The 71,873-nt window shown below is 42.4% G+C and overlaps 2 protein-coding genes across 4 annotated transcripts; both read right to left on the bottom strand.

The window, feature by feature from the left end:
- Positions 1–25,483: 25,483 nt before the first annotated feature.
- LOC148047834 (early activation antigen CD69-like) lies at positions 25,484–50,351 on the bottom strand. 2 transcript variants are annotated; one of them, XM_087708521.1, is made up of 9 exons: positions 50,220–50,351; positions 43,471–43,880; positions 41,803–41,825; positions 38,434–38,522; positions 37,549–37,647; positions 34,848–34,952; positions 30,885–31,063; positions 29,316–29,419; positions 25,484–26,224 (listed from the first exon to the last, which is right to left on the bottom strand). In XM_087708521.1, the coding sequence occupies exons 2-9, from the start codon at positions 43,660–43,662 to the stop codon at positions 26,089–26,091; spliced, it is 927 nt and encodes a 308-aa protein (XP_087564647.1). In that variant the 5' UTR covers positions 43,663–43,880; positions 50,220–50,351; the 3' UTR covers positions 25,484–26,088. The 2 variants fall into 2 exon arrangements, with proteins under 2 accessions (XP_087564647.1, XP_087564648.1); XM_087708522.1 differs by lacking the exon at positions 50,220–50,351 and adding an exon at positions 45,977–46,073.
- Positions 50,352–56,175: 5,824 nt separating this feature from the next.
- On the bottom strand, positions 56,176–71,528 carry LOC148047833 (zinc finger protein RFP-like). Of its 2 annotated transcripts, none has more exons than XM_087708519.1 (7): positions 71,311–71,528; positions 66,505–66,591; positions 65,977–66,282; positions 64,869–64,891; positions 63,372–63,481; positions 59,617–59,676; positions 56,176–57,168 (listed from the first exon to the last, which is right to left on the bottom strand). In XM_087708519.1, exons 1-7 carry the CDS (start codon positions 71,497–71,499, stop codon positions 56,552–56,554), a joined length of 1,392 nt encoding a protein of 463 aa, XP_087564645.1. In that variant the 5' UTR covers positions 71,500–71,528; the 3' UTR covers positions 56,176–56,551. The 2 variants fall into 2 exon arrangements, with proteins under 2 accessions (XP_087564645.1, XP_087564646.1); XM_087708520.1 differs by having other exon boundaries at positions 66,028–66,282.
- Positions 71,529–71,873: the final 345 nt, after the last annotated feature.

The following is a 71,873-nucleotide window of genomic DNA, read 5'->3' as shown; positions in this document are numbered from 1 at the left end:
TAGAAATAAGGAGGAACTTTCTGACAGTGAGACCAATCAACCAAGGGAACAGCTTTGCCTTCGGAAGTTGTGGGAGCTTCATCACTGGAGGCTTTCAAGGAGAGACTGGACTGTCATTGGTCGGGAATTGTATAGGGTCTTTTGCTTAGGTGGGAAGGGGAGTTGGGCTAAATGACCTACAAGTTCCCTTCCACTCTGTTAATCTGTTAAATCCTAACTCAATGCAGTTTAAGGTCAGGTTCTGATGACGCAGCCTTTCCCTTCCTCCCGGCCTCTGCCCCAAACCTGCTTCATTCTGGATTTTTCTGATGCGGAGGGGAAGGGGCCCTTTTTAACCTCTGGTGACACAGCAGCCCTGACCAGATGCATTCTGGGCGTGTATGCATTTCAGTGGCAATTGTGCAGATTTTGCATCGGGCCTGATAATCAACCTCGTTCTTGTTTGCTGTTTTGGAGTCGGGGTTGCCTAGCAACTGCAAGGCTCAAAACAAGCAGGGACATTGTTCTACATGGGTCAACACATGTAGGAAAGAAAAACCTCTCTGTAGGAAAAGCCTAATGTGGTTTTCCTATCCATGTGATCAGTCCCCAGCGCAAATGCTCTGATGAGTGAGATGCCCATCAATTGCTTTCCACCCAATGGAACCCCTGCAGCAATCCCAATGTCCCGCCTTATAATGGTATGTGGGAAAGGCCTTGGGAGACAGGAGGGAAAGTCACAGAAGGGTGTGTAAAAGATGCCTTAAGTCCACAGAAGGGTGGAAGGATAATGCAGGGAGTGTTTCAGAAAGAACCCTCCCTAGTTTCCTGAGGAGTATAGAACTTATGACCAGTTGTTTAGCAAGTTAGTCATAATTTCAAAGTTACGGTGGATCCCCAAAAGGTAATGGGTTGTGGTGGCTCAGTAGTAAGAATGAAGTATTGCAGGCTAATTCTGCCTAATGCCAGCAGTTCGACTGGCTCAAGATTGACTCAGCCTTCCATCCTTCTGAGGTGGGTAAAATGAGGACCCAAATAATAGAGCCGAGGTGGCGCAGTGGTTAAATGCAGCACTGCAGGCTACTTCAGCTGACTGCAGTTCTGCAGTTCGGCTGTTCAAATCTCGCTGGCTAAGGGTTGACTCAGTCTTCCATCCTTCCGAGGTGGGTTAAATGAGGACCCGGATTGTTATTGGGGGCAATATGCTGACTCTGTAAACCGCTTAGAGAGGGCTGAAAGCCCTATGAAGCGGTATATAAGTCTAACTGCTATTGCTATTGCTATTGCTAAAATACTAAATAGAATTACAGCCCCAACTTTTTCTTTGCATTTTTAGTAAATACAAGCCACTTCTATAAAGACAAAATTAATCCAATCCTCAAAATGTAAAGCCAAAGTTTCTTTTTTCTCCCTTCTATTTCAAGCAGGAAGTCCAGAAACAATTTATCAATGGTAAAAAACCTGGATAAAGTCTTTGTTTAAGATGTCCACCAAGTCCAGTAGTTTTTCCATCCATTCTGCCATTGTGGGAAGTAAGATATTTCCATTCGTGCATATTACATTTTCAATACTGTCAACATATATAATGGTAGTTTGTATTCAAGCTCCTTGCTCAACAATCCTAAAGCCACCATGGCTCAGTGGTTAGAGTGCAATACTGCAGGTTACTTCTGCTGATTACCGACTGCCTGCAATTTGGCAAATCGAATCTCAGCAGGCTCAAGGTTGACTCAGCCTTCTGTCCTTCCAAGATTGGTAAAACGAGGACCCAGATTGTTGCGGACAATATGCTGACTCTGTAAACTGCTTAGAGAGGGCTGTAAAAGCACTGTGAAGCGGTATATAAGTCTTAGTGCTATTTCTACTGAAGTTCTGACAACTGCCCCTTGGTCACGTGACTGCATTTTAAGGCACTTGGCAACCGGCCCACATTTAGAACTATGTGTCTGTGATTTGCTACATTTTTGCCAAAAAACAACATTTTACTGTAAGGTTCCAGAGAGGGAGACTTCAGACGAGGCTTGCAAAAAGTATCAGCTTTTATTCATGGCCATAGCAAAAGCTGGGTGACAAAACGATATCCAAAACATACAAACAAATGCATGTAAGGAATAGCCACCCCCTGCAAGAGTGGCTCAGAGTATTATATACATTTTAGGCAGATAGAAACAAAGTTTATCCAATCAGAGACAAAGGTTCATTACCAATGTGATCTTTAAAGTGTTCTTTTGTTCAAGCTCCTGTCTCTGTCTCCCTTATCTATGGAGTATTCTTACAGCCTTGTGTAGGGGATGCCAGCTCCCCTTTGCCAAGTTGTTTTTTCAGCAGAATGCTTTAAGGATTTATGAGCCAGGAAAACTCCCTAGTTTGGTTCCTTTATCTATGCAGCCCGTGTAACAGTTTCTTCTATGTTTTCAAGAATGTCCCTAGCCTTGAAGCCAAGAATAGAAGCGAGACACAGCAGTGAGATAACATTTACAGTCCAGTATTAAGGTTCCAATTTGCTAGGCTAGAAAACAACTAATTTCTGATAGTATACAATTATATAAGCAGAAACCAATATTGATTCATATTGATTCATATACTCCTTCATTACTTGATAAAGACTCCCCATAGCTAACAACGTCTTTGCTTAACAGCTGCAGATTCACTTAATGACTATGGGGATTCACTTAATGACTGCTGTCAAAGTTGTAAAACCTTTATAGATGGGACTTTCCCCCAAAGAAGTTAGCAAAAATGTTTCCTGGGTTATCTCCACTGTGTTGAAAATGTGGAAGAAGGGATGGCACATTCTACCAAATTTGGTGGTCCTGTATTGAGGCCACGAAATACTGGAGAAGGATTCAAAACTGGCTAAAAGAGGTTACCGGGGCAAGCATAGAATGGAAACCCGAGACTTTTTTTACTAAGCATAAAACCAGAAAACATGAGTAAATCTATATGGCATTTGAGCCTACATATAATTGTAGCCGCAAGAATAACCTATGCACAATTTTGGAAATCTACTAGCATTTTTTTTTTTTTTAGCATTTTATTAAGCTTTATAGGCCGCCCTTTTCCCTGAGGGGACTCAGGGCGGCTTACAATCACAAGGGAGGGGGGTGCAGTATCAAAAGACAAAACAAAATGTGAACAAAGGAAAAATAATAAAACACAACTTTCGTTCAGCAATCAACACTCGGGCGGGTAAATTGGGAACCTATCCCCAGGCCTGCTGGGAGAGCCAGATCTTGAGGGCTGCGCGGAAGGTCTGGATGGTGGTGAGGGTACGGATCTCGACGGGGAGATCGTTCCACAGGGTCGGAGCTGCAACAGAAAAGGCCCTCCTCCGTGTAGTCGCCAGTCGACATTGACTGGCGGATGGGATTCGGAGGAGGCCCAGTCTGTGCGATCTAATTGGTCGAAGGGAGGTAATCGGCAGAAGGCGGTCTCTCAAGTACCCAGATCCACTACCATGGAGTGCTTTAAAGGTGGTCATCAGTACCCTGAAGCGCACCCGGAGACCGACAGGTAGCCAGTGCAGCTCGCGGAGGACGGGTGTAACGTGGGCGAACCGCGGTGCGCCCACTATCACTCGCACGGCTGCATTCTGGACTAACTGCAGTCGCCGGATGCACTTCAAGGGCAACCCCATGTAGAGCCCATTGCAGTATTCCAGCCTAGAGATCACAAGGGCTCGAGTGACTGTTGCGAGAGCCTCCCGGTTTAGGTAGGGCCGCAACTGGCGGACCAGGCGAACCTGGGCAAATGCCCCCCTGGTCACAGCTGACAACTGGTGGTCAAAAGTCAGCTGTGGGTCCAGGAGGACTCCTAAGTTGCGGACCCTATCTGAGGGGTATAGAATTTGACCCCCCAGCCTAAGTGTTGGTACATTAGCCAAATTGTTGGGAGGGAAACACAACAGCCACTCGGTCTTGTCCGGGTTGAGTACCAGTTTGTTAGCGCTCATCCAGTTCTTAACGGCCTCAAGACCCTGGTTCATCACGTCCACCGCTTCATTGAGTTGGCACGGGGCGGACAGATACAGTTGCGTATCGTCCGCATATTGGTGGTATTTTATCCCGTGCCTCCGAATGATCTCGCCCAGCGGTTTCATGTATATGTTAAATAGTAGGGGGGATAAGACCGAACCCTGCGGCACCCCACATGTTAGGGGCCTCAGGGACGATCTCTGCCCCCCGACCAACACCGACTGCGACCTGTCCGAGAGGTAGGAGGAGAACCACTGTAAAACAGTGCCTCCCACTCCCACCTCCCGCAGTCGTCGCAGAAGGATACCATGGTCGATGGTATCGAAAGCCGCTGAGAGGTCAAGGAGAACCAGGATGGACGCATAGCCTCCATCTCTGGCCCTCCAGAGATCATCGGTCAATGCGACCAAAGCGGTTTCTGTGCTGTAACCAGGTCTGAAGCCGGACTGGAAGGGGTCAAGATAACTAGCTTCCTCCAAGGCCCGTTGAAGCTGGAAGGCCACCACCTTCTCCACAACCTTCCCGATAAAGGGGAGGTTGGAGACAGGACGAAAGTTGTTTAAAATGGCTGGATCCAAAGATGGTTTCTTCAGGAGGGGTCTCACCACCGCCGTTTTGAGTACGGCGGGGAAGTGCCCCTCCCAAAGGGAGGCGGTCACGACCGCCTGGATCCAGCCATGTGTCACCTCCCTGCTGTTGGCAACCAGCCAGGAGGGACACGGGTCCAGAATGCAGGTGGAGGCACTTACAGCTCGAATGGCCTTGTCCACGTCCCCAGAGGCAACATCCTGGAACTCAACCCAGAGATGATTTGCCAAGTAGTCCTCCTGTGTCTCGGCTGGATCTACTGCGGTGGAGTCCAGCACCATACCATCGGAAGATGCCATAATTAAAAAGATTTATGAATGTGCAGAAATGGACAGAATGACGGGTTGGCTGAGGGACAAAGGAGAAACGGAACATTATCTTAGCTGGAATCTATGGTATATGTGGGCGACAAGGAGAACAGCAGGGTCTTAAAACTGGGAAAGTTAAATAGCAGTGTTAACAATGGGAACTAAAAGTGAACATGGGTATTGTAATAGATCCCTGAATTTTGTAACGAGAAGATGCTGGTTAGAGACTAAACAATGAGGAAGAAAAAAAAATGTTGGGCTGTGAACACTGTCACCGGGCGGGGGGGGGGAGGGTTTGTATGTTTAAAGTTGTATTTGTATGTCATATTAAAAAAAATGTATAACCAATAAAGATTATTTTTTAAAAAAGTTGTAAAACCGTGTTGATCACGTCATGACTTGTTTTACAAGCACCGCAACTTACAACTGCAGTAGCTAAATTCCCTTAAAGGAGCAAGTACAGGATTACGTGTCATAGTAAAGAATGGGAGAAGTGGTTTCAGCATTTGGTGCTGAAAAGGTTAGCCATCCCTGACATATGGTAATACGTGCCCGGTATCTGAGTACATTTCCCAACTCTTGCCGGATGTGTTTTTAAACATCTTTGCTAATCTTGCCGGTGGTAGAAACCTCTTCATTTTTGAATTGAACTGAATAAGCTTCTTGGATGAGAAGTGAAATGTTTTCAAGGTAAAAAAAAAAAACCAAGAAAGTCCGGTTGCCTTTTGGAAAAAGCCCCTTTGGGATGACTTCATAGGAAGGTAGTTCTTTCAGCTTCCTTGTTGAACAGATAAGCCTGGTTCAGCACCCCCCCTCTTCTGAGGGTATTTCCCTTCCTTCTTCCGCGTGGCTGAGTATAACCTGGATGGTCAAAAGATGGGTTATTCCATCAACTGACTCACCCTGTTAGGAATGCATTCAGGTATGCAAAGGTTCACTTCCCTCCCTAGTGGCTTATCTGTTGCTACATCAACAGCTGAAATTTGTCACCCTTGTTTGGCAGTAAAATTTATCCATAGTTTACTCTGTCACCAGACAGCTACCTTGATGTCCTATTGTTCAACAGATGCTTGCCTAACACCTGTGGTGTGTCTCAATTCCTTAATTACTGATTTTATGACTGTGAAATCTGGGGAAATTTATTTTGTTTCCTTTTGTTTCCTGAAGTATTTATAACCCACCACTGGGTTTCACGCCCAGCTAAGACTTAGCCAGATGCTGTCTTTTAGTGAAAGTACTGTCTAAAACAGGCAGTGGTGAGATTCAAATAATTTAACAACCGGTTCTCTGCCCTAATGACTGGCTGGGCTGGCATGGCCATGGTGGGCGTGGCCAAGTGGTGTGACAGGCAGCACTCAACCTCCTGCACTCCCTGGGAGCAAAAACGGGCCGCAGGGTGTGTGCTCCCCCCTCCCATTTTGGGCCTAGTAGTCCTCCCTGCTGGGAGCAAAAATGAGGTGCAGGGGGACTCCTGGAATGGGCGGGGCCAGCCAGCAATTTAACAATCAGTTCGACTGAACCAGCCCAAACCAGCTGAATCCCACCACTGAAAACAGATTGTCTTAACCTTGGCAACCTGAAGATGTGTGGGCTTCAACTCCCAGAATCCCCAGCTCTTCATTCTTCTGAAGCATAAGTGAATGGAATTTCTATCCCATGGAAGAATATGCCTAAAAACAGCCTTTCTTTCTTATTCTGCTCTTTGATGCAAGGTTTCTGGATAGTCACCCAATGATGGAAGGATGAATCATGGTTTATAGGGTGAAGAAGTATCCATATAGGGTGGGTATCACACGAATGCAAAAATGTGGACAGAGCCAGTTCCCTTCCATCTTTCTCTGACCGGTAGACTAACCACCTAAGATTGTGATGACTCAGGACAACCCACAAAGGTCTATGGAGGTGACTCAGGAGGACACATGGAGAGATCATCCTATCAAGGGGAAGGAAATGTTTTGCACCGTCACAAAAGTGATGCTGTAATAAAGCCTATGTGGCCCACAAGAAAGCTCGCTTTACTGTATCGCGTTTGGTGAATATGTAAAACAGTTAGAAAGTTCTGGATTCAAATACGTGTGAGAATGCAGAGGATTTTAAAGGTGAACATACAATTGAAATTGGAGGCTTTTCTGTGGGCACTACAGGGGTGGGTTCCTACCAGTTCGGAACTATTCGGTAGAACCGGTTCGTCAAATCTACCGAACCGGTTAGAAGAGGTTTCACCCGGAAAGCAGGCCACACCTACAGAAGAGGTTCCAAATTTTTTTGAAACCCACCACTGGTCCTTGGATATGATTATAATACACTATCATGCTCATATTTATAAAACTCAGTGCCTCTGTGAAAGGTAAGGGTGACTACTGTGTTTGTGGTGCAATCAGAACATTGCGTGTGTTGAAGTTGTTTTAACAAAATAGTCTAGCTTTCCCTTTTTAATGCTTTTGATGATCTCCCTTGGCTTTCCCAGGCAGCTTATCGCCTCCTCCTTTCTGATTCTGTCAACCCAATTTATACATATCAGCCACCTGTAAGCGGATAACTGCAGTGAGATAATTATTTGTGCAAAGATGGAAAGCCTCAGTATTAAGGAGCCAGGTTGGTCTAATGCAGTGATGGTGAACCTTTGTTGCCTCGGATGCCAAAAGCATGCCCACTTGCTTTTGAGCCGAGGTGGCGCAGTGGTTAGGGTGCAGTACTGCAGGCCACTTCAGCTGACTGTTATCTGCAGTTCAGAGGTTCTAATCTCACCGGCTCAAGGTTGACTCAGCCTTCCATCCTTCCGAGGTGGGTGAAATGAGGACCCGGACTGTGGGGGCGATATGCTGACTCTGTAAACCGCTTAGAGAAGGCTGAAAGCCCTATGAAGCGGTATATAAGTCTAACTGCTATTGCTATTGCTATTGCTCATGTTTACACACCAATAATTTAATCTCCTCCTGCGTCGTAACCCCTGCACAAGCACGTGTGACACCCCCCCCCCCACTGCCCCATGCATGCACACACGGTTTTTTTGGGAGCCAGGGGAGGGCAAAAACAGCCTCCCCTGCACCCCTGGAGGCCCTCCAGAGACTGGAAATGGCCCATTTCCCGACTTCCGGTGGGCCTGTTTTTCACCCTCCCCAGGCTCCAGAGGCTTTCCTGGAGCCTGGGGAGGGCAAAAATGGCCACCCCTGTCCTCCCGGAGGCCCTCTGGAGGCTGTAAATGCCCTCTTAGAGCCTCTGCGCGAGTCCTGTGCTTATCTGGCATCGCGTACAACTCCCGGGAAGAGAAGGGTAGGGTGGGCGGGCCAGCCAAAAATCAGCTCGCCAGCACACACATGCGTGCTAGCGCCAAGGTAGGCCACCGAGTTTGAGTCCCGCCTTAACCATGAAAGCCAAGCTGGGTGACTTTGGGCCAGTCACTCCCTCTTGGCCCAACTGACCTCCCAGGATTGTTTTGGAGAAAATTGGAGAAATGGATATGTCCACCGCCTTGAGTTTTTGTAAAATAATAGACGTGGGATACAAATAAACGAATAAAAATTAAAAAAAATTGCCCACAATAGAAGCTGCTGAAATGGCCAAATTGACATCCTTAATCAGAGAAAATGTCTAGGTTTATTGCTGACCGAAAACTTGTAGACTTTTTGTGGGAAACAGGAAAAAAAAAGGAACTTGTGATTTATGGTTTTGACAATAAGAAAGAATAAATTGTAGGGAAAAAAGCAAAGACATGTACTGTAACAAGAAATAAAGTTATAATAGCATTTATAACTGCTGTTGAGAAAAGTGGAAAGCTACTACTTCCTTCTATTTTTTCCCCCTTTGTTTTGTTCTTTCTTTGATCTTCCTCTTTTTTAAAACTTTACATGAGTTTCTATTAGTCTTCTGTTTTCTTTCCAATATTTTTATTTACAATAGAATTATATTTTTTTAAAAAGCACTGTTACAGTAAAAAGTTATTTTCATTATGCGTCAGCTCTTTTAATCTTCAAACTGGGCTCCCCCCACCAGTCCCTGCCAGCAAATAAAACCAGCCTCAGATTCCAGATGTTGGGAGTCTGCTGGGATGAGCCCATCCTCCCCCCTCCCCACTCAAGACAGGGCCCCTGGCGGGAAGAGGGTGGGTAGGTAGGCTTCAGTAATATGATTGGAAAGCCTGCAATTTCCTCATAGCCCGTAATGATCTCTGGCGCAGTCACCAGATCCAAATTCAGGCTGCATCGTTTAGTGGGTATGAATCATTTTGCAAAAATGCAAAGTTGCATAAGAAGTTATTTTTAACCTCAGATTAACCTACTTATCTTCAACATCCAACTTCCTCCTGTTTTCTCTTTTCTCGCCTCTCCTTCTTTCTTTCCCCACTTCTTGCTGCCCTTGAAAGGGACCTCTCCTCCCCCTCCCCTCTCTTCTCCCCTCCCTTCCCTTCCCCTCTCCCCTCCCCTCCTGTCTCCTTCCCTCTCTTCTCCCCTCTCTTCCCCCTTTCTTCTCCCCTCCCTTCTCCCCTCCTCCTCCCCTCCCTTCCCTTCATTTCTCCTCCCCTCCTCACATCCCCTCTCTTTTCCCCTTCCCCTCCCTTCCCCTCCCCTCCCCTCCCCTCTCCTCTCCTCTGCTCTCCACATTTCAATCTACACTTCAGATCAACATTTCAGTTTCTACACTACCCCTTTTTTCTAATTTATCGATTAGTCCCACCAAATTTCATGTTTGGTCATTCTGGGTTCTTACTGAAATGACAATCGATCAGTAGATAGACTCAAGATAAACTCCTCCAAACTTGATTGCAGAAAATATGGCTTCAGCAACAGAGTGGTCAACGCCTGGAATGCTCTACCTGACTCCGTTGTTACATCCCCAAACACCTGTAGATTTAACCTTAAATTGTCTACTGTTGACCTCACCCCATTCCTAAGAGGTCCGTAAAGGGGGTGTGCATAAGCACACCAACGTGCCTACCATCCCTCTCCTACTGTCCCCATTTATTCAGACCCATTTCTTGTGTTCATGTCCATGTTTATTCTTATACCTGTTGTCTCGTACACATTTGACAAACTGAATAAATAAAATATAATATAAAATGAATAAAATAATAAAATAAAAAATAAATAAAATGAATAAAATAATAAATAATAAATAATAAATAAAATGAATAAAATGAATAAAATGATAAATAATAAATAATAAATAACAAATAATAAATAATAAATAACAAATAACAAATAACAAATAACAAATAATAAATAATAAATAATAAATAATAAATAATAAATAATAAATAATAAATAACAAATAACAAATAACAAATAATAAAATAATAAATAAATAATAAACAATAAAACAAAATAATAAATAATAAAATAAAATAAAATAATAAATAATAAAATAACATAATAAATAATAAAATAAAATAAAATAATAAATAATAAAATAAAATAATAAATAATAAAATAAAAAATAATATAATAAAATAAAAAATAATAAAATAAAATAATAAATAATAAATAATAAAATAAAATAAAATAAAATAATAAAATAAAATAATAAATATGCTATGATACATTGCAGGCCTTTGAATAAGCCATGGTGGCCTAGTGTGTTGTTTTCCTTTGCTTCTCATTACTTCTATTTTTATTTTTTTACTTTTTTTGAGTGCTCTGTAGTAGAAAAGCAGATCATAAACAAATGGATAAATCCTTCACCGCTGTTTGTAGACAATGGCTGGCAATTTTGGGTAGGAAGAATATCACTTTGGCTTGCATAGAAAATCATGGCAAAAGAAACCTCGCTCCAAGCACAGTATGTCAATTTCTCTTGTTAATACCAGCATGGAAGTAAATAGATATTGACTCTGGATTTAGGATTTCCAGAGTTTTAAGCCTGTCACCATGAACAAGTCCATCTCTAGCATTCTGATTGTTAAAAATAACCAGGTTTCCTCAGTGTAAAAGCTTGGTCAGCTTATCTGTTTTTCATACCATATTTTGGATTATAAATCAAAGCCTTCCCTCCCTACTCCCACATACATTGGCTAGATTAACTGAACATAAAAGAATCGGCTGCTCTACCTTATTAAGTATTTTTTTCCTTTTTTCTTTTTTGCAATGACTGCATCTTCTATGACTTTAATTCTCAACACTTGGAATCTGTGTCCCTGTTTTTCAACCTTGGCACTTTTGTGATATGTGGACTTCAACTCCCAGAATTCCTCAGCCGGATGCCAAGGAATGGGATATATTGATCTGTGGGCCTTCTGTGACATCATAGCATCTCAGCCAATGGCTGAGAAGGTTTCATAGAAATCTTGCAGCCAGTTTTTAAGCCGTCATCTTCATAACATTTGTAGTTTATAATTGAATCCCAATATTAAGGGGCTACATAAGGCATTGCCCCATTACTCAACAATTCTTCCCTCTCAGCCATTTGTCTCTGTCATATCCCATTATGAGTCGGTCGCACCTCATTAATCCTCAAGGAAAGTTTTGAAATGAGCTACTTATTAACTATTTCTGGGCTCCAATATCCTTTTCCACCGGAAAAGTGGGAGAAATGCTGGAAACAAAACCCAAGAGGAAGCTTAGAATATCTTAGGCTTCATTTCATTCCGCCATTATAGCTAGAAACACGTCGTTTTTCTTGAATGAGGCTCTGGGGCAAATACTGTTATTGTTAATTTCCCTCGCTTTTTACGGAAAGAGCAACCCAGTCATAAATCTCAAATACAAAGAATAGTTTTCCATAGTACTTCTTTCCCCAACCAATTTTGTACAGGGGATCCTTGTTTGCCCAAAGTTACAACGGGGCTGAAAAAGAGTGATTTATGACCATTTTTTAACACATAAAGCTGTTGCATGATAAAAAAAAATTGGCATGCGTTTATGACAATTACACTTATGACTCTTTTAGCATCCCCATGGTCATGTGATAAAAATTCGGATGCTCGAAAACTGGTTCATATTTATGATGGTTGCAGTGTCCCGGGGTCATCTCCTTTTCTGAACTTCTGACAGGCTGTTCAATTTTGACAGATTTAATACAGTGAGGGAACCAAAACAGCCACTTCATAAATGTATGGCACAACATAAGAGAACAAACCCATCAGGACTAGAGATCCAGCAGTCCAGAGGTGGGTTCCTACCAGTTCGCACCTATTCGGTAGAACCGGTTCGTCAAATCTACCAAACCGGTTAGAAGAGGTTCCACCAGTGGACCCGGAAAGCAGGCCACACCTACAGAAGAGGTTCCAAATTTTTTTGAAACCCACCACTGACACACACACACACACACACACACACACACACACACACTCACACAGAGAGAGAAAGAGAAAGAGAAAGAAAGGAAGAAAGAAATAAAAAAAAGAAAAAAAAGAAAGAAAAAGAGAGAGAGATGAAAGAAAAAAAGGAAAAAGGGACAGAGAGACAAAAGGAAGGAAAGAGAGAGAGGGAGAAAGAAAGAAAGAAAGAAAGAAAGAAAGAAAGAAAGAAAGAAAGAAAGAAAGAAAGAAAGAAAGAAAGAAAACACATGGCCAGCAAGCCACTCCCACCAGGTCACATGCCCGGCAAGCCACTCCCACAAAGGAGGCCACACCCACAGAGTAGGTTCGAAATTTTTTTGAAACCCACCACTGCAGCAGTCCATCTGCATTTAAAAGATAAAGGCCACCCTTTTGAAGACAGCAAAGTCCACATTTTGGACAGAGAGGACTGCTGGTTTGAAAGAAGGGTCAAAGAGGCCATCTATGTCAAAACTGAACAGCCCTCTCTCGACGAGGGGGGGGGGATATGACATCATCTATCTCCAGTTTACAACACAGTCCTTTTAACAGTTTAAAGAAGGCTTCACACCCATTTGCACCACTCAGGTGACCCTGACGACACAGATAAACCTCTGGGTGACCTTAACAAGCAACTAGCTAAAAGAATGCAAATGACCAACTGTTTGCAAGAATCCTTCCATTCCCCACCATCCAGTTAGAGCTGAAGAAGCTTCTTGGATGAGAAGTGAAACATCTTCAAAGAAAAACCAGAAAGTCCAGTTGCCTCTTGAAAAAGCACCTTCGGTATAACACGGTTAGCCTTTTTTTTTTGGCTGAACGTGCTGTTGAACTGCACTTCACAATGGTTTGTGGCTTAGTCTATTGTGCAAAGCCATCTAATTGTTGCTTCTTCAGGCAAGCAGGTTTGGAAAAGTCATAGTTTAGAGGTTTCATAAGCTTACATGGATACAATGTAGGTTTGTGGGACAAACCAAAACGAAGACCTTTCATTGTCTTTCAATCGGGTGTAAAAGAGAAATGTGATTCCTTTGGTCAGCCTTCTCTAATTTGGAACCTCCAGAGCCATTGGGCTGCAAAGCCCATTATCCCCAGCTTTTCCTAGTCCTCTTGTAATTCATTTCTAAAGATGAATCACAATTTCACTTCATATTTGTACATCAGTGCCCCCTAGTGGAGTACAACTGCATGTGTCTCATTGATTTAGGACCACAATTGAACCCAAATATTCCATTGTTAAGCAAGACCAGTGGTAGTCAATCTGGTCCCTACCGCCCACTAGTGGGCGTTCCAGCTTTCATGGTGGGCGATAGGGGTTTTGTCTGATACTGAAGCATTTTCCTTTTTTTAAATTTAATTGACTTTTAAAAAAAAAATGTCATAGCATTATTTAAAAACATTTTCATTAGGTTTTTATAAAATCACCATTACTGTGGAACCGGTGGGCGGTTAGAAAATTTTACTACTAACAGATATACAAAAGTGGGCGGTAGGTATAAAAAGGTTGACTACCCCTGAGCAAGAGAGTTGTTAGCTTTGCCCCATTTTATGATCGTCCTAGCCACCCGTTGTTAAGTGCATCACCAATTGTTAAGCTAATAACACGTTTGTAAAGTGAATCTGGCTTCCTCATTGACTTTGCTTGTCAGGAGTTTGCAAAAGCTGATCACGTAACCCGGGGACATTGCAACCATCATAAATACGAGCCAGTTGCCAGGTGTCCACATTTATCTTCATCACGTGACCACGGGAAGGCTGCAGTGGTCGTAAGTATGAAAAACAGTCATAAGTCACTTTTTTCGGAACCAGTTTTAACTTTGAAGGCCACTAAACAAACGGTTGTAAATCAAGGACTACCTACATCTTGACCAGTGGTGAGATTCAGCCCGTTCACACCACTTTGGGAGAACCGGTTGTTAACTTTCTGAGCAGTTTGGTGAACTGGTTGTTGGAAGAAATCATTAGGGCAGAGAACCGGTTGTTGAATTAGTTCAATCCTACCACTGATCTTGCCTTAGTAGAATTTAACAATTTCGTTTTGAAATTAAGCTGATTGCGAATGTTGTCAGAATAAGAGTTGGGAGGGACCTTGGAGGTCTTCTAGTCCAACCCCCTGCTCAAGCAGGAGACCGTATACTTGTGAAGTCAAACCTATGGCACGCGTGCCACAGGTGGCACACAGAGCCATGTGTTAGGGCATGCAAGATGTTGCTCTGTCAGTTCCCTGGCCAGCTGATTTCGACCTTCATTTTCGGCCGTTTTTCGCCTTCCGGAGGCTTCCTGAAGCCTCCGGAGGGCGAAAAACAACCCAATGTGGGGAAGTTCGGGAAGTGCAACCCAAGATGTGCAACCCAATGTGCAACCAAATTTGGGAAGCCTCCGGACGGCCTCCTGTGGGGTGGGTGGGTGAGGCCATTTTTCCTCTGGAGCCTGGGGAGGGTGAAAAATGGGTCCATCGTGCACCAAAAGCGACGGGAGGGTGGGGCTCACACACACACAGACACACATGCACGGGTGTGTGTGTCTTGCACACATGCATGCAGGGGGTTGCACACATAGTATTATGGGTGTGGGCACGCCCGCACATGACCCCCCTGCACTCCCCCTGCTTTTGGCACGCAATAGGAAAAAGATTAGCCATCTCTGCCTTACTACCCAGACAAGTATTAGTCCAATCTCTGGACAGAAAGATCGAAAGGAGAATTTTCTCGTTCTTAAAGATTCAACAGGAAGGTCAATTTTAGGGCGTTGCTACCACCAATAAGGGGAAGGTGGATGTTTTTCCATCATGATGATGACTCTCTAGGAATAAGACTCTTATTTACCAACATCTGGAGGTGGGAGTGTGTGTGTGTGGGGGGAATTGTGTGTAATAAGTTCTCAGGAAGGCAGAAAGCAAAAGTCAATGGCCTGTGGATGACTAAGAGAAGTTTCCTCTTTTTTAAAAGACATGCCTGATTATTAGGACAGGAAAAAAGGAAAGGATATTTCAATCATTTTACCCCATTCTACTCCCATTTTCTTTCATCCCCCCCCCCCCCGCTACATTCACTATCTCTGTAGGGCCCTTGGTTGGTGCTCTTTGAATTTGGTTGTTTTCTTGCAGACCTTTCATTACCAAACAAAGTAACCTCATCAGTGGTAGTCTCTGCAATTGAGTCCTAACCCTTCGGATGTTAATATTTTATTGTTTTGAAGTCTTATATCATCTTGGGAGCCATCCAGAGTTGCTCGATAAGAGGTGAAAGGCTACTTTTAGCATTGGAACATTACATTACATATGATTTGAAACCTCATGGGAAGCGGTGGCTCAGTGGCTAAGACGCTGAGCTTGTCGATCAGAAAGGTCAGCAGTTTGGTAGTTCGAATCCCTAGCGCCGCGTAATGGAGCGAGCTCCTGTTACTTGTCCCTGCTTCTGCCAACCTAGCAGTTGGAAAGCATGTGAAAATGCAAGTAGAAAGATAGGAACCACCTTTGGTGGGAAGATAACATTGTTCCATGCGCTTCAGCATCTAGTCATGCTGGCCACATGACCACGGAAATGTCTTCGGACAGTGCTGGCTCTTTGGCTTTGAAACGGAGATGAGCACCGCCCCCTTGAGTCGGGAACGACAAGCACATATTTGCGAGGGGAACCTTTACCTTTATGTACGTCAGGTTTTTAAAAAAATGAATTCCAGCTGCTATCAGTTTAACTTTGCTAAGATTTTGTTTCTCTAATTTAGGATTCTGTCTGATTTCCTTTAAAAGGAATGGATACAATATAATGTAGTATATTATATTATACTGAATTATATAATCCTCTGGCCCTTTCACAACCAGCAATATCTCAACATTAGCACATGCTGCAACCTGGTGGCCAAATGTAGGTATGACAGCTCCACTCTGCTCTTTCGAACAGCAATAAATTCTCAGTTTGACAGATTTGATATTTCGGCTCCTGCAAACTCAGCTAGCTGACTTGCTGTGTTTCCTGGACCACAGATGAGTTTGGAGACCTTCATCTCACCCACCCATTTTTGGTCTTGGCAGAGGAGAAAGAGGACTTGCTTTAGGAACTGCCTCCTACCTAAAATGTCGGCATCCATCTAAATGTCAGGTTTCTCCGTTTCAATACACATTGTCCACAGGGTGCACCAATAGGTCCAAGAGAGACGCCCAAATGTGGCAAGTACGAATCATTCTCATGACCTTGGTTGAGGCATAACAAGTGGCTGTGATTTGGAAAGCCTCCACAAGAGATACAGAGCCGTCTCAAGGCTACACTATCCTCAAGCTTCACACCACATTCAGCCAAACATGCCTTGATATTCACCAGTGTCTTTCAAAATAGTGCTTCATTTCCCACAAATCCTTCACAGAGATACAGAGAAGACTTAAGGCATTGCTATCTTCATTACAATGATTGGTTTAGAGGCAGCCTTCAAATGCACGTGATAAACCATATTCAGCCAAAACGTGCCCTGATTATTCCACTATGGATTATTATTCCACCAAAGGCAACACACACACATACACCAAAAAAGGCAATGCAGTATTAGGTTGCATTAGGTAAAAGGTAAAGGTTCCCCTCGCACATATGTGCTAGTTGTTCCCAACTCTAGGGGGCGGTGCTCATCTCCGTTTCAAAGCCAAAGGGCCAGTTCTGTTTGAAGACGTTCTCCATGGTCATGTGGCTGGCATGACTAAACACCAGAGGTGCATGGAACGCTGTTACCTTCCCACCAAAGGTCGTTCCTATTTTTCTACTTGCATTTTTACATACTTTCGAACTGCTAGGTTGGCAGAAGCTGGGACAAGTAACGGGAGTTCACCGTTACGCGGTGCTAGGGATTCGAACTATCAAACTGCCAACCTTTCTGACTGACAACCTCAGCATCTTAGCCACCGAGCCACCGCGTCCCTTTTAGGTTGCATTAACAGAGGGATAAAATCAAGATCGTGAGAAGTAACAGTACTGCTTTATGAAGCTTTAGTAAGATCACATCTGGAATACTGCACCAAATTTTTGGTCGCATTATAAAAATGATATAGAAACTTTGGGAAAAAGTGCAGAGAAGAACAAAAAGATGATTAGGGAGGCTGGAGGCTAAAATAGACGAAGAACAGTTGCAGGAATTGGGTATGGCTAGTCTAGAGAAAAGAAGGACCAGGGGCGACATGATAACAGTGTTCCAGTATTTCTGGGGCTGCCACAAAGAAGAGGGAGGATCAACTGATTTTTCCAAAGCACCAGAAGGCAAGCCAAGAAACAATGGATGGAAACTAATCAAGGAGAGAAGCAATTTAGAATTAAGAAGAAATTTCCTAACAGTGAGAACAATAGTCCAGTGGAATGATTTCCCTTCAGAAGTTGTTGATACTCCATCACTGGAACCTTTTAAGAAAAAGATTGGAAAGTCACTTGTCTGAAATAGCATAAGGTCTCCTGTTTGAGCAGTGAGTTGGACTGGAAGACCTCCAATGTTCCTTCCAACTTTGTTATTCTCTTTTGTTCTGCTAATTAAAGTCTTTATTTGTTTGGTCTGTAGCTTAACAGGTATTACAAATTTAGCCCTTGTAAAGTATAAATCATGGTTTTTGTGTTAGTATACCATATTTTTCAGAGTATAAGATGCATTGGAGTATAAGATGCACCAAGGTTTTGAAGAGGCAAATTAAAACAAAGTAGGTAGGTAGATAGAGGGATAGAGAGGGAGAGAGAGAAATACAGTAGGAAGGTAGAGAGAGTGAGAGAGTAGGTAGGTAGGTAGGTAGATAGAGGGGGGAGAGAGAAATACAGTAGATAGGTAGGGAGAGAGAGTGAGTGTGTAGGTAAGTAGGTAGGTAGGATATAGAGAGAGAAATAGAGAGAGAGAGTGAGAGAAAAATACAGTAGATAGGTAGGGAGAGAGAGAGTAGGTAGGTAGATAGAGGGACAGAGAGAGAGAGAGAAATACAGTAGGTAGGTAGGTAGAGGGATAGAGAAATAGAAAGAGAGAAATACAATAGATATGTAGGGAGGGAGAGAATAGGTAGGTAGGTAGATAGAGGGATAGAGAGAGAGAGAGAGAAATACAGTAGGTAGGTAGAGAGAGAGAGAGTAGGTAGGTAGCACTGTTCCCTCTAAGGTGCGTGCCTGCGCGGCCGCGCACCTCGCAAGAAAAGCCCGCGCAGCAGATTCTATCTGCTGCGCAGAGTTTTCTGTAAAGCAAACGTGGGGAAGTTCTTTGCAGGCGCCTAGAACTGGCTGCCTGCAAAGGACCTCCCCAGACTTGTTTTGATGAGCCGCCAGTCCTCTTGCTTCTTCTCCTTCACCAGCAAAGCTCCCGCAGTGGTGCCTCTCCCTCCACGCGGAGCACCTGAGCTGGCCCCCGCGTTATCCCTCCCCCTTCCTCCTCTGCCGTGCTTTTGAGGCCGCGGGAGCTAGTAGGAAAGCGGCGGAGGTTGAGGCGGCGGCAGGGATAACCCAGAGCCCAGCTGACTCCGCTTGGAGCACCTCAGCTCAGCTGGGCTCTGGGTTATCCCTGCTGCTGCCTCCACCTCCGCTGCTTTCCTACTAGCTCCCGCGGCCTCAAAAGCACGGCAGAGGAGGAAGGGGGAGGGATAACGCGGGGGCCAGCTCAGGTGCTCCGCGTGGAGGGAGAGGCACCACTGCGGGAGCTTTGCTGGTGAAGGAGAAGAAGCAAGAGGACTGACGGCTTTGAAATGCAACCCCCTGGTCCCGCCGGTCGCGGATTTGATTCGGCGTAAGTGGGGGCCGAACACATGCTGAGTCGACTTTGCGCAGTGAGGCGGAGTAATTCAAACCCCCCCCAAAGAACGTGTGTGTGTGTGTGTGTGTGTGTGTGTGTGTGTGTGAGAGAGAGAGAGAGAGAGAGAGAGAGAGAGAGAGAGAGAGAGAGAGAGAGAGAGAGAGAGAGAGAGAGAGAGAGAGAGAGAGAGAGAGAGAGAGAGAATTGGATCAAAATTGGTGCCAAAGGAGTGGAGGGAGGGAGGGAAGGGAGGAAGGAAGCCCTGCCCCCTGTGAAAAAAACTGAAGATGGAGCAGTGAATGAATAAACCATAAAAGCAACAAACAGTTAATGCGTAAGTAAGCTGAGGAGCAAGTTCTCAACTAAGGAAGAAATATAAGAAAGAAATATAAAAAGCTCAATATGCCAAAACACTTATTTTAGTCTTCATTTAATTACTTGTATTGTAGTCTGATGTAACATCTTTTTAAAGTTAACGTTAGTTAGAAAAGATAGGGTACAAAACTTAAATAATAAAAAAATTGTACATTCATTTTGAAAAATAAATGCAAGACTTGATTAATTTCATATCTTTATTTAAAATAGTTTTGGCATGGCATATGATTTTATTGACTCAGTTGGAAATGATGTGGATGTTGTATCTGATTCTGAGGTATATATATTCTTAAGTAACATAACATATAGCATATTGTCCAAACTTGCTAGACTATTTAATTGATCTTACTACTTTAAAGGGGGAGAGTTTTTTATGTTGCATTTATATATTATATTTATTACATTTATATTCCACATTATATATTTGTATTGTTATTTTAGTGTATATTGTCAATTTCGATAGATATTATATTGATATATCAATACTGATTTTAATCATACTAAATAACAATTACTGCTATTATTTATCAGCATTACATATTTACAGTTTTTAATATTGAGTTAGTCATATTTTAGAATAATAGCGTTATTTTTTAATAGGATAATTGGCAAAATCTAATTCACATGTGATGGGTTGCATTCCAAAGGAATGTGAGAGGACAGGTTGCCTGCAAAATGCCAGGACCCAGGACCCTGTTGGTGCCATGTCTCTCTCTAGCCAGTCTAACAATCTAAAAGCTGAGCAGAGAGCCTTTTTTTTTCAGGGTGAGGGGAAAAGTATAGTGTTTGAGTGGCACTTTTCATGTCTGGCATTCATCGGGCTGAAACCTTGCTCGCAATTGGCGCTTGACGCTTGGAAGGTTGCGCAAATGTCCAGCAGACGCGACAGCAGTTCAAACTGTGGCTCTCTTAGGTGCTCAGGCATGAAACTGTGCAGCTCACACACTATACTTTTCCGCTCACACTGAAAAAAAATTAGAGGGAACATTGGTAGGTAGGTAGATGTTTCCAGGTCTATTTATCCATGTGCTGGAGAAGGAAATAGCTGACAATCTGCAGCACCTTAAGACTTTGTTTCTGCTGGCACAACACTTGATCAATGTAATTCTCATCAATCAGTTAAACAACTTTCCAAAAAGAAAAAAAAGTTTTTGCATTCTGCAAACCTCCCCAAAATGACTGGTTTTTCACAAAAATGAGCCCGTTTTTTAAAAAAAAGGCATGAATAGCCTTGGGGGGGGCTTGCAGAGCACTGTTCCCTCTAAGGTGCGCGCGTGCGCGGCCGCTCACGTTGCAAGAAAATCCCGCGCAGCAGTTTTTATCTGCCGCGCAGAGATTTCTTAAGGAAATGTGTGGAAGTCCTTTGCAGGCGGCTGCAACTGAATCCGGCAGTGCTGTTGCCTGTTGGAGGAGGAGGAGGCGAACCAGCCTGCCACCACCGCCCACCGCCAGCCCCGCTGCTCTTCCCGCCCGCTTCTCAGCCCCACAGTCCAGCGGTCGCAGCAGAAACTGCTCCGGGTTTCCGCTGCCGCTCCCCGCATTTTCTGGACATGGTCTCGCAGGAAGGAATCCCCTCTCCAAGGGATCCCCGTCCAGAAAATGCGGGGAGCGGCAGCGGAGACCCGGGGCTGCTTCTGCTGCGACCGCTGGACTGTGGGGCTGGGAAGGGGGCGGGAAGAGCGGCAGGGCTGGCGGTGGCCGGCGGTGGCCGGCTGGTTCGCCTCCTCCTCCTCCAACAGCACTGCCGGATTTCCGCCCAACGCTGCGGGGGCGCCAGCGGGAGCTTCGGCGGCTTCACCTCAGTCGCAGCGCTGGGCAGCAAATGTGTTGGTGCTGTTGGAGGAGGAGGAGGAGGAGGTGGCAGCAATAGCACCTGAGGACAGGACAAGAAGCAATGGAAACTTGTCAGGAGACTCAAGATGGAAATAAGGAGAAATCTGACAGTAAGAACAATTAAAATCAATGGAATCTTAATTCATTTGCTGCAGGTTTTCAAAAGACTGGACGGCCATTTGTCTCAGATGATATAAAGACTCCTGCCTTGGACAAGGGGCTGGACTAGAAGACCTCCAGTATCCCTTCTGATTCTATGATTTTAAAAATCACAAGCTTTTTACAGCTCGCTTGCAACTTTACCAAATTTAATTCAGCCATTTCCTTTTGTTATTAAATGGGTATTGCTAGTTCAATGCACATGCGCTCCACTTTTAAGATGCTGAAAAAATCCCCATGACCTGCAACAAAATTCATTCTTCCACTCTTATCTTGCCCTAACTTCTGATAGGTTCCTGAAATATAGATCTACAAAATTTAGTGAAAATATTTATATCTATTTTAATACAGACTCGTAAAACAGATTGGGACAAATGAAATTAGTGCTCTGGGATAATAGCAGGTTTACTCTATTTGGATTTTCAGATAAAAGGTATCTTTTGTGCTAAGTTCTAACAATGTAGTTCTCTAATGTAACTATGAAACAGTCCAAATATATAATTCCCCTCAGGGAGGAATTCTGGGAGTTGAAGTCCACAAGTCTTAAAGCTGTCACGTTTGAAAACCCCTGGGGTTTTTTTCCCTAAAGGGTTAGGGGTGCAAGGGTCTTGTAACAACAGCTTTAAGACTTGCGTGCTTCAAATGCCAGACTGTCTGAGCCAACATTTTGGTTGCTAAGCAGGAGCGTTGTTAAGTGATACTGATATTATATAACACTTTTAATTAAGCGGGTACCTTGAATAAACATAACTTTGAGTTTCAAATAATACTGATTTTGTTGTTGTCTTAGGTGACATATGTGAAAAAAATTCAGGTGCTCAGGCATGAAAATGTGCCGCTCAAACACTACTTTTCCGCTCACACTGAAAAAAAATTAGAGGGAACATTGTTGCAGAGTGCTCCTGGGGAGGGGGTTTCCAGAGGCAAAAATGCTGTATTCAATGTATAAGATGCACCCAGATTTTCACCCTCTTTTTTGAGGGAAAAAGGTGCACCTTATACTTCAAAAAATATAGTAGCATGGACAATGAGAATTAAAACAAGGTGTACCTTTAACAGTTTTTTTAAAAAAATCCCATACAATACATTCATTTATTCCTTCCTGAATAGAGGTAATCCTCAAATTACAACCACAATTAAGCTCAAAATTTCTGTTGCTAAATGAGACAATTGTTAAGTAAGTTTTGCCCCATTTTACGACCCTTCTTGCCACAGTTGTTAAATGAATCACTGCAGTTGTTAAGTTGGTAACACATTTGTAAAGTGAATCTGGTTTCCCCATTGACTTTGTTTGTCCGTCACAAAAGATGATCACATGACCCCGGGACACTGCAGCGGTCATAAATACATGCCAGTTGCCAAGCACCCAAATTTTGGCCACGTGACCATGTGGGGATACTGCAATGGCCATTATGTGCGAAAAATGGTCATAAGTCACTTGTTTCACTGCTGTTGTAACTTTGAATGATTCCTAAATGAATGGTTGTAAGATGAGGACTGCCTGTAAAGATTTGCTAATATGCCTTTTATGTTTTTAAAACCTAGAAAAAAAAAAGCAAAAAAAAACCCTTTGTGCTTTTAGCTAGCTTTTTTCCAAAGGTTTTTTTTAACAAGGTTGGCCCATGGTTTTTCTACCAAGTATCGTTTTTTTTCATCAGAGGCAATCTGGTATCTGTGTTTTTTGTCTGTGTATGGAGATTCTCGGTCATCCAGGTCATGGTTGTCCCAAAGGTGCTTTTTCAAGAGACAACTGGATGAACTTTCTGGGTTTTTTTTGAAGACGTTTCGCTTCTCATCCAAGAAGCAATCCAAGAAACATCCAGAGCTGAAGAAGCTTCTTGGATGAGAAGCAACATGTCTTCAAAGAAAAATAAGTAAAACCAGTTCAGAGGTGGTATTCAGCAGGTTCTGACCAGTTCTGGAGAACCAGTAGCAGAAATTTTGAGTAGTTCGGAGAACCAGCAGCAAATACCACCTCTGACTGGCCTGCCCCCATCTATTCTCTGCCTCCCAAGTCCCAGCTGATCGGGAGGAAATGGGGACTTCGCAGTAACCTTCCCCTGGATCGGGATGGGGATGGGGATTTTACAGTATCTTTCCCATGCCACACCCACCAAAGCCACGCCTACCAAGCCATGCCCACAGAACCGGATGTAAAAAAATTTGAATCCCACCACTGGTCCAGTTGCCTCTTGAAAAAAATAAAAACACCTTTGGGTGTATGTGTGTGCACGCATCAGTGTGTGGTCTGTGGGCTTGAAGCAAAGGGGAGAAAAAGGTCAGAGCCAAACATAAGTAGGATTCACTGGGGAATTCTGGAAGTTGAAGTCCATACATCTTCAAGTCGCCAAGGTTGAGTAATACCGTATTAGACCAACATATTCGAAGGTGGTCCATCTTCCCTTCTGCCTTGGTTTGACTCCATTTCTCTTTTGTGAGCTACAAAGATCAGGTATGCTCACCTGACATCCACATTCTCTCCATGCATGGCACGACAAAACCGCGGTCCACTAAAGCGTGCCCGATTAAAGCGCGTACCTGACGTCATCAGCAGCGTGACAAATACGACCACGGAGAAAAAAGGGCGCTTTAAAAAGCGCTTTTAAAGCAAGCCGATTCACATAAAGGTAAGGGTTAGGTTTAGGGTTAGGGTTAGGGTTAGGTTAAGGGTTAGGGTTAGGTTTAGGGTTAGGTTAATGGTTAGGTTTAGGGTTAGGTTTAGGGTTAGGTTAATGGTTAGGTTTAGGGTTAGGTTTGGGGGGGTTAGGGTAAGGTTTTCGCGTTAATTTTAACTTTACCGCTCACAGCGTGATGTTTTCGTCGCGCTGTGATGACGTCAGGTACGCGCTTTCGTCGAGCGCGCTTTAGTCTACCGCGGTTTTGTGGTGGAACCCTCTCCGTGCCACAGGCCATCCTAAAACTGGAGTTGCTCCTTCCTGCTTAATGGGCAACCAACCCATTCTGAAGAAAGATTGAGGCAGACTCTTGGCAGGGATGCCATTATCAGCTCTCTTCTCCTTGGCAACCTTTGCATGTTGAATCATCTTGGGGTACCCATATTTGCCAGAGTAACTGATACCCTTCCTATTGCAACTATGCGCTCAATGTCCGAATATGAGACAGGCACACCGTCTGCCAGACTGGCTTAAGCTTCTAGGAAATGTTCCCTCTGCTAAACTCAAAGGTTACAGAACGAGAAATCGGTCTGGTGCTCCACTTCTCCAGCATTGCGAAACTGTTGTTTGCTTCGGCTGCTGCATTCTTGCCATAGATCACATAGATTTCCCTCCCCAATATGGGATATCGGTGTCTAAAGTAATGGGTTGGCAGAAAAGATAAAGAGTTTCAGTTACTATGCTCTGAACATAGAACAAGCTTCTATGTTCAGAACAAGAAGCAACGGATGGAAAGTTTCGGTCACCCTGATGTAAAAAAGAGATTGAGACTCTAGAAAGAGTGCAGAGAAGAGCAACAAAGAAGATTAGGGGACTGGAGGCTAAAACATAAAGAACAGTTGCTAGAATTGGGTATCCCTAGTTTAGTGAAAAGAAGAACTAGGGGAGACATGATAGCAATCTTCCAATATCTCAGAGGCTGCCACAAAGAAAAGGGAGACAAACTATTCTCCAAGGCACCTGAGGGTAGAACAAGAAGCAATGGATGGAAACTAACCAAGGAGAGAAGCAACTTAGAACTAAGGAGAAATTTCCTGACAGTTAGAACAATTAATCAGTGGAACAGCTTGCCTCCAGAAGTTGTAAATGTTCCAACAGTGGAAGTTTTTAAGAGACTGGAAAGCCATTTGTCTGAAATGGAATAGGCTTTCCTGCCAGAACAGGGGGTTGGACTAGAAGACCTCCAAGGTCTCTTCCAACTCTGCTATTCTGTTAATTCTGTTACTTATGAAGGAGAGAACCAACCTAGAATAAAGGAGAAATTTCCTGGCAATTAATCAGTGGAATGACTTGCCTTCCAGAAGTTGTGGGTGCTTCATCACCGGAGGTTTTAAAGAGACAATTCGTCTGAAATGGTATCGGGTTTCCTGCCGGAGCAGGGGGTTGGTTTAGAAGACCTCCAAGGTTCCTTCCAGTTCTGTTATTCTATGTTTGATACTCCTTTATGGAGAAGGGCAAAAGTCTTGATTACATGACGATTTACAATTCTCTATTGCTGAAACATGAGGTCACTTCTGACGTTGGGGGTCCAAGTTTGAAACATCAGGATCATGAGATTTTACAATTAAGTGATTTCATGGATTTAAAGATTTTGAGCCTGTCATCCAATGTATTAAATTCCAAACAAACATGCAGTACTAGGGCTTGGTAATCTATTTCACACCACATGCAAAGCTAACAGCTGGGTGTGCTGCAACACACTGAATTACAATCCCGTTTTAGCCTAATCTGGCCACACAATTAATCAAAATTGGCCACACGTTTACTCAAAATTGACCTAGTGTTTTAAGGTATTTCTTCTCCAAATCTGAATTGTTTTTAACTAAAGAAAAAAAAAAAGTGAGGTAGCAGAGCACTCTCAATCCAGCTAGAGCGCATATGTACCAAAACACACAGCATGAATATAATCTTAAAATAGACTTCTAATTTACTTGGGAGTAAAATCCCTCTAAATTCAAGAGGTGTTTGTTCTCCCCAGAAAAAAATGTATTTAGGATGCCAACCCATATTGGGGTGAAAAAAAAACACCCTTTAAATGTATTTAAAATCTTTTCTTACATCACTTACAACCCCTTTATCTCCTGCATGGAAGAAAAAGGAAGTCCACCCACAGAAATGTATGGTGGTGTGTGCACGCCCAGAGACACCCACACACAGTGGCAACGAAGGGCTTTGACTCCTTTTTTTATACGGAAGGGATTCTTCAGAGATCATGTGGCCCCGCAGAGTTTGCGGTTCATTAACCCTTTCAGGCTGCACAGTCCTTTCTTCCTGGCGGCACAATTGGCGCTGCTCGCAGCCCTATTCTTCAGATAAGCGCAGTCTCCGTCTCCCTCCACTTCGAAGCTGCAAAAGCAATAGAAAGTGGTTGGCATTTGTAATTTTCATTGATAGACGCAGGGCAAAATGTGATGTTTTCCTCTACGGGGTTTTTATCTCTTTGGAATGCATTCGTGCCTTTTGAAAATCCAGATGGCAAATTTTGCTTTTAGCAAGCTTCTCTTTTAGGAGGTAGTTTACAAGGATCTGTTCTGTAGGGAAGGGCTCCCCCCAAACCCAGTCCATGGACCGGCACTGGGCCACAGCATGCCAGAAACCAGGCCACGCACAATAGTGAAACCACATCTGTTGGATGCAGGCAACATACGAAACCACACCCGCTCCGGTCCACGGGGAAAACCTCTCTCTGCAGAACCGGTCCCTGGTTCCCAAAAGGTTTGAGGCAGGGGTGAAATCCAGCAGGTTCTGACAGGTTCTGGAGAACCGGTGGCAGAAATTTTGAGTAGTTCTGAGAACTTGCAAATATCGCCTCTGGCTGGCCCCAGAGTGGGCTGGGAATGGAGATTTTGCAGTATCCTTCTCCTGCCACGCCCACCAAGCCACACCAGGCCCACCAAGCCATGGCCACAGAACCGGTAGTAAAAAATTTTGAATTTCACCAATGGTTTGTGGGCAGGGCCACTATTGTAGGGCATGGACAATAATTGCTACTATTGAAGGGTGGGAGAGGATAGGTTCATGTTCTTGTTTTTAATATGTTTATTTTAGTGTTCTCGTCAAATACTGTAAACCACTGGGAGTATGCAAGGAACGTGGCGGTCTATCAGAATAGTAAAGGAAATGATTGGATGAATGAGTATCTCAACGTCGCTTTTTCTGAAAGGCAACTGGATTTTCTTGGGTTCACTCGCCCTCCCCTCCCCTTTGAAAACGTTTTGCTTCTCATCCCAGAAGCTTCTTCGGATCTTCTTCAGAACTGTTCAGAACAGTTGTCCAGAACTGAAGAAGCTCCTGGGATGAGAAACAAAATGTTTTCCAAGAAAAAACTGAGAATGTCCAGTTGTCTTTTGCAAAAGCACCTTTGGGACAACCATTTAATTTATTTTACTTTATTTATTTAGTTTGTCAAACATGCATGGGATAACAGGTATAAATATAAACATGGACATGAACACAGGAAATGGGTATGAATAAATGGGGACAGTAGGACAGGGATGGTAGGCACGCTGGTGGGCTTATGCACACCCCCTTTACGGACCTCTTAGGAATGGGGTGAGGTCCACGGTAGACAGTTTGAGATTGAAGCTCTGGGGGTTTGAGGCTGTAACAACGGAGTCGGGTAGAGCATTCCAGGTGTTAACCACTCTGTTGCTGAAGTCGTATTTTCTGCAATTGAGTTTGGAGCGGTTTACCTTAAGTTTGTATCTATTGTTTGCCTGAGTATTACTGCGGTTGAAGCTGAAGCAGTCACTGACAAGTAGGACGCTATAGCAGACAATTTTGTGCACTACGCTTAGATCAGACTGTAGGCGGCATAGTTCTAAGTTGTCTGAGCTCAAAATTTCATGCCTGGTGGCATCAGGTATTCTATTGTGATTTGGATTTGGATATAGTGATTTCGATGATTGAAAATCCCCATAGAGATTGAATGAATGAGTGAGTGAACGAATGAATGAATTCATGCACATGGTGGGAATGCATGAAAGCTAGGGCTTTTTGGCACCAGATAAGAAAGTATTTGGAAAAGATGCTAAAACAAAGGATGGACTTGAGGCCAGAATTATTTTTATTAGGGATCACAAAAGAAAAATATGGCAAAGGTGGACTATATTTAATGCTGCCTATTTTAACGGTGGCAAGACTGGTTTTTGGACAAAATTGTAAAAATAAAGAGACTCCCTCGGAACAAGAAATAATAAATAAGATACTGACGTGCGCAGAAATGGACAGGCTGATTTTATAGCTCAAAGACAAGGGGGAGGCAGAATATCATGAAATCTGGGATGGTTAGAAATGAGGGGAAAAGGCCGGGAGAGAAAAAAACAGACCAGTTAAGAATTGGAAAACATGGTATTAAGAAGGTGTGATAGGTAGGAATTGGATATGTATTTGTTGGGTTAGTAATTATATAAAAGGAAGGATCAATGGACAGGTAACCTGGCTGACTATACATACCTATGAAATGAATGTAAAATATAACCCTTGTAAGAGCCAATCACTATATGGAAATGTTTATGCCAGAAATGTCGCACTATGTGCAATGTTTTAATGTTCATCTAATAAAAAAACTTTTTTTTAAAAAAAAGAATGAATGAATAAGGCAAACACAGTTGGACCCAATCTAAATTTCCTTTCGTATCTTCGAAACTATTCCATTTTCTCCCTCCTTCCAGTTTACATATCATTCCAATCAGGAGCCTCTGAATTGTTTGTGACACACCAGATCAGTGGTGGGTTTCAAAAATTTTTCGAACCTACTCTGTGGGTGTGGCCTCCTTTGTGGGAGTGGCTTACCGTCCTTATGACCTGGTGGGAGTGGCTTGCCATCCATGTGTTTTCTTTCTCTCTCTCTCTCTCCCTCTCTCTCTCTCTCCTTCCTTTTGTCTCTCTGTCCCTTTTTCATTTTTTTCTTTCATCTCTCTCTCACTTTTTCTTTCTTTTTTCTTTTTTTATTTCTTTATTTCTTCCTTTCTTTCTCTTTCTCTTTCTCTCTCTGTGTGAGTCTCTCTCTGTGTGAGTCTCTCTCTCTCTCTCTCTCTCTCTCTCTCTCTCTCTCTCTCTCTCTCTCTCTCTCTCTCTCTCTCTGTGTGTGTGTGTCTGTCAGTGGTGGGTTTCAAAAAAAATTAATCTCTTCTGTAGGTGTGGCCTGCTTTCCAGGTCCACTGGTGGAACCTCTTCTAACCAGTTCAGTAGATTTGACGAACCGGTTCTACCGAACTGGTGCAAACTGGTAGGAACCCACCTCTGCTCCGGATGCAGACTGAGACAGATCTTTTATAACGTCTAACCTCATGTGTTTATGCTTGCTGGTTACTATGATCTTTCCTCTCATCCTCCCCCCCCCCACATCTGCCTAAAGAGCCATATTTGTCATGATTTTTTGGGGAGACTTAATAGAAGCGATGGTCTTGAGCATCCAATGGAAGGAAGAACTTACAGGTTTTTGAATAGAGTCCCATCCGGCCATTTCCATTTGTCTTCAGAGCTTCTGTGGAGGCCAATCCAGTGGTCAATGGGCTCTCTGACATTCATGGCACCAATCTGTTCGTTTTTTTTTAAGTTAAAAAGGAAAGGAAAAAAAACCCTATGGGTTTCAGAACATTTTGGAAATTGAGTTCTGCACTCCACAGAGGGACGTAAGTGCCTCTAGCATCATCACTCCACACATGTGTGTGTACATACACATAACAGAATAACAGGAGTCCTTCGGGATTGGGCGGCATATAAATGTGTCTAATAATAAATAAATAAATAAATAAATAAATAATAAATAAATAAATAAATAAATAAATAAATAAATAAATAAATAAATAACAGAGTTGGAAGGGATCCTGTTGGTCATCTAGTCCAACCCACCCAAACAGGAGACGCTGCCTACACCATTACTGACAGATGGCAGTCTAATCTCTTCTTGAAAGCTTCCAGTGTTGGAGCATTCACAACTTCTGGAGGCCAGTTGTTCCATTGATCAATTGTTCTGACTGTCAGGAAATTTCTCCTCAGTTCTAAGTTGCTTCTCTCCTTGATTAGTTTCCACCCATTGCTTCTTGTTCTACCCTCAGGTGCCTTGGAGAATAGTTTGACTCCCTCTTCTTTGTGGCAGCCCCTGAGCCTGAGATATCAGAACACTGCCATCATGTCACCTCTAGTCAATGGTGAAATTCAATTTTTTTTACTACCGGGGTGGGTGGTGGCATGGCTTGGTGGGCGTGGCAGGGAAGCATACTGCAAAATCTCCATTCCCACCCCACTCTGGGGCCAGCCAGAGGTGGCATTTGCCGGTTCTCTGAACTACTCAAAATTTCCGCTACCGGTTCTCCAGAACCTGTCAGAACCTGCTGGATTTCACCCCCGTCTCTAGTCCTTCTTTTCATCAAACTAGACATACCTAATTCCAGCAACTGTTCTTCATATGTTTTAGGCTCCAGTCCCCTAATCCTCTTTGTTGCTCTTCTCTGCACTCTTTCTAGAGTCTCCACATCTTTTCTACATCGTGGTGACCAAAACTGAATGCAGTATTCCAAGTGTGGCCTTACCAAGGCATTATAAAGTGGTATTAACACTTCACGTGATCTTGATTCTATCCCTCTGTTTATACAGTTTAAGATTGCATTGGCTTTTTTGGCTGCCTAAGTGTAGGACTTTACTTTTCTCTGCATTGAATTTCATTCTATTAGATAGGTCCCAGTGTTCAAGTCTGTCAAGATCGATCTGGATCTTGAGCCTATCATCTAGGTAGGGTATTGGCTATTCCTGCCAACAAGTCTTATCACATGTTCACTTTGTGCAGAAAATCCAATATCTGGATTGCTTGAATTACACCATCTGCTTTTGGGCTACAGAGAATAAAGCCACATTTCAACACTGGAAAGAGATTTAAATCCCACAAGCATCCTGGAGATAGAATGGCAGGCTCGTATTTCATAAAACAGTGAACGAGTAGGCACTGGGCAGGACTGTTTGAGCACAACGGCAGACAACAATTTTGACAAGTTTCTTCTCTTACTAGTTTCTCTAGATCCTCCAAAGCAGCCAAGGTAGCCCCAAGGGAGAGACAGCGATTCTGAGTAGCATTCCAGCTTTCTTGGGTTTCCAAAACACGGTAGCAGTTCCCTTGGGACATGTGCCAGCCCGTTGGGCAACAGGAAGTCATGGCAGCAGCAGAAGGCAACTGAGGTTTAGCTTCTGTAAATACAAATTCACGTGATTTAACAGATTATTACCCTCAGCCTTTTATTTAGGAACAGAGGCGGGGAACTATGGCCCCTTTATCACTTCCGGACTTCAACTCCCAGAATTCCTGAGCCAGCATGGAACTCAACTCCCCAGAATTCCTCAGCACGGCTGGCTCAGGAATTCTGGGAGTTGAAGTCCACAAGACATAAAAAGGCCATCATTTCCCACCCCTGATTTAGAAGGATGTTTCTCAACTTGGTGAATTTCTACAATAGGTGTATGAACTTCAGCTCCCAGAATTCACACGCCAGCTGATTTTTGGGTCTTCTGGGCCCACCAGAAGTCAGCAAACAGGCTGTTTTCAGCCTCCGGGGTGGTAGGAAACACCATTTTTGCCCTCCCTAGACTCCTAGAAAGGCTCTGGAGCCTGGGGAGAGTAAAAAGCGGACCTTCAGGTCCAGCCAGAAGTCAGCAAACGGGCCATTTCCGGCCTCCAGGAGGGAGGCTGTTTTCACCCTCCTCAGGCTCCTAGAAAGAGTCTGGAGCCTGTGGAGGGTGAAAAAATGTGCCATTGCATGCCAAAAGCAGGGGGCGCACATGGGGGAGGTGTGGCACATGCATACACGGGGGTGGGCACATAGAATTATGGGTGCGAGCAAGCGCTCCCCCCACTTTTGGCACGCGATGGCAAAAAGATTACCCATCACTGCACTAAACCAAGTATTTTTTTAAAAACTACAGTGGGTTAAACATAGGGTGTGATTTACATTTGGCTGTAAGCAAGGACAACCACCGAACAGTAAGACTAAAGAGGGTCAAATAAGCAGATTATTATCATAGCTCATTGCACAGTCAACCAAATGTTCAGACTGGATTTGGTGTCTGTGTCCTCTCATTCCAAGGACAGGAGATAGGCAGACGTGGTTTGAAGGCATTTGAAGAGATTACAGATATTCTCACTGTTCCAAGTAAAGCTGCCTACGACGGAGGTTTTGTCAATGCTGATGCTATTCAAGTGATGTTTTGAATTTCCAGGCAATATTGGTACTATATTTGCTTTCTTTTGCCACATTATTGTTATTCCTACAGGGAAATTAGGGAAACATATTTGCAGGTAGTCCTCGATTTACGACCACAATTCATCATCTTCTTTTAATGACCCCATAATCCCTTGAAGGGTGGCATCTGGGCAACTGAATGGAGCTAGCAGAGTGTTTTAATGGCCGGATGCCCTTCCTGTCGCCAATGTGAAGTTTTGTTCAGCAGATACATTCTCATTCTGCTCAGAGAGAAATATCTGCTTCTCCCCTAGGATCAAAGTCACAGCCTCCTGATTGCGAGGCGAGAGCTGAACCCTTAGGCCACTGCACCACCCCTGACATACGGCCACAATTGAGCCCAAAATTTATGTTGTTAAGTGAAACATTTGTCAAGTGAATTTTGCTCCATTTTATTATCTTCCTTGCAACCGTTGTTAAGTGAATCACTGCAGTTGATGAGTTGGTAACCCGGTTGTTAAGTGAATCTGGTTTCCCTGTTGACTTTGCTTGTCAGAAGGTCCCAAAAGAAGATCGCATGACCTTGAGAAACAGCAACGTATGAACCAGTTGCCAAGGGCCTGAATTTTCATCACACGATCATGGGGATGCTACAAAGGTTGTAACTGTGGAAAATAGGTCACTTTTTTCAGTGCCGTTGTAACTTTGAATGGTCACTAAATGAACTCTTGTAAGTCGAGGACTGCCTGTGTTTGAACACCAACATCTCTGTATATTTTGGAAGCGTGCAACTATCCTTCCCCAAAAATGATCTCATTACTGGCGGGGGGGGGGGCGGGGGGAGCATATACCTTCAGAGCAAAAGACAATTGTTTGCAGCAAACTAACAACCTGTCAGGCCTGCAGTCATATTCCTTTTAGGATCTTTGGCCTGCCACACTCTCTCTTATTTTACTATGCTGTTTCATTAGTGGGGAATAGGGAGGGGGAATAGTAAGGAGCAGAATGTGTTGTTGTCATAATAAAACATTCCTTTCCAGAAGCCCGACCATCTTTTGTTTCCCTGCCTGACCAGAACTAGATGGGTCGAAATGCCAGCGTGGCAGAGGAAGATTGGACCATGTGATGAACTTGTGGGTGTGGGGGCAAGGTCTTGAACTTTCAACTAGGTGGAAAACCCAGGAAGCTTTCAGATTTGGGGTTTCCACAGTTTGTACCAACATGTCTCTCTTATTAAATTGGAACTTTGATAAAAGCTATGCCTTGAACTCTGATTTAATTTGGATGATATTTGGAACTCTGACACAAACAAACAAACAAACAAACAAATATGTCAAATTAAGATCCTGGGAAGCTAGCAATAGTAATTTGTATTTGGGACTCGAGTTTGCAAAAACTAATAGCAAATCAGTTCCTGCAAAATGTTCATACCGGTAGTATGATTAAAGTGGATTTTAAGACCACCTCCTTAATAGTATAATACTGGACAGTTTTATTTTGAACAGACAGTGTCTTAGCCTCCCTTTCATAACCTTATGTTTGACACAGATGTCAAATAAAGAGGCATGCCGTATAAATGGCTGCTGGACTGAGCAATCTGCCTGGACAGGAATCATTACAGTTGTCTTGCATTTTTTCCTTCCCAGTTACAAAAAAATATTTATTTCAACGAGAATTTGCTGCCAAAAAACGGCCTCATACACTCACTCGGATATTCCCCAAACTGTGTGCAGAGTTCAGGGATTCACTGTTACAGGAGGGAAGTCACCCCTCCTAGAAGCATGAAATATTTTGAGAAACATTTAAAAAGGCAGAATATTATATTTCCCCTAAAGGAGAAATGGAATTCTTAAGGGAGACAGAAACTCAGGGCTGCCAGTTTGTTGCAGAAAAATCAAACCCAGAAAGTGCACAGAGATAACTGGTTCATTAACTTCTGTATATACGTAATAACAGATGAATAAATGTACAATACCAATAGCAGACTCTTTCAACGTGGGAGAAGTTACAAACAGAACACAAGCAGGAAAGAACAGTTAGTATCATTTCAGAGTTCAGAGCAGACAGAGTAGTTTCAGTTTCAATTCTCAGCACAGATTCAGATCTGTTTAAGCTCCCATTGGATGATTTAGTTGCTATGCCTATTCATTGGCTGATCTTGTTACCATGTCTCTCCCAGTCATGAATATTCTAACAAGAGACTCAGCTCCCTGCCCCCAGCAGATATTCGATGCCCATTAAGAAAGATTGGGCCAGCCTAGCTACAAAAGAAAAGCTCCAGGGTGATGGGATTATCCTTCAGGGCAAAGCCACAATAGGAACGGCACAACAAGCCCCTGAATCATTGCATCAGCCCAGCATCAACCAAGCTTGACTCAGAAACCTATAAAAGGGGATCACATGACCCCCGAGATGCCGCAATTGTCATAAATGTGAGTCAATTGCCAAGTATCTGAATTTTTATCCCAAAATGACCATGGGGGGGGGGGAATGCTTCAATGGTCGTAAGTGTGAAAAACGGTCATAAGCCACTTTTTCCAGTGCTACTGTAGGGCACCGTCCATGGGGTCTGAACCAAAGACATGGGTGCCTTGAACATTGGGCCTTCTTCTCATACTGATCTTGGATCCTTTTGTTAAGGGGTGGGGGATCCAGGACCGGGGTATTTACTTTCAAAGCCCTCAACTTACGATTGCTAAACTAATGGTTGTAAGTTGAGGACTACCTGTCTTAAATTATTCTAAAAAAGAATGAAACCTGGACAGATCAATGAGGAACCCGAGTGTGTCACTCACTTGTAAAGACGAAGATGGTGGTCGCCACGCCCATAATCTGAATGAGAAATAGTATGAGGATAATCCAGGTAATTGAGTTTTTGACCCTTGCGTTGGGTTGGCTGCCTACAAAGGGAAAGGTCAGGCGTCATTATAAGCTCATATGTCATTATAATTTATTTTTATTGCATTTCTAAAAAGACATTTCTTCCCAGAAAGCTTAGAAATGGTTTAGTGGATCCTGTATTATCTTGGCAACTGATAACACTCAGTTTCATGCCCCCTCAAAGCACCCATTACTGCAATTAAACATACCGTATTTTTCAGAGTATAAGACCTACCAAGATTTTGAAGAGGAAAATTAAAAAAAAAAGTTTTTGCACTCTGCAGACCTGCCAAAAATGACCCATTTTTCGTGAAAATGGGCCCACTTTTTTGTTAAAAAAGGCATATATAGCCTTTAGAAGGCTTGTAGAGTGCTCCTGGAGGCTGGGGGGCAAAAACGAGCAAAACACGCCCCATTTTTCACTCATTTTTGCCCTCCCCAGCCCTCAGGAGCACTCTGGAAGCCTCCTACAGGCTCTGCGTGGCCATTTTGGTGAAGTGGGCGGGGTTTCGGGAGGCAAAATAATGCTGTATTCAGTGTATAAGATGCACCCAGATTTTCACCCTCTTTTTTGAGGGAAAAGGGTGCGTCTTATACTCCGCAAAATACAATAGGTATAATCAGAACGGCTGCCAGGTTTTCCTCCCTTTTTCTCCACTGTATTTAACATGATTTGATTTATGATATATGATTTAACTTTATTTGTATGCCGCCCTTTTCCCTGGGGGGACTCAGGGCGGCTCACAATTCAGGGGGAGGGAAGGACAAAACAAGTTATACACATGAAGACAATACATCGTTAAAAAGCACAACAGTCATACTATTCGGGTGGGGTTGAAGTCTTTAGCCCCAGGCCTGTCGGGACAGCCAGGTTTTAAGGGCTACGCGGAAGGTCTGAAGGGTGGTGAACAAACAGTTCTCAACAGCTCAAACATTTGCCTTCTGCTTCATTAATCTAACCTGAGTTGGTTTAATAAATAGGTTCTTCAAGGTGAGCTTTGGAATTGTATCTCTGCTAATTATTTCAGTAGGTTATCCTTGAGATCCAGACCACACACCATAACTTCAAAGAGGCAGATAATTAAAGAGAAGCTTCTAAATCACTGGGGAAGCTTGTTTTGCTCCAGATGTGCCTAAAGTAAGATTCCCAGCATGTCTCACCATGGCCTGGCTATCTGTGGCTGCCCAGAGATAATGGTGAGCATCTGGAATCTGCTTGTAAAAGGTGCCCCAGGCCGCCCCAGTGATGTGACACACCCTGTCATCATCATCATCTTCTTCTTTTAACCACCCCACAATCCTTTGCGGGGTGGAGTTTGGGCAACTGAATGGAACTGAGTGTTTACTGGCCGGATGCCCTTCCTGTTGCCAATGCAGAGCTTTGTTCAGCAGCTATATTCTCACTGTGCACATAGAGAAATATCTACCTCTACCTAGGATTGAACCCACAGCCTCCTGATTGTGAGGCGAGAGTTTCACCTCTAGGCCACGCGATGTGACACATCCAGTGCTCATAAAATATAATAGACACATAATAAAATATTATGTGTCTATGGAGATTTTCAATCATCCAGGTCATGGTTGCCCCAAAGGTGTTTTTGCTAAAAGGCTAGTGGGCTTTCTTTGGGGTTTTTTGGTTTAAAAACATTTCATTCCCATCCAAGAAGCTTCTTCAGTTCTAACTGGCCAGTGGGGAATGGAAAGATTTACTATATTGTTTGCAGTCATCTGGTTGTTAGCTTTCTGAGAGTCTTTGAAGCCATTTGGGGGGTGTTATCTGTATCCTCAGAGTCACCTGAATCAAAGTGTGTAAATGAGTGTGGAGCCTTCTTGGGACCCCTAAAAGGACATGGTTTCACACCTGTTCACACTTCTGATTCGGCCTAGTTAGTTAGTTCCCTTTTAAACTATACAAGTTCCTCGAATGGCAAGCAAATAAGGAAGAATATATTATGTGTAAAGAACTTCTTGAAGGGCTTCTGTTAGCACCCGGATATGACCACATGGAACTACAGCATATACAATAATGGCAAATAGAGTAAAACAGAGGTCCCCAACCCCCCTGGTCTGTGGACCAGCACTGGGCCATAGTATGCCAGAAACCGGGCCACACAAAGAAGTGAAGTCCCATCTGTGGGATGCAGGCAGCATGTAAAACTACACTCCCTTTGGTCTGCGGAAAAATCTTTCTCCACGGAACAGGTTCCCGGGCCCCAAATGTTTGGGAGCCGTTGGCATAGAAATGTCATTTCTCAGTCTCATCAGCTTCAAGATATGTGGACTTCAACTCCCAGAATTCCCCATAACTGGCTAGGGAATTCTGGGCGTTGAAGTTCACACATCTTCAAGTTACTGAGGAAGAGCTCCAGCACCTTGGAGAGCTCCACCTCAGAAAGCTTGTTGGAATTTGTCACTCAATTGAGTCATTCAAGCTTCCATCAGCAATCAATCATGCTGATTGTCTAAGCATGTATTCAGAAGAAAAACTCTTAGTTCAGGACCATCTTCCCTCTTGGCTGACTACCGGAGGAGCCTAGAACCTCCCGGGATCCAAACAGAGAAATTGCCTCCTTGCAATTCAGAGGAATATCCCGTCATGCCAAAGTGCCCTTTTACCTGCTTCCTTCTTTTCTTCCAAGATGAAGTCCACACACTGCTCAAGAACTGCATCCTTTTTACCTTTGTTGTCATCTTCAATCCCAACGGTTGCTCCTCCTTGGAAAAATAAACCACAATTAGATACCTATTCTACCTAAGGCAGTGATGGGGAACTTTTTCAGCACTTAGTGCCAAAAAGGTCATGCATAAATGTTGCTTGCCGTATGCCCATTCGTCGGGGCCGCGCTCTGGAAAAGCCAAACTTTTGGGTTCTAGCACTCATGCGTGCCCGACAATCAGCTGGCCAGCGCACATGTGCAGGTCAGTTTTCGGTACTGCCGCACGTGTGAAGGGATCACACTCCGTAAAAGTCAAATTTCCAGGTTCTAGCACGCATGCCCGCCCAACAATCAGCTGGCCAACATACATGCACAGCCAGTGTTTGGGACTGCCATGTGCACGAAGGGATCATGCTCCAAAAAAGCCAAACTTCTGGGTTCTAGCACGCATGCCTGCCTGACGATCAGTTGGCCAGCGCTCATGCGCAGGTTGCTTTTTGGCACTTCCTCATGCATGAAGGACAGCTGATCATCAGGCATGCATGCACGCCAAAAACTTGGAAGATGAATGAGCAAGGCTGCACATGCCGGCCAACATGGCTTCATAGGTTGGCCATCATGGACCTAAGACAACAGGAAGCTTCTCTCCAATTGACTCTTGCAAATTCTACCGCAGTGCCATAGGTAAGAGATTAATTGGGAAGTAGGGAAATTCTTCTTACAGACAGCACTCAACCTATTTCTTTGAAACAGGTAGTCCTCGACTTATCACTATTTGGTTAGTGACTTCTCAAAGTTACAATGGCACCAGAAAAAGTGACTTACAAACATTTTTCACCCTTACCTTTTTCTGTGAAGTCTGCTGAGTTCATGTTTGAAAATTCTACAATGGAAGCCCCGGTTGGCTGGGATTTTGGAAAACCCTGTTTCCCCCTAGGGAGAGAGGAAATTCAGGAGATAAAGGATATATGCAATGGAAGAAGATCAAAATAATAATAATAATTCTTTATTGTCAGTGCACAACTTATGTACAATGAGATTGGTTGAGCTCCCTCAGGGCACTCCACAACACAATACAACTCACAGTGAAGACAAAGAAAAAAGAAAAAAAGTATCCCTAACCCAATAAATCAGTGTTTTTCAACCACTGTGCCGTGGCACACTAGTGTGCCGTGACATAGTGTAAGGTGTGCCGTGGGAAAATTACTTTATATATAGTCAATATAGGCACAGAGTTAAAATTTTTTAACATTTTCTAATGGTGGTGTGCCTCGTGATTTTTTTCATGAAAAAAGTGTGCCTTTGCACAAAAAAGGTTGAAAAACACTGCAATAAATCATATTAACAGACACCCAGTCCCATTACACCAGGGTGAACACGTTACATGTTGCGCCGGCCCTGCAAGTCCATCATACTAGTTATGATGATAGTTATGATGTTACTTCACATCCAAGAGTCTGACAGCCCACGGATAGAAACCGTTCTTCAGCCTGTTTGTGCGGCTGGCTATGCTTCTATATCTCCTTCCCATTTGAAGTGGTGTAGGGTTTCCTGCCTGAGCAGGGGGTTGGACTAGAAGACCTCCAAGGTCCCTTCCAACTCTGTTATTCTATATTCTATTCTACTCTACTCTACTCTACTCTACTCTACTCTACTCTACTCTACTCTACTCTACTCTACTCTATTCTATTCTATTCAGTAGGAGGGTAAAGAAGGGCTGACCAGGGTGTGAGTCATCCCTGAGGATTTTCCTCACTCTTCTAAGGCAGCGAGCCCTAGCAAACATTTGCCTTTTCCCATGATATACTGTAGACTAGAACATAATGCAAGTTTTCGAATAAACTGTATTCACAAAAGGTAGTGTTAGAAATACAAGTGGTCCTCGACTTACACCAGTTCACTTAGTGACCATTCAAAGTTACGATGGCACTGAAAAATTTGACTTACGGGTATTTTTCACACGCACGGCCATTGTAGCATCCCCAGTTGTCAAATTCAGATGCTTGGCAACTGGTTCATACATGACCCTTGCTGCGTCCCAAGGTCACCTGGTCCCCCTTTTGCGACCTTCTGACAAGCGAAATCAAAGAGGAAGCCAGATTCGCATAACAACCATGTTGCTAACTTATCAACTGCAGTGATTCACTTAGCAAGAGTGGCAAGAAAAGTTGTAAAATGGGGCAAAGCTCACTCTTAACAAACATCTCACTCAGCAACAGAAATGTTAAGCTCAATTGCGGTCATAAGTCGAGGACTATTTGCATTATCTAAAACAGCCTGTCAGTAACATGGCAATCAGGCACTCTAAGTAAATAATCTCCTTATTAATACAGCAGCATCAAGAAATTTTTAAAAAGTATCAAAAGGGCTTTCTTGATTGAGTTTAGGTCCTAGTTATTTCAGACTTCAGTGTCCCAAAGGTGCTTTTTCAGGAGGCAACTGGACTGTCTTGTTTTTTCTTTGAATATGTTTCACTTCCCATGCAATGGAAGGATTTATACTCCTTGCAGACAGCTGGGTCACCTGAATAATGCTCTGGTTCCAGGATGCAAATGTCCAGCTGTCTGCAAGGAATATAAATCCTTCTGTTCCCCACCATCCAGTCAGAGCTGAAGAAGAGTGCAGAGAAGAGCAAGAAAGAGGATTAGGGGACTGGAGGCTAAACATATGAAGAACAGTTGCAGGAACTGGGTATGTCTAATTTAATGAAAAGAAGGACTAGAGTGTAGTGGAAATGAGACCAGACCAGCTCTTTGTCAAAGGGAAAGGTTTATTGCGCAAGTTTCAGCAGCGATAGGTCAAGCAAAATCTGAACCCCGAAGGGCAGTTATTTACAGACTTTTATGCTATTTAGCTAGAGAATATCGATCAACACAAAGTACACCGTCTTCCTGTGTCACGTAGGCCTCGTACACATTCTCCCCTACTGTGAAAGGACATTCATTCAACTTATTCAATTGCCCCCAATAGGGAATATTTGTACCAATATCCTGGTTCCTTTATTTTAGCTTGGTGAAGCAGACAAATTAATCCTTGCCCTGTTCCACATGGTCAAGAAACTTTAATATCCAGCTTTATTTATCTAGTTGTCAACTTAAGAGAAGGGGAGACATGATAGCAGTCTTCCAATATCTGAGGGATTTCTCCAAAGAAGAGGGAGTCAAGCTATTGTTCAAAGTATCTGAGGACAGGACAAGAAGAGTGGAAACTAATCAAGGAGAGAAGCAACCTAGAACTAAGGAGAAATTTCCTAACAGTTAGCCCAATTAATCAGTGGAACAGCTTGCCTCCAGAAGTTGTGAATCCTCCAACACTGGATGTTTTTAAGAAGAGGTTGGATAACCATTTGTCTGAAGTGGTGTAGGGTTTCCTGCCTAAGCAGGAAGTTGGGCTAGAAGACCTCCAAAGTCCCTTCAAACTCTGCTATTCTAAGCTTCTTGGATAAGAAGAGAAATGTCTTCAAAGAAAAAACAAGGAAGTCCAGTTGCCTCCTGAAAAAGCACCTTTGGGACAACCATGACCTGGATGATAAGAGCCAAGGTGGCGCAGTGGTCAAATGCAGCACTGCAGGCTACTGCTAGATCAGCAGGTCAGCGGTTCAAATCTCACCGGCTCAGGGTTGACTCAGCCTTCCATCCTTCCGAGGTGGGTAAAATGAGGACCCAGATTGTTGGGGGCAATATGCTGACTCTCTGTAAACCGCTTAGAGAGGCCTGAAAGGCCTATGAAGCGGTATATAAGTCTACTGCTATTGCTATATTGCTATATGACTGGGAATCTCTACAGACTTTCAGACTTCACATCCATACTGTTTCCTTGATAACAACACAGAAGTGGATTGATTACTACCCTTCATCCTAAGAAGGGTTTTTTTCCCCCATCAACTTCCCAAATTCATTCAGACTTCTCATTTGGATACTAAGCAGATCTGACTCTATCTGGCTTCCCAAGTCAGAAGCAATTGGCCCCAAAAAATGTCACAGGCTGGGAACTCTTAGCTCTAGAGATGGAAAGTGACACCATAACAGAGGCAGGCTGGTTTTGTTGGACCTGGAGTGAGGTAAGATCTACGAGCTGTCATTGGCTGGAACCAATGAGATACATCGTTTTGCTGCAGGTCAAGGTTTGACAGTCTCAAAGGGTGAAACAAACTTCGAGATGGGTGGCATACAAGTCAAACAAACATATTGGTTCATCAGCAGGAAACACTTACCCATTCAAGACATTTCCAGTAGCCTAGACAAAAAAGAAGGAGATAAAGTATTACGGGATGCCTTGAATTTTTCCTTTGCAAAAAAGTTCAATAGGAGGCAATTGTCACCATATTAATAGATACGTCAGCCAGTTTGATCTAGTGGTGACTAAGGCATCAAGGCCAGTCCTCCTTTAAGCATGGAAAACTAGTTGGATGATTTTCGGCTCACTCACTCTCTCAGCCCAGGCCCCTTCACAGAGGTGTTGTTGTGGGGAAAATAGAAGGAATGTCAGGTGTGTTCTCCACCTTGACTTACCTATAAAATTAATAAAGGTAGAATAGAAATAAAAAATAAAAAATATATAATATTTTTTTTAATCCTGGACTTTGGATACAGAATGATACAATACTGTACCATATTATATATTATGTTAATGTATGGTATGGTATGGTATGGTATGGTATGGTATGGTATGGTATGGTATGGTATGGTATGGTATGGCATGGCATGGCATGGCATGGCAAGGTATGGTATGGCATGGCATGGCATGGCATGGTAAGGTATGGTAAGGTGTGGTATGGCATGGCAAGGTATGGAATGATATGGTATGGTATGGTAAGGTATGGTAAGGTATGGTATGGCATGGCATGGCATGGCATGGCATGGTAAGGTATGGTATGGCATGGTATAAAAAGGTAAAGGTTCCTCTCACACATATCTGCTAGTCATTCCTGACTCTAGGGGGTGGTATTCATCTCAGTTTCAAAGCCGAAGAGCCAGCACTCTCCGAAGACGTCTCCGTGGTCATGTGGCTGGCATGACTAAACACCGAAGGTGCACAGAACGCTGTTACCTTCCACCAAAGATGGTTCCTATTTTCCTACTTGCATCTTTACATGCTTTCGAACTGCTAGGTTGGGAGAAGCTGGGACAATTAACGGGAGCTCACTCTGTTACGCGGTGCTAGTGATTCAAACCACCAAACTGCCGACCTTTCAATCAACAAGCTCAGCTCCTTAGCCACTGAGCCACTGCATCCCTCAGATGGGATGGAATGACATTATTGTATTGTATTGTATTGTATTGTATTGTATTGTATTGTATTGTATTGTATTGTATTGTATTGTATTGTATTGTATTGCATTGCACTGCACTGCACTGCACTGCACTGCACTGCACTACAACCATATTTTGGGGTGAGAAGAACTTTAGCGCAAAATTTCTTTGGTGCAGAAAATTTAAACTCCCTCATTTCCCATGCTAATTTTAAGTCAAATATTTCTGCAGTTGCTGTGGCTGGAAGATACTTCATTTAATCTTTTGACAATTTGATATCCATCTTTCCTATTTTTCAGTCCCAGATGAGAGTGATATCTAACAGCCGGGGAGAAAAATAATTACAGTTACCATGATGGGTACGTATCGCATTTTTGCTCCAGCAAATATTTTTTAATCAGAGTCAGTTTGTTATGACAAAGCCAGTGAAAGTGAACTGACTCATGGCTAGACTACTCTAATGAATGTCATGGGGAGCTGCCCTTGGAGACTGTTTGGAGGCTGGTGCAGATGACGATTTACTATTAATCAGCAAAAGGTTTCATGAGGGATGATTTTCTCTTGGGGTATTTAGGGGATGGTTCCCTATTGTCTTAGATACATTGTCTTGGAGGATTATGCTGGTTTACCTGATTTTCTGGTTGATTCCTGGAAATGACAGTGTGCCCTGCATGATCCCAGGATTTTTTGCAGAGTGGACAAAGGGGAATTTGATCCTCCAAGCAGAAAAGGCTTAAGTCTTCTTTATGTATCATGCACACATTTTGAGTTGCACACCAATTTGTTTCAACTACGGTTGCCGGTCGGATGGCTTCTTTCATTTTCCCCAGAAGTTCTGTGGGCCCCCTGTTTGTTTTCCAATGAATCTCCTTTACAACTTGAGCAAGGTGTTTTATCTTCTACTGCGTCCTCCAAGGATTGGCTGGGGAATGTTTGAGAAGATGGAGTGGTGGTTGGAGGTTGACAGTTGGTCAAAGCGATCAAACAAACTGTTTGCCCTGTTGAACGGCTTGAAGATGTGATCCTATCTCCTGGTTCCCTAAGGAAGAAAACAGAAGAAATATGGACTCCTGCAAGAAAAGTTATAATGCATTCATAATACCTTGTAAAATTAGAATGCTTGTGGCTTAGGCCCTTTTTGTGTTATTTTTCACGCGGTGTGGGTAACTATGGCAACTTTATGACCTGTGGACTTCCACTCCCAGAATTCCTGAGCCAGCATGGCTGCTCAGGAATTCTGGGGGTTGAAGTCCACACAGGTTGTAAATTTGCCATAATTGCGCATCCCTGTTCCAATGTCATATTATCAGAGGTGGGTTGCTGCTGGTTCAGCCCGATTCAGTCGAACCGGTAGTGCCCCAGAACAGCTGAGAGTGAACTGGTACGGTGGCTCTTTTGGCCCGCCCGATTATACCTGTTTTTATGGCAAAAGGCGTGCAGCGCCTGCATGAGGCCTGAAAATCAGCTGGTTGTTGCAGGGGTTGTGGATTGCGCATGCGCGCACAGCACAAGTCAGGCATGCACACAAATGGAACCTGCGCACACGAGATCAGTGAACCAGTAGTGCAGGTAAGGGAAACCCACAACTGCATATTATAGATCTAACCAACATCTGTTTTTTCTCAGAAGCCATCTGGAGTGATTTTTGCTGCTTAGGGTAACAATCGCACTATAAAACAATTATTTCTTTGTTACCTTCTGAGAGGAGGCTTCACAGCATCCAAAGCACAACAACTAGATACTGTAATAGCTTTATACCATATATAGTATCAACCTTGTTAAGACTCTTTTTTCAGTTATGTATTAAAAATGGACCGTGGTTTGTGTGTGTAGATAAATAGGTAGATAGATAGACAGATATAGATATAAATATACATACATACATATGAACAAACATATGTACATACATACATACACACATAAATAATAATCTATTTTGAATACATATATATATATATATCTGTCTGTCTATCTATCTATCTATCTATCATCTATCTATCTATCTATCTATCTATCTATCTATCTATCTACAATAGAATAGAATAGAATAGAATAGGAGAGTTGGAAGGAACCTTGGAGGTCTTCTAGTCCAACCCCCTGCTTAGGCAGGAAGCCCTATACCACTTCAGACAAATGGTTATCCAACATCTTCTTAAAGACTTCCAGTGTTGGAGCATTCACAACTTCTGGAGGCAAATTGTTCCACTGATTAATTGTTCTAACTTGTCAGAAAATTTCTCCTTAGTTCTAGGTTGCTTCTCTCCTTGATTAGTTTCCACCCATTGCTTCTTGTCCTACCCTCAGGTGCCCTTGGAGAATAGTTTGACTCCCTTTTCTTTGTGGCAGCCCCTGGGATATTGGAGTGCGCGCACACACACACACACACTTTTGACACCACACATCAATGTTTCATTTTTTAATCTGTGCCAGTGTGTTCACAAAAAAAAGTGATAATAAAGGTCATTTTATCTCATTTCTTGTCAGAACTTTCATAATAATAGAAGTTCTTATTTCCTACTTGATTCAATATATATACACACACACACAAATATAACAAAGGCAACAGTAAAAACATTGGGTTTCTGTCGTGATGGACTCTTGTGATGTATGTATGTATGTATGTATGTATGTATGTATATATATATATGTGTGCGTGTGTGTGTGTGTGTGTATATATATATATATATATATATGTATATGTATATGTATATATATATATATATATATATATATATATATATATATATATATATATATATATATATATATATATATATATATATATATATATTCACACACAGAGAGAGTGAGACAGACAGACAGACAGACAGACAGACAGAACATTCTTCTTTATTAAAACGGTGACAACAAGAACCATAAGCGCTCCATGGAAGTAAAATGGAAAGATAATATTTAAAATAGTGATTAGCATGTTCAAATACCACATGACAGTTTCCACCTTCTAATATCACATACTCTGCTAGAGAGATGCTCCCTGAGAATGGGCTCCAGCATGAGTCCAAAAGCTCGGAAGACAACATTATCCTGGGGACAGGTATATTTGCCTTCATTCCTTACGTTTATGTGTAAGTCTTAACCCTTAAAATACAATACAATCCACACCAAAAATCTTACCCGTATAGTCAACGATCTGAGATGAATAGTATAGTTCCAGTGTTAATCTTGTGCCTGGGTGTATATGTATGTATTTGTTTTACTTGTGGTTACGCAGCTTTCTACTAGATGCTAACAAGGTCTGCAAAGAAAGATAAACCACGAAAAGATCTACAAGAGATTTAACTGCAAGCCTGCCCCAAAACCTTTCAGTGGGTTTTGCACATAGAGCTTCTGGCTCAACTGTTAACAAGAATCTCTCCCTGCTTATCTTTCAATAACCACATGCCTAAATTATGGTTATACTCTTAGCTATTACTTATCGGCAGGTTCCATAGGAGGTGCTGATAATATACAAGAATGTGTTCCAGCTAATTGCACTACCAGTCTCTTTCCTACAATGCTAGCATTTAACAGTAGCTGACATAATTGTCTTCTGCCAGAATATCCTAACAACTGAAGTCTGAACAGCTGAGGTGGTGCAGTGGTTAGGGTGCAGTACTGCAGGCCACTTCAGCTGACTGTGATCTGCAGTTCAGCGGTTCAAATCTCACCGGCTCAAGGTCGACTCAGCCTTCCATCCTTCTGAGGTGGGTGAAATGTGGACCCAGACTGTGGGGGCAAGTTGCTGACTCAATTTGCTAAAAAAATTGTAAACCGCTTAGAGAGGGCTGAAAGCCCTATGAAGCGGTATATAAGTCTAATAAATAAATAAATAAATAAATAAATAAATAAATAAATAAATAAATAAATAAATAAATAAATAAATAAATAAATAAATCCTCGCTTCTCAGAGTCCAGAAAGCAGCTGTTTGTGGTTTGCTTTGCTCTGATTTTGCTGCTTCTCCTTGGTCTCTCAGCTTTGCAAAAATGACCCCCCAAAAGTTTGAGAATTGTCTCTCTCTTCTGGATTCCACAAATGCCAGAGGATATGTGGATCCTTCTAAAACAAACAAACCATCAAAAAACACCAGTTCAGCTCTCAAGAACATTTTCCCCAACATTAGGGCTCAGTTAAGAAAGACCATGAACTCATCCATACAGATAATAACACTTAGCAATAGCACTTAGACCTATATACCGCTTCACACTGCTTCAAAGCCCTCTCTAAGCATTTTACACAATCAGCATAATAGCCCTCAACAATCTGGGGTCTCGTTTTTACCGGCCTTGGAGGAATGGAAGGCTGAGTGAACCTTGAGCCTGGTGAGATTCGAACTGCCAAACTGCAACTGACAGGCAGCAGAAGCAGCCTGCAGTACTGCACTCTAACCGTTGCGCCACCTCGGCTTTTCAATTCTTGATCGATGACTGTAATGAAGCTTGCCCATTACAGTCATAATTTGTAATGGTGGTCAAACAGGTCACTCAGATGATTGACCTGGTTTTATTACCTTTTTTTTGTGTGTGGGGGGGGTGATGCTCATAAGACGAACATCATGGTTGGAAAGAGAATCCATTGCTTGCTGTAGACTGGTTTTGCTGAAAACTATTTCAGTAAATTGTTTCAACTTCTACCCTCAAAACGACGCTATTGGGCACTGCACCGCAGAACCACTAGGCACAAGGACAGTTTTCACCCGAATGGCAGCATTCTACTAAACAACTAATTCCCACAACACTGTCAAACTATCTATTAAGACTGTATTACTATTATTCTTCTCATCCTACCTCCTTTCTACTTATGACTATAACTTTGTTGCTTTTGCATTTATGATTTATATTGTTTTATTTAGTTTCCTAGTATGATTCGATTGCTTATTTAGTATCCTATGACTATCACTAAGTGTTGTATCTTATGTTTTTTGATGAATGCATTTTTATGTGCACTGAAAGCATACGTACCAAAGACAAATCCCTTGTGTGTCCAATCACACGTGGCCAATAAAGAATTCTATTCTATTCTATTCTATTCTATTCTATTCTATTCTATTCCATTCCATTCCATTCCATTCCATTCCATTCCATTCCATTCTAAATGCCCATTTTCAGTGAAACCATTGTGACTGCAAGGGTGGTAGTGGCAGCCATTGGAACTGCAAATCCAAGTCATGTAGCTTTCCCCAGGATCCGTCATAACTTTGAAGGTTTGCTAAGCGACTGGTCATAAGTGGAGGAATTACCTGTACTAAACAAATGGGAAGTAGGAGATAGCTGGCTAGTAACCATTATCAGCAGCCCCCTTCAAAATGAGGTCCTGGTTATAACAGGTACAGGTAAGTACAGTAGATGGAAATGCAACCCCACAAGACAAGCCCTGTCCTTTTTGTGCATGTGTTTACTTTGTTGCATGCACAAAAGAGTGAGACTTCTGTTGTGACGCCATGCCAGCCATCTTGTAGAATAGAATAACAGAGTTGGAAGAGACCTTGGAGGTCTTCTAGTCCAACCCCCTGCCTAGACAGGAAACCCTATACTATTTCAGACAAGTGACTGTCCAACATCTTCTTAAAGACTTCCAGTGTTGGAGCACTCACAACTTCTGTATCTTTAGCCTGTCTTCTGGAGTGTTGGCTATTCCTGCCAGTTTGATATCATCTGAAAATTTGATGAGTTCCCCATTTATCCCCTCATCCAAATCATTGATGAAGACGTTGAAGAGTACTGGGCCTAAAACTGTAAATGCTGACTTCCATGGATGCCTCTGAGTGGAAGAACAAGCAGGCCCATAAACCAAGAAATGTAATCTATGCATGGACTCAATTCATGCATTACATGATGTCACCGTTTTCTTAATCCTGATTTGCTCAATAAGCCACAAGAACCGAGTTTGAACCGCACACTGAGTCAAAATCTAATGAACCAGTGTCATGGGCAAGTTGTAGCATAATACAAAGTCCTTTTCTCCTAATTGAGGCAAAAGAAAATTATTCTAGTAAGGGAGAATATTTGTAGCTCAGGGTTGAAATGAGAAGTTCTTGGTGCTCTCTGAGCTTGGTTGTTTTCTTGCAGATGTTTCCTTACCTAGTGAAACTAGTAATGGCCTAGTGAAACTAATAAGGAAACTTCTAGGTGTAGACCTAGTAATAAAACTTGCTAGATGATGTTACCTAGTTTGGGTAATGAAACATTTGCAAAAAAACAACGAAGCTCAGAAAACATTAAGAAAAAATATTATTTCCACACCATCTTCTCTAGCTAAGCTTTTTATAAAGATCGTTTATAATTTCCCCTCCCAAACAGTGACGTGCGGTGAGGTTTATGGCTGGTGAGGCAGCCATTGTTTCCTTTCAAGAGCTGTACTCTATTGCATGATTTGTTTAATCATGATTTGCTAAACATAAATGCATGCTAATTGAAGCCATGGCGTACAGACTACAATGGCTGTTTTTCTAGCATACCCTACATGATAAAGAAGCAAATCAAAATTTGATTTTAAACTTTCTATACTCCCACCTGCTAAACTGTAGGAGTTCTTTGGCTTCTCTCAAGTGCTGTGAACTTAATTGTATCCAAAGACAATTGTCCTGACCTAAATGATCCTAAATGTAGGATCTTAAATGATCCTATAGCTGAGATCCCAGAGCTACACTTCACTCTATATTGGAAAGAGAGAGACTAAAACAGAAAAGTTATATAATATCACAAAGGCAAAAATGTTGAGTGTGACATCATTATTTTGCTTGGGCACATAGCCTATTGGAAAACCAATATCCCTATAATAAAGTAATAAAGGAACTGAATTTATGACCATAACTTTGGGCTCTGCAGTTCATTAATTGGAATCCAATGTATATTACATAACCAATTAGCTCAATTTATAGAACAAACATTTTATAGATCTACCACCCCCCAAAAATGGACTCAAATGCAATTTTTTTAAAAGAATCATTTCTTTGCTCTGCCCACTTCTGTTGGAGCAATATTCCAAAATATTCCTTTTGCGATGTAACAAATTTATACAGACTCTCAAATGTTCCAAATCTTTCAGGTACCTGTTATTGTGGCAACATCACTCCAATGTAGAATTGAGTAGACAACAGAATTGTGTCCTTTTTATGAAAGAGATGTATCTACAGGAGTTGGATTACTTAAAACCTCTCATGACAGAGAAGATATTAGCACTAAGGATGTTCTGATTTCTTGTTTTATCTCTTAGCCCCAACACCATCTCATCACCATTAAATCCCTTCTCTAATTATACATTTTTGACAAGAATTAAAGATCATATCTCAAGAACCTCTGATGCAAATTCTTCCTGACATTTCTGACTTTAATCTCACTTTAGATCTCTTATTTGCCTGAGTTTTTTTGCTCTCCTTACCTCAGGCTTTCCTATTCTTCAAACCAAGGCAGTGTAGTCCGTTCTGATACTCCCAAAGAAATTAAGTGACTAAATGAAATCGGAGCCGTTCAACTATTTTGGGGAGGGAGCTGAGAGCAAGAAGGTTCATGACAGTTAATAAAATCTAAATGGGTGGTTTGGTCAAGATAGGAAGACATTAAATAACTGGGAGGGATGTCAACATGAAGAGGGCAAAGGGCTATTTGGAGTGACAGGAACAAGTGACATCAAAACCGGGGATGCAAAAGGAGGGTTATTTTAAAGGGAACAAGCTCAGGTCCCAGGTTATGGAAGCCTCATAAATTAACTTTGGTGCTTCTAAAATTATAAACTATGTTATCGCTGGTAAGCAACATGGAGTTCCTCAGAGTAAGAATAATCCCTCCAAATAGGGATACATCACAAGGTTCTGCTAATCAATATTATAGAATAGAATAAAATAGAATAGAATAACAGAGTTGGAAGGGACCTTGGAGGTCTTCTAGTCCAACCCGCTGCTTAGGCAGGAAACCCTACACCACTTCAGACAAATGGTTATCCAATCTCTTCTTAAAAATTTCCAGAAGTCACAACTTCTGGATGCAAATGGTTCTACTGATTAATTGTTCTTTCAGGAAATTTCTCAGTAGTTCTAGGTTGCTTCTCACCTTGATTAGTTTCCAAACATTGCTTCTTGTCCTACCCTCAGGTGCTTTGGAGATGAGTTTGACTCTCTCTTCTTTGTGGCAGCCCCTGAGATACTGGAACACTGCTATCATGTCACCCCTAGTCCTTCTTTTCAGCAAACTAGACATATCCAATTCCAGCAACTGTTCTTTATGTGTTTTAGCTTCCAGTCCCCTAATCATCTTTGTTGCTTTTCTCTGCACTCTTTCTGGAATCTCAACAATTTTTTTTTTACATCGTGGTGACCAAAACTGGATGCAGTATTCCAAGTGTGACCTCAACCAAGGCATTATAAAGTGGTATTAACACTTCACGTGAACTTGATTCTATCCCTTTGTCTATGCAACCTACAGCTATGTTGGCATCTTTGGCAGCTGCTGCACACTGCTGGCTCATATTTAAATGGTTTTCCACTAGGACACCAAGATCCCTCTCACAGTTACTACTACTTACTATGTTCCTCAGGGTTTCTATTCAACTAGGATCTAGTCTTTATGATTTCATTCTGAGCAACAGATGACTCCAAAGTCCAAACCCTGAATTGGCGGGTGAAGGTTTGTTGAAATTATCTGAAATCTGCAAGGTTACCAATATTCCTTCTTTATGCAGAACTCTCCAACGTCATCACTCGGAAAGTCAAACCCAGTTTGTATACTTGGTACTTTCTGTTGGAGAATGTCTTGTGGCACAAATTTCAGGGTGCCTATTTTTAATGTTTGCTTCATCGCACAGTCAGACAGATGTTCAGACTGGATTTGGGACTATCATTGCTCTGAAGAGTTGAAGAAGCTTCTTGGATGAGAAACAAAACATCTTCAAAGAAAAAACAAGGAAATCCAGTTGCCTCCTGAGAAGGCACCTTTGGGATTCCAAACTAAGTTAACCAGAAGAGGTCCATTTCACAACTAGTCATGGAATGTTAGCCTTGCAAGGAAGCCAGACCAAAACAACAACAACAACAACAAATCAACTCACAGCCAATGAGCTAATTCTATTTATTGTAAGGTTACATTAATAAATCTTGCAAGACTGAAAGACCTTTCAGAATGGAATGCAATCTATTCTTAATAGAATCTTGCAAGTCTTAATGTACATTCGTTTCCTTGCACCAGTCTGTTTTACAGGCCAAAACCTAGGAGCTGCTTTTTCTGCACGCGCCCTGCTGCTTTTTATCTGACATTTCCTGAGTTGTGTCTCTTTTTCAGTGGTGAAATTATTATTTTTTTACGACTGGTTCTGTGTGCGTGGCTTGGTGGGCATGGCAGGAGGTTACTGCAAAATCCCCATTCCCTCCCCACTCCAGGGGAAGGATACTGCAAAATCTCCATTTCCACCCCACACTGGGGCCAGCCAGAGGTGGCATTTGCCGGTTCTCCAAACTGCTCAAAATTTCCGTTACCGGTTCTCCAGAACCTGTCAGAACCTGCTGGATTTCACCCCTGCTCTTCTCCCTGCATCTCAAGGTCGTTCCCACAAGCCATTACACCAAATAATATCAGGGCTTACGGATCAAAGGGACGAGAGGATTGTGTAATGGCTCCAGACTTCTGTGGTTACCCAAGTTGGCAGCACTTGTCCTGACCCAGTTCATTTCTGGCCCAGCTGTGATATTTCTGAAACTATCGCCAAGCTAGGAAATCCTTTTGCTTTGAAATCCTGGGTTTGTGTGTTCTTTCTTTTCCAAGATTACGAATCCTTGCCTCTTCCTGGCTTAGGAACTCAAGCAAAACTTTGTTCCCTCCTTCGGCCCAGATTTTTAATAGCTCAAACTTCCCAGCTGCAAACCTTCACTGGTGGTTTTGATGCCAGCTGATCCCCGTCCAAGAGAAGGAAGGAAAAGCCAGACCTGTCATCTCAACTATTTCATCCCTGCTGTTTTTGCCAGGACTATTCTGTGTCTAGGAAGAGTTATGAGGGTCTATATGGCTGGGTCAACCTTGTCTGAATTTTAAATCTAGCTACCCCAAATATTAAAATCTTGCTCTGATTTATCTCAATGCAGAATATTGGGTTTTTCTTGTGAGTATGGGGGCATTCACGGATATTAGTTCTCCGTAGCAGTGGTACAGCCACAGAAATATGATTTGCAGTGTGAGTTTTTATTATTTTTTATTAAAACAACCAACTTAAAAGTATTAAAATATATTTAAACAAGAACACAGGAAGTCTGAAAACAATGAAGCAGTAATACAGGACACAAATGCAGATTTAAGAAGTAAGAATACCATGAGCTAGGATAAAACTGATTCAAGCAAGCTTAAGAATATTAGTTGCATCGACTGTATATAATAGGAAGAATCCTAGAGAGATGCTTTATTTTATATGTCCAAAGAAATATTTTAATTAAAAATAGTCAAGGATGTCTGGTTTTCTATACGCATCACCCACAAAAACACATGTGATCAAAGTCCTCTTTTAATGTGTGCAAAACACATAAATGGGGTGGAGCTTAGGTGATTGTGGCCACTATATTAATTTTTTAATCTCCTTCTTTGCAGACATCCTTGTGATGGGTTGAGCAAGTTATAATCTCACATTTCAAGTATAATTTCTAAAGCTGGAGAGGAACTGGGAAGGACTAATATCTAAAATACTCACATATACTCAGTGATGGGATTCAAATTTTTTTATCACCAGTTCTGCGGGCGTGGCTTGGAGAGCATGGCTTGGTGGGCGTTGCAGGGTGAAAAATACTGTAAAATCTCCATTCCCTCCCGATCAGCTGTGACTCGGAAGGCAGGGAATAGATTGTGGCCACCATATTAATTTTTTTTTGAAAAATTTATTATTTTAATTAAACAAAAACACACACAAAAAAATCATCTTTCGTTACATCTTGTAGTGTAGTAGAATTAAGAGACAATCAAGCCAAGCGATGCAATATAGGAAAAGTTTATTGTATGCGCAGGTTCAAACATGCCAAACAAGCACAAAAGTTTGAACCCCGAAAGGTTCGTAAAGACATACATTTATAGTGCAAATTACGTAAACATCTGTAGAGGCAGTATCTAAGCATATAAGGTAATGAGAGGAACCAAAAATGTCTATGCCAGATGGCCAACAGTTACTATTCCAAAAATATACATGGTCAGCACATTATAGATCATGTGAGACATATAGGGAGGCTTTGGGAAGCAAAACAAGAAACATCTTGCAGAATAACAGGAAACTCCCTGTCTGGGTCTGCTTGTTCCCGGATGCATAAAAATACTTACTGACACCTCAGCAACTGTTTTCTGCTAATGATGCAAAACCTCAACTTTGATCAGAGTATTTGATATTAAATATGGACTATAGAACTTTGGCCATAATTAGGTCTATCAGACTACCTTAGTAGAAAGCGTGTCGATTGGTTACAAATACATTTCGTGTGTTTCTTCCACAATCATTACATATACTTCATTCAAATTGAGTTGTACATATTAAAATTTATGTATTTTACTATCACTGTACCACAATTCTCATATGGTTACAGTTATTTAAACATGATTTTATCTAAAATCATTTGTATTTAAAGACACAACCACCTACTGGCATTCATTCGCAATCTCAATAAACCTCCCATGACTTTACACCTTTATAACATATTCTAAAACAAAGAGTTAGTAGGTTATCTAAGTATTCCCTCCCTCTTCCCCCCCTCAACTCACAAATTAAGGCTTATATCCAATTTTCTTTTACTGGTACAACACACATGTATATATCATTAAACATTATCCATTAACATTTCCTTGTTATTGTTGTAACTAACTAACTAAAAATTATTTACTATTTGTATCACCTTCTTAAGGCTTCTTAAGGAGGGGCCTCACCACCGCCTCCTTCAAGGCGGTGGGAAAGAACTCCTCTCTCAATGAAGCGTTGGTAATCGCCTGGAGCCAGCCTCGTGTCACCTCCTGGGAAGCCGAGTCTAACCAAAAGGGACATGGGTCCAGCACACAAGTGGCAGATCGCTCCGGATCTGAGCAATTTTATCCTGCAGATACTGAACAAATTCTTCAACCCTACCCTGAAAGGGGTCTTTCCCAGTTCCTTGGTTAAGTAAGGAGCGGGTCACCCTAAACAGGGTGGCTGGGCAGTTATCTACGGACGCGATAAGAGCGGAAAAATGTTGCTGTTTTACCGCTTTTATCGCCACTAAGTAGGATTTAATATGAATTCTTACTAGTGTTCGATCAGATTCGGACCGGCTGGCCCTCCAACCACTTTCTAGGCGTCTTTTCCGGTGTTTCATCTCCCGGAGCTCCTCAGTAAACCAGGGAGCTACCCGGGATCGACACCGGGTCAGAGGTCGCAAAGGCACAACGCGATCCAAGGCCCCAGTGGCTGCCCTATCCCAGGCTTCCACTAGGGCTTCGGTCGAGCTATGAGCAAGGGATTCAGGAAAAGTCCCAAGCTCCATCAGGAACCTTTCATGGTCCATCCGGCGCCTAGGGCGGAACCATCTAGTTGATTCCACCTCCCTGCAGCGAGGGGTAGCAGTATGGAAGTCAAGACTGATGAGGAAATGTTCAGACCATAACAAGGGTTGGATAGAAATATCTCCTAAATCTAGATCATTCATCCACTGCCCAGAGACAAAAATCAGGTCGAGTGTGTGTACCCTTGCATCTGTTTTTCGCCCTCCCCAGACTCCGGAGGCCTTCCTGAAGCCTGGAGAGAGTGAAAACAGCCTCCCCCGGGCCCTCCGGAAGGCTGAAAATCAGCTGACCGGTGCACACAGAGCTGATGACTGACATGCCAGCAAACATGGTTCCACATGTCACCTGTTGGCACACGGGCCATAGGTTCACCATCATATATATATATATATATATATATATATATATATATATATATATATATATATATATATATATATATATATATATATATATATATATATATGTGTGTGTGTGTGTTTTTATTTGTGCTGATAAATAAATAAAGGAAGACTAGTATAGATCTATTTCAAGCTATTTAGCTCTCATCAGCTAGCCATATCCTTACTGGGATTCGAACCTGTGCTCTATTGCCTCCCAGGCAGGGAGTTAACCATTTGAGCTACAGAGAACGACTCCTTTTATCAGCAAGCCAGGGTGGGAGGTATATACTTAAAGTCACAACCCCTGGTATGCCCAAGTGTGGGAGGAAGGTCACACTTCCACTCTCTGTCATTAGGCTCGTCACAAGAGTCCATCCAGACAGAAACCCAATATTTTTACTGTTGCCTTTGTTATATTTGTGTTTTTATTTGTGCTGATAAATAAATAAAGGAAGACTAGTATAGATATATATATACACAAAGGCAACAGTAAAAATAATGGCTTTCTGTTGTGATGGTCTCTTGTGATGAGCCGATAAACAGAAAAAGGAAGCAGTATCCTTCCTCCTATATTTGGGCATACCAGGCATACCATATATTTTGTGACACTAAAGATATATATATGTGTGTGTTCCTCTAGTATTATGTAACCTAAAATATAGTCAGGGATTCTCACATACTAGTTGTTCATTCAGGTTTCTGGGAAATCAATCATGGCCATCCAAATCTGAAGCTTCTACACTGAAGCTGGGCCTCCATGCCTCTAACCAGGGAATAAAACATCTGATTAAGAGGAACCAAGGAGAACGCATGGCAGGAGATGGCCAGTCTGCTTAGGACTTCAGTCAGAGCCATAAAAAAATTCCCAGGGGTCTCCATAAAGAGGCACCTCGCTATACCTTCCCCACACAAGGTCAGCAGCCAGCTCTTCAAAGCCTGTATCTGGCAGATTGAGCAGCCCTCTCTTAATCCAGAACCAAGGGTAGATATTTTCTCCAGAGAAGTTTGCGGGAGGGAAGGTAAAGATCCAACGGTTGGTCTCAGCATTGAAAAATGACACCTGCCCTGCAGTGTAATCTAGATTTACCTGGATTTTTTGGAGAGGCTCAGACAGGTACAAAGGAACAACACCAGAATTAGTAAATGCCACGTATTTTTTCCCCTCAACTAAACCCAGTCCCCAAATGCCGTTTTCGGGAGCAAAATGTACCACGTGCTTCCTCTCCACCGACTCTTTGGCCACCCCCACGGCCCAGATCTCCCCTTCTTCCACATTTATTTCCCAGTAGATTCTCCCTGCAGTGAACCCTTCGCTTCCCAGCACGCAGGATTCTTTTTCGAATCTCTTCCAGTGGTAGGGGATTTTTCCCTTCACTTTTCTATTCCACTTGACAGTCATCTCACAATCTAAAAGATCCAGCATGGGACTCAGGGTGTCCGAATCAAAGAACACATTTGCTGGAAGAGAAAAGGATCATGTTAGGCTGCACAGCTCACAGTAACCTTCCCTTCACGTTCTATGCCACCCTCCAGATGGGTTAGGGCAGCATCGCTCAGAATTGCCAGCTGGCACATTGCTGGCAATTTTGGATGATAGGAAAGCAGGCTAAAGGCTGGAGTAGATTTCTGCTTCACCGGACTACATGAAACCCACACAACTGTCATTCAAAAACAGTGGCGTAGCTGTTCCTTTTATACCTTAGCGGATTTTAATGTTCCGGCTCCGGAGAAGTTCCCTAGAACAGGGAGTTGGATCGACCAACCAGCATGCAGGATGCACACCTCCCCAGAATGCATAGTTGGGATTTGGGAAGTGTGTGTGTCAGTGGTGGGATTCAGAATTTTTTACTACCAGTTTGGTAATAGCAATAGCAATAGCAGTAGACTTATATACCGCTTCATAGGCCTTTCAGGCCTCTCTAAGCAGTTTACAGAGAGTCAGCATATTGCCCCCAACAATCTGGGTCCTCATTTTACCCACCTCGGAAGGATGGAAGGCTGAGTCAACCCTGAGCCGGTGAGATTTGAACCGCTGAACTGCTGATCTAGCAGTAGCCTGCAGTGCTGCATTTAACCACTGCGCCACCTTGGCTCTTTGGTGGGTGTGGCTTGGTGGGCGTGGCTTGATGGGTGTGGCTTGGTGGGCATGTCAGGGGAAGGATACTGTAAAATCTCCACTTCCTCCCAATCAGCTGGTACTGGGGAGGCAGAGAATAGATGGGGGCGGGGCCAGTCAGAGGTGGTATTTACCGGTTCTCCAAGCTACTCAAAATTTGCTGCCGGTTCTCCATAAATGGTCATAACCTACTGAATATCACCTCTGCTGTGTGTGTGTGTGTGTGTGTGTGTGTGTGTTGGCAGCCATTTGCAGCCATCTGGAACCTCTGCTTACTCATCAACCCCTTCGCAGCATATGTATGTGGTGATGGCTACAGCAGGGATCTCCACCCTTGGTGACTTTAAGACTTGTGGACTTCAGTTCCCAGAATTCCTCACTCAGCATGTCCACAAGTCTTAAATCCGCCAAGGTTAGAGACCCCTGGACTAGAGGTGGTTGGGGGCCGCTACCTAAGTTAACCTTCAGTCCATTTCAAGATCCCATTAGCATTTACAGCAGTGCTTTCCAAATCTGGGAAAATACCCCAAATTGGGTAAAAATGTATTTTCCTTTGGATAAACAACACACAAGCCTGTCACCCAATGGCAACAGGGGCATTTAAATTGAATTAAAGGTTGCCATGTGTACTAAAATATATTTGAAAAATCTGCCAAATATTCCTATTAAGAGGAAAATCAATGAAATTGCCAATGGGAATCAGTTGAAATGACATAAAGTTCATGAATGATATTGTTTCAACAAAACAGTTCTCAAGTTACAACCTCCCATTCAATGAAGTTATAACAGTGCTGGAGGAAAGGATTTATGACAGCTCTTTGAAGCTTGATAAGACTTTCTGATAAGGGGCTTTTGGGTCATGAAGGTAAAAATGGGCGAACAATAAATTTAATAAATAAATAAGTAAGTAAGTATGTTTGGGTATGTCTAGTTTAATGAAAAGAAGGACTAGGGGAGACATGATAGCAGTGTTCCAATATCTCAGGGATTGCTACAAAGAAGAGGGAGTCAAACTAGTCTCCAAGGCACCTGAGGGTAGAAGAAGAAGCAATGGGTGGAAACTAATCAAGGAGAGAAGCAACCTAGAACTGAGGAGAAATTTCCTGAGAGTTAGAACAATTAATCAGTGGCACAACTTGCCTCCAGAAGTTGTAAATGGCCCAACACTGGAAGTCTTTAAGAAGAAGTTGGATAGCCATTTGTCTGGAACAGTATAGGGTTTCCTGCTTAGGCAGGGGGTTGGACTAGAAAACCTCCAAGGTCCCTTCTAACTCTGCTATTGCATTGTATTGCATTGCATTGCATTGCATTGCATTGTATTGTAAGTAAGTAAGTACGGTAAATAAATAAGGGAGGAAAAAAATTTCGACACACTGATTTATGGAAATCATTCAAAATGAAGCAAAACAAAGGTATCCCAAAATTTTTTTAAAAACCCACCAAATTGACTGTCTGCTGACAAAATGAAAACAGCCACAGACTATTTATTCCATTTTTGTGTTGCCTTTCCACTAAATTGTGTTTAAATAGCTTAGCAATGAATCAGTGAAATGAAAAGTTTTTTTACAAGGCACATCTATTAAATAACATATCAAAAAATAAACACTGAACAATAGATGGCTGATTCACAATTTATAAAACATACACCATTGGCTGGTTTTGTACAATACACTAAGCTACGAGGATTGTTTATAAATCTCAGTGGCTAACATCACAAGAGGAATGGAAACTGTGAAGCAATCAATTCTTATGGACTTCTATCATTTCCCAGTTTGGCTTGGTAAATTTACCTTTCTCATAAGATTTCAGGCAGTTGTCCATGATTTTCATTAATTCGGTTTGCATCTTAGCTAGAAGGTAAAGGCAGAATAAAGGAAAATAAATAATAGTTGGCATTGTTTAAGTACTTCATTCAGCAACCAACCATAGTAAGGCATAGATGCCATGATTAAAGTCTATTTACATTATGGTACCCTGTCTCTAATAAAACCTAAGTTTTTTTTCCTCATACATTTCTCAAAATAATAATAAATAATAAATACTAGATGATAGATGATAGATGATAGATGATAGATGATAGATGATAGATGATAGATGATAGATGATAGATGATAGATGATAGATGATAGATGATAGATGATAGATGATAGATGATAGATGATAGATGATAGATGATAGATGATAGATGATAGATGATAGATGATAGATAGATAATAGATAATAGATAATAGATAATAGATAATAGATAATAGATAATAGATAATAGATAATAATAAATAAATAATAGATAATAATAAATAGTGAGTAATGAGTAGTAATGAGTAATGAGTAATGAGTAATGAGTAATGAGTAATACACACTACACACTACACACTACATAACGTATAACTTATAACTAACTTATAACTTATAACTAACTTATAATTTATAACTAACTTATAACTTATAACTTATAACTTACTTATAACTTATAACTTATAACTTACTTATAACTTATAACTTATAACTTATAACTTATAACTTATAACTTATAACTTATAACTTATAACTTATAACTTATAACTTATAACTTATAACTAACTTATAACTTATAACTTATAACTTATAACTTATAACTTATAACTTATAACTTATAACTTATAACTTATAACTTATAACTTATAACTTATAACTTATAACTTACTTATAACTTATAACTATAATAATAATAATAAATGGTTAATGATTAACGATTAATGATTAATGCACTCAACAATCAATAATTAATATGTAATTAATAATAATAATTGATAATAATAATTGATAACAACAACAATAACAACAATAACAATAATGGTCTGCACAGAGGAATCAAGGAGGAATTTCCTGACAGTGAGAATGATTATTCAGTGGAACAGCTTGCCCCTGGAGTTGTTGCTGCTTTTCAAAAAACAGCAACACCCATTTATCTGGAATGGTGTAAGACAGTGATGGCCAACCTTTTTGCCATCGCATGCCAAAAGCAAGGGGAGTGCAGGGGGGTCGTGCACGTGTGTGCCCACATCCATAATTCTATGTGCACGACCTCCCCCGGCATGCACTTGTGACCCCAACTTTTTGCACACAATGGACCCATTTTTCACCCTCCCCAGGCTCCAAAGGCTTTCTAGGAGCCTGGATAGGGCAAAAATGCCCCCCCCCCCGCCCTCCAGAGGCTTCAGGAGGCTTCTCTGAAGCCTCCGGAGGACGAAAAACAGCCTAACACGCAAACTGGAAGTCCATCCCCGAACTTCTGGTTTATGCGTTGGGCTGTTTTCGCCCTCTGGAGGGCGAAAAATGGCCCTATGGACAACCCATCCATTCCTGAACTTCTGGTTTGCCTGTGGGGCTGTTTTTCACCTTCCATGGGGCGAAAAACGCACTACGGGCAACTCAGAAGTCCGTTCCTAAACTTCCAGATTGCGTGATGGGCTGTTTTTCATCCTCCCGAGGCTTCAGGAGGCTTCCCTCCTGTGGGCACGCCTGCGCATGACCCCCCCCTGCACTCCCCTTGCTTTTGGCAAAAAGGTTAGCCATCACTCTCTTATACCATTGTGCTTTGGAGAATAGCTTGACTCACTCTTCTTTGTGGCAGCCCCTGAGATATCAGAACCCTGCTATGATGTCCTTCTCTTCATCAAACTAGACATACCCAATTCCAGCAACAGTTCTTCATATGTTTCAGCCTCCAGTCCCCAAATCAACTTTGTTGCTCTTTTCTACACTAGTGTCTCAACATCTCTTTTTACATCGTGGCGACCAAAACTGGATGCAATAGTCCAAGCGACTGACTGGGTGTGTCCTACCAATCTATGCCTTTAACATTTGTCAACATTCTTGTAGCATTGATAGCATCCATTTCATCAACATTTTCCTTGGATACTACTTTACAGTATTCATTTCAATTCCACTCTTCAAAGTATCTCCTTAATTCCCATAACAAACCTCTGACTTCCTTCTTCCAGCCTTCAATTTTCACCTGGAATTGTGTTCTAGGCTCACTCTGGTGTCTTTCACTCCCATTTCTTTTCAAGCACCATTTTTGGCATTCTCATATAATGGACTGTCTCATGTTCGGAAATTCTCTTTTTGATCTGCTAGATCTAAATTAGTCAGGGCGCGCAACTTGGGAGTCCTCCTGGACCCACAGCTGACCTTAGAACATCACCTGTCGGCTGTGACCAGGGGGGCATTTGCCCAGGTTCGACTGGTGCACCAGTTGCGCCCCTACCTGAGGCACTCACGACAGTCACTCATGCCCTCGTGACCTCAAGACTGGACTACTGCAATGCGCTCTACATGGGGCAGCCTTTGAAGAGTATTCGGAGACTACAACTCGTCCAGAATGCAGCCGCGCGAGCGATTGTGGGTGCACCTCGGTACACCCACATTACACCTATCCTCTGTGAGCTCCACTGGTTACCGATCGGTCTCCGGATATGCTTCAAAGTGCTAGTCGTAATTTATAAAGCCCTTCATGGTACTGGACCTGGGTACTTGAGAGACCGCCTTCTGCCAATTACCTCCCACAGACCCGTTAGATCGCACAGGGTCGGCCTCCTCCGGGTTCCGTCTACCAGCCAATGCCATCTGGCTACTACCCGGGGGAGGGCCTTCTCTGTTGCAGCTCCAGCCCTTTGGAATGAACTCCCCGCAGAGATTCGGACCCTCACCCCTCTCCAGGCCTTCCGGAAAGCCGTCAAAACCTGGTTGTGCCGGCAGGCCTGGGCTTGATGAGTTCCCCTCCCCTCTCGACTTGTATGGCCGTATGACTCTTGTGTATTTTAATTATATGTATTGTGTTTGTATCCCCTTCCCCCTTGAGTTGTTCGCTGCCCTGAGTCCCTCCCGGAGAAGGGCGGCATACAAATAAATTAAACCTTAAACCTTAAACCTTAAATCTTTTCTGATAAGCGAAGAAATTAACTGTGTTTTTGGATTTACTATTTTTTTCTGCGAATGTATAAGCCCATATAAACAGTGATGGGATGCTGCCAGTTTAACAACCGGTTCGGTGAGTGGGCACTTTGCACGCGCCTAAAGCGCTTGCACGCAACACTGAAAATGGAGAATTTAGAAGCTCAGCTGCTTCCCTTCCAAGTTAGCAACGGTAAGTAGAACAGCGGGGGGTGGAGGGGATCAGCAGTGCTGTGTGATTGAGATGAGCTAGAAAGCAGGAAATAAAGGACAGGATAGGGCGGGGGTGGTTGGGTGGAGCCAACTGATCATTGGAGCTATCGGTTCACCCGAACCAGTCCAAACCGGCTGAATACCACCCATATATAAACCATACATTTGAAAGAATAAGGTTTTTTTCTATGCATATCATCTCCACCCATCACTCACAAGAGGGAGAAAGTAAATGGAAGATTGTGAGAGAAGTAAAGGAGAGACAGATTTTCTGGAAGCGAAAGCTATTGAGGACAATGGCCACAAGAACATGACCAAACCTGGAACAATCACAGAAAGAAATCCTTAAGCCTGTTTCTACCGCCTTTCATTTCCCCCCTTCTTTTCCTCCTGATACCTTTCCATGCCTTCAGTGTCTTCTTCAGAACTTTATTTTGTTCAGTGACTTTGTCCAATCTCTGTTCCAGGTCACCAAGATTGTTTTCCTCATACTTTCCTTCACCAAAGCTATAGGAAAAAAGAAAGAAACAACAACAGTAGGCTATATAGGCACTTGAAAACAAAACAATATAGTTATCTGTGAAAACACACAGAAACTGGCGTATTACACAAAGTAGCAAAAGATATAATGCGAGCACAGTCTTAAGCACATTCGTGTTTTAAGAGGGCAGGGTGAGAATGAGATGGGCGGGGGTGAGAATGAGATGGGCGGTACCTAAATTAGATGATGACGGAGATAGAGAGATATGGATGAATGGATTGATGGATGGATAGGTGGATAAATACATAGAGATAGGTAGGTAGGTAAATAGGGATAGATGGATGGAGAAAGATAGAAAGATAGCAATAGCAGTAATAGCAGTTAGACTTATATACTGCTTCATAGGGCTTTCAGCCCTCTCTAAGCGGTTTACAGAATCGGCATATTGCCCCCACAATCTGGGTCCTCATTTTACCCACCTCGGAAGGATGGAAGGCTGAGTCAACCCTGAGCCGGTGAGATTTGAACCGCCGAGCTGCAGAACTAGCAGTCAGCTGAAGTGGCTGCAGTACTGCACCCTAACCACTGTGCCACCTCGGCTCTGATAGAAAGATAGAAAGATAGAAAGATAGAAAGATAGAAAGATAGAAAGATAGAAAGATAGAAAGATAGAAAGATAGAAAGATAGAAAGATAGAAAGATAGAAAGATAGAAAGATAGAAAGATAGAAAGATAGAAAGATAGAAAGATAGAAAGATAGAAAGATAGAAAGATAGAAAGATAGAAAGAAAGATAAAAAGATAGGTAGGTAGGTAGGTAGGTAGGTAGGTAGGTAGGTGGGTAGGTAGGTAGGTATAGAAAGATAGACAGACAAACAGACAGACATGATAGAGATATACAGTAGGATAAATAGACAGTAAGATAGATGATAGATGGATAATAGATAGATATTGATAGACAGTAAAATAAATTATAGATGATAATAGAGATATCGACAATAAGATAGATAGATAGATAGATAGATAGATAGATAGATAGATAGATAGATAGATAGATGATAGACAGACAGACACACACTATAGATTGACAGACAGATGACAGGTAGATGATAGACAGATAGACCCCTGTAAGGCTGTACACAATGAAGTGCATGGATTAAAGAGGTCATGTTACAATACACTGGCCAGATTGCCAAAGACCAAAACAGTTCGTAGGCATTGCTTTGGCTACAATTATTTAAGACAACCTATCTGTATTCTTTTTCAAAGAAAGATTTCTATCAATCTTGTTACGGGGGAGCAAAGAGGAGCCTGGGGAATGACAGCAACAGTTTCAGAAGCTGAAATGCAGGGGCTTTTCATCCCAAACTTCATCACCAGGCAGAAGGAAAATGCGTAAGGAAGAGGCACGTACCAGTTTGAAATAACTAAATATTCCTAGAAGGAAGCAGAGAAAATTCCCATTTTTGTAAGGGTTAGGGTTAGCATTAGCATTCATGTAATCATCAGCATTAATGCAAATGTTTACCTTATTCCCTGAAATATGCAGTATTTGTGAACTTAGTAAACTCAGCTGTAATTCACTTATAGGACTTTTAAGATTCCCTTTCGACTTCATTGTTTATATACAATAGTTTCAATCCTCTAAGCAAACTTGCAACTAAACTCTCAGTCTGAACAAACTCTCAAGCCATAGAGGAATAAGCATGTTATAACGCTTATTATACATGTCCTGACTGAGGCTTCCCGAGAGAATGAAGCAACTCCTTGCCCTGAAAAAAAAACCCTTTTATTAATTTACTGCTCATCTCAGAGAGTCACAAACCAATTAAGCGAAATATTGTTTCCTGCAAACTCCATTCCCTTTTCGCTCCTCTTTTATTTCCTCTGAGAGGGGCCATTCATCATCCACTTGTGGCCATAGTCCCAAGTCAACCCCTGTTCTTTAGCTGTTTCCTTCATCTAGCGGCTAGCAACTCTGCACATGAGCACACTGGGAACAGGCTCCAGCTGTTCGTTTGCCTTGTAAGAGCCAAGGTGGCGCAGTGGTTAAATGCAGCACTGCAGGCTACTGCTAGATCAGCAGTTCAGCGGTTCAAATCCCACCGGCTCAGGGTTGACTCAGCCTTCCATCCTTCCGAGGTGGGTAAAATGAGGACCCAGATTGTTGGGGGCAATATGCTGACTCTCTGTAAACCGCTTAGAGAGGGCTGAAAGCCCTATGAAGCGGTATATAAGTCTAACTGCTATTGCTATTGCTATTACTGCTGTCTGACTCTGAAGGCAGCTGGTAGCTAGCATACAGCTCTGGCCCCCTTCCTGCCTCCGACACAAAGCCTTCATCAGAGCCTTCCCCAGATTCCAGGACTGGCCCATGTTCCTCCCCAACCCCCTCACTGTCCAAATCTGCTGCCAGCTCTACTGGCCTCTGGCAGGCCACAACAACACACATTATACCCACAGATACATCCGCACACACACACAAAACCAATGATCAAGAGCATTTCTATGAAAGTTCTCACTTTGAGGCATTCTTTAGGAAGGTCGTGGCGTAGTTTCTCTAAGTTACTGACCAAGCTGTTGATCTGAGTCATTTGCTTCAAGAATTCACCCTCTGGCTGATCACACTTCCTCTCTATGTCTCCAATCAAGGCGTTCAGTTGGGTTGTGTTGGCGGTGTGCCTGGCGTGGTTTTTTTTCTGATAGTCTGAGATGTCGATTTTCAGTACTTCCAGATGGGAAATCAAGAACTGCATTTGGTCCTTGGCAGCCTGGTGGAACTGTTCAAATTCATGCACCAACTTGAGTTGTTCTTCTCCTGACCTTTCCTGCAGATATATCATTATTGGGATTGTCAGAATGGTGGCGCAATTGGCATCTCCAAATCTCAACTATTTTGGGCTCAATTGTGGATGTTAAGTCAAGGATTATCTTTACCCAGTGAAATGGGTCCTGCCATTTCCCATGGCTCTTTTTGTTATAACTCTCTTCACTAGCATAGCGGAACACAGAAATAAACAACGAAACCAAATAAAACCAGAGATACCTACCGATAGTTTCTGAGTGCTTATTTCAACATGCTTCTCATACAGCCTAGCAACTTCTCTTCCCTTTTTCACGTGATTCTGGATTTCAGCCTATTAAAATGTCACAGGGAGGAAGAGGCGAAGAAAATTAGATTTGAATGTCTAGATCAGGGGTAGTCAACCTTTTTATACCTACCGTCCACTTTTGTATCTCTGTCAGTAGTAAAATTTTCTAACTGCCCACCCAATTCCACAGTAATGGTGATTTATAAAGTAAGGAAGTCAATTAAATTTAAAAAAAGGAAAGTGCTTCAGTATCGGACAAAACCCCTACCGCCCACCATGAAAGCTGGAACGCCCACAGGTGGGCGGTAGGGACCAGGTTGACTACCACTGATCTAGATAGAAACCGTAGGGATACAAAAAAGCATTGTAGCTTCTTTGAATGTAGTTTACTCAATATAAATAATTTACTCAAGGTGAACCGCTCCAAACTCGATTGCAGAAAATACGACTTCAGCAACAGAGTGGTCAATTCCTGGAATGCACTACCTGACTCCGTTGTTACAGCCTCAAACCCCCACAGCTTCAACCTCAAACTGTCTACTGTGGACCTCACCCCATTCCTAAGAGGTCCGTAAAGAGGACATGCTTAAGCACAACAGCGTGCCTTCCGTCCCTGTCCTACTGTCCCCATTTATTTGTATTCATTTCCTTTGTTCATGTCCATGTTGATACTTATACCTGCTATCCTATACATGTTTGACAAGCTAAAAAAATAAAATATAATTTGTGTCTCTTCCCTATGCACCACAGAAGCAGTAGACCAGATGATTGGTTATTGGTTTTGCATGGGAATGGATGCATAACAAAGATAGGATGATCTCCAGACTTCCCACTTCCCAGTCCTCCCAAGACTGCAACTAAACTTACACAGCATTGGCCAAGCCTGTCTATCGGTCTTCCTCTTGCGGGTCTCTATGGTTGACTCAGCTTTTAGCCTATATGTGCAAAAGCAACCAAATCACATCTCTTGCAATGGGCAGGAGATGTGAAAGGGTTCTATGCAGCCATTTCCCTAGTTTATTGTGATTACCAATTGTGTGTGTTTGTGTGTGTGTGTGTGTGAATAATAAACTACTGAAGTACATTAACGTTTGCAGCCTTACTTCCTTTTTCAATTAGCTTCATCAGATCTGAGCTGTTGTTTGAGACAATAAATACCTCTCTATCTTTCTCAAAGGTCAAAATGTTGAGTTTGCAATAGATTGTACATGTTAAAACATAACAATAAACCATAAAGATTATACTCATGCCATAAACCAAGCTACAATCTTAGGGTTTAATAATCTGATAGCAGGATACACACAAAACAGTAAGATAGGCTGCACTTAATATTACTTAAGTGTGGCCTTTGTGGACATTAAACCACAGTCCCATCTTGTGCAGCTGCACGACCACAATCTGGCTGAAGCCCACACAGCCATTTTGAAGGATGAGGACTGCAAAACTGAAAACCAGCTGCACATTGTCATCGTAACTAACTCCTAATTCCTAGGCTGCTTTACTTCCCCCTATGGCAATGTTTCTCAACCTTGGCGACTTTAAGTCCTGTGGACTTCAACTCCCAGAATGCCCCAGCCAGCTGGCTGGGGAATTCTGGGAGTTGAAGTCCACAGGACTTAAAGTCGCCAAAGTTGAGAAACACTGCCCTATGGAATCAAACCGAGGACCCAAAGCAAGCAATCAAGGCATAGTGTGGTACAGGTAGTCCTCGAGTTATGACGACAATTGAGCCCAAAATTTATGTTGCTAAGTGAAACATTAGTTATGTGAGTTCCCTTGTACAACTTTTTTTGCCACAGTTCTTAAGTGAATCATGGCATTTGTTCAGCTAGTAACATGGTTGTTAAGTGAATCTGGCTTCCCCATGGACTTTGCTTGCCAGAAGGGCACAAAAGCTGATCACATGGCCCCAAGACATCGCAACCGTCATAAATATGAACCCAGTCGCCAGCTGACTTTTGATCATGTGACCATGGGGATGCTGCAATGGTCTTATAGGGTGAAAAACGGTCAGACGTCACTTTTTTCAGTGCTGGTGTAACTTGGAACAGTCACTAAATGAACTATTTTCCCAAAGGTGCTTTTTTTCAAGAGGCAACTGGAGTTTCTGGTTTTTCTTTGAAGATGTTTCACTTTTCATCCAAGAAGCTTCTTCACCTCTGAAGAGAAGCAAAATGTCTTCAAAGAAAAACCAGAAACTCCAGTTGCCTCTTGAAAAAAAGCACCTTCAGGACAACCGTAACCTGGATGACTGAGAGTCTCCATAGATATAAATGAACATATCAATAGAATATAGAGTAGAATAGAATAGAATAGAATATAGAATAGAATACTGAATAGAATAGAATATAGAATAGAATAGAATAGAATAGAATAGCAGAGTTGGAAGGGACATTGGAGGTCTTCTAGTCCAACCCCCTGCTTAGGCAGGAAACCCTATATGCTTTGAGACAAATGGTTGTCCAATCTCTTCTTTAAAACTTCCAGTGTTTGGAGCATTCACAATGTCTGGAGACAAGTGGTTCCACTGATTAATTGTTCTATCAGTTCTAAGTTGCTTCTCTCCTTGATTAGTTTCCACCCATTGCTTCTTGTTTTACACTCAGCAGGGGTGGGTTTCAACCGGTTCGCGGCAGTCCCTGCGAACCGGTTGGTCGCCGAACCCGGAAGTAAGTAACTTCCGGGAACGGCGAAGGGCCCACCCGCGCGCGCCCGCGCACCTGCGCCCGCTCCTTACCCGGTTTTGACGAATTCTGCGCTTCCACGCATGCGCAGGACGCATACAGCGCCTGCGCGATCCTCCAGGAGCAGCTGGAGCATCGCACAGACGCTAGTACGCACGCGCGTGACGCACGCGTGCGCGAGGACGCCGCCGGCCTCGTTCGCCCTTTTGTCGGTGAACCATTCATAAGGAAAGGGTTTCCAATTGCGATAGGTAAGGGAGCTCAGGTTATTTCCTGTGCCTGTTTTCTTTCAGAAACCAAAAAAGAATGGATAAAGGCATTAAAACAATAAATAAAACAAGGGAGGAAAACGTCTTCCATAAATCAATAGCAGTTTGGGTATGCCAGACATGGAAAAAGAAAAACATTCCCCATTGCAAATCTATGGGATTGTTCTAAAAGGATAACAAACTTTGGTCTTGTATCTCTATATATCAACTTGATTTAATCGATTCCACGCATATAAGAACTGACTTTTCCTGGACTCAGCTCCAGTCCTCTGCAGAGCAGCTGTTTTTGTGTCAGTGGGACTTCATGGGAAGGGGAGGTAGAATGTTTTGCTCCTGTAATTCTCTCCTATCCTTGCAGCTCAACAGAATAACAAAGAAAAGGGAAATATTAGAGTTTCTTTTCCTCTGATGTTGGTGGATGCCTTTTGCTCAGGCTGAAGGAAGGGAGATTGACTGGAAGCTGAAACTCAACCTTCCTTGCAAGAAATTTGTCTGAATGGTGGGAGGGACTGAGGAGGACGAGAACTCCATACTGGGCTGGGACCTCAAGGGGGAGCTGGATAAAGCCACAGCAGCTGCAGTTCTCGTCTTCCTCTTAATAGGAAAATTAATACCTATTAATACTCTTCGGAAAAAGATAGATGACATGGTGACTGGAAACCTCCATAGACGTTTTACATGAAACAGAAAAAAAAATGAACTTACAATTTATAGTTTTGATAGTTAGCATAGGTTATGCTACAACCATAGAGCAAGAGGTAAATTTATAATTGTATTTATAAATGCTATAAATATTAGATCTTTTTCTTTCTTTCTTTTTCTTTTGTTCTTTCCTTTCCTTCCTTCTTTCCTTCCTTCCTTCTTTCCTTCCTTCCTTCTTTCCTTTTTTCTTTCTTTCTTTCTTTTGTTCTTTCCTTTTCTTCCTTCCTTTCTTCTTTCTTTCTTTCTTTCTTTTGTTCTTTCCTTTTCTTCCTTCCTTCCTTCCTTCCTTCTTTTTTCTTTCTTTCTTTCTCTCTCTCTCTTTCTTTCTTTTGTTCTTTCCTTTTCTTCCTTCCTTCTTTCTTTTCTCTTTCTTTCTTTCTTACTTTCTTTCTTTTCTTTCTTTGTCTCTTTTCCTCCGTCCCTCCCATCCTACTTTCCTTCCCAGCTTTTTCCCCTCTTTTTCTTATTCTATATTAGTTTCTACTAATTTTTAATTATTTATGTATAAAATTTTATTTAAAAAAATACATACAGAGAGAGAGAGATGTGCTCTTGGGTGATTCCTGGGTGATTTCCTAACCCTGGTATCAATAGTTACCGTTTATGATTTTTATAATCCATAGTTGAACTAGATTGATAATACGTTAAGAAATTCTGGAAGAGTAATTTATAATGTTACTTGGAGATAGCAAGAAGAGTTTTCTTCCAAGTCTTAAACTTATTACTAGACCTAGTAGGATGAAGGAATTCAAAGCAAAATATTTCATTTGTTCTGTTTCCCTGGTCCGTTTGCCAAAGTTTAGAAGCACATTCAAAGTTTTATATTGTATATATCCTGTACCTCCTGCCTCTTTTTCTAAATAAACCCTGGAGTAACAATCTACAGTCAAGCTAGGATGCTCAAAAAAATCTGTTCAGCATGCTTTACAAAGAGTTACGTTTCTCGATTTGCTACCTGCTGGACAGGTGACTTCATTTTCCAAGCTTCCCAGCCAGAATTCCAAGCTTACAATTCTGGAAGAATCTTGCCTCTTTTTCAGAACATACCTGGAATGAGATGCCAAGCAGGAGATCCCAAAATTGCCTAGAAAAGCCAATCACTCACTCACCTTCTTTTTTTGGGCTGCTTCTTTGATGGGAAGAACAGTGTGAGTGTGATGCTTCTTGCTTTTGGCACACTGGGTGCAGATCAAAGCCAACTCATTCTGGCAGAAGAAGTTCAGAGGTTTGTTGTGGAGCTCACAGCGAGTTGATGGCAATAAGTTAGCAGCAGCTCCAGCAGCAGCAGCAGTAGCCATGGCTCCTCTCGTGGAAAGAAAGAGAAGAAGAAAAAATTCTTCCCCCACTAACTTCCTTTTGGCCAAGAAAGTCTCCTCCCACCACGGCCTCAGTGTGTTCTTCACTGGCAAGGCCATCTTACACGCCTCCAGTTGTGTCACACAGAGGTGTGTTTCCCCCCGCCCCTCACGAAGGACTTTATCAATGTGAATTTAAGGCTGTATGGAGATCAATCCGCTTTTCTCAACTTCTCACACTGCCTGCAACTGCTTCAGAAGCAGATCATGCTAGGAGGATTCCCAGGTTAAGTGAATTCAGCATGTCATGGGAACCCAAATAATTCTTATGTGTACAATCATGCTGGTGAAAGCCCTTTCATTGTCCTGTCTCAGAA

Source organism: Thamnophis sirtalis, unplaced genomic scaffold (assembly GCF_051295495.1).
Source record: "Thamnophis sirtalis isolate CommonGarterSnake01/CBP01778 unplaced genomic scaffold, rThaSir2_p1.2 scaffold_3, whole genome shotgun sequence".
Lineage (NCBI taxonomy): Eukaryota > Metazoa > Chordata > Lepidosauria > Squamata > Natricidae > Thamnophis > Thamnophis sirtalis.
Note: the sequence above shows the minus strand (reverse complement) of the source record. Positions and strands in the feature narration are given on the sequence as shown.

Coding starts and splice junctions, on each gene's coding strand:
- LOC148047834 (XM_087708521.1), bottom strand. CDS start 43,662: ATGAAAGAAGCCATCCGACCGGCAACCGTAGTTGAAACAAATTGGTGT. Junction 37,648..38,433: donor AGCAGACTTCACAGAAAAAG/GTAAGGGTGAAA, acceptor TATTTTTCCAAG/GAGGAGCAACCGTTGGGATT. Junction 26,225..29,315: donor GGGACTCTATTCAAAAACCT/GTAAGTTCTTCC, acceptor TTGCTTTTGCAG/CTTCGAAGTGGAGGGAGACG.
- LOC148047833 (XM_087708519.1), bottom strand. CDS start 71,499: ATGGCTACTGCTGCTGCTGCTGGAGCTGCTGCTAACTTATTGCCATCA. Junction 63,482..64,868: donor TATTTAGTTATTTCAAACTG/GTACGTGCCTCT, acceptor TTTTTCCTATAG/CTTTGGTGAAGGAAAGTATG. Junction 59,677..63,371: donor GACACTGAAGGCATGGAAAG/GTATCAGGAGGA, acceptor TTTACCTTCTAG/CTAAGATGCAAACCGAATTA.